This window comes from Photinus pyralis, unplaced genomic scaffold, assembly GCF_008802855.1.
Source record: "Photinus pyralis isolate 1611_PpyrPB1 unplaced genomic scaffold, Ppyr1.3 Ppyr1.4_LG2, whole genome shotgun sequence".
NCBI lineage: Eukaryota > Metazoa > Arthropoda > Insecta > Coleoptera > Lampyridae > Photinus > Photinus pyralis.
In genome coordinates, this window is record NW_022170403.1 from 3,506,215 (window position 1) to 3,560,700 (window position 54,486).

At 36.2% G+C, this 54,486-nt stretch overlaps 2 protein-coding genes across 2 annotated transcripts in view; both read left to right on the forward strand.

Annotated features, from left to right (window-relative positions):
• Nucleotides 1–13,633: 13,633 nt before the first annotated feature.
• On the forward strand, nucleotides 13,634–40,756 carry LOC116163092 (apoptotic protease-activating factor 1). Its single transcript, XM_031476936.1, has 11 exons — nucleotides 13,634–13,642; nucleotides 13,735–13,974; nucleotides 19,338–19,543; nucleotides 19,588–20,088; nucleotides 20,135–20,669; nucleotides 20,716–20,903; nucleotides 27,688–27,808; nucleotides 27,859–28,694; nucleotides 33,676–34,612; nucleotides 39,428–39,591; nucleotides 39,647–40,756. Exons 1-11 carry the CDS (start codon nucleotides 13,634–13,636, stop codon nucleotides 39,885–39,887), a joined length of 3,978 nt encoding a protein of 1,325 aa, XP_031332796.1. The 3' UTR covers nucleotides 39,888–40,756.
• Nucleotides 40,757–48,179: 7,423 nt separating this feature from the next.
• Nucleotides 48,180–54,486, forward strand: part of LOC116163289 (tubulin alpha-1A chain) — a 16,176-nt gene continuing 9,869 nt past the window's right edge. Inside the window, exon 1 of the mRNA XM_031477166.1 lies at nucleotides 48,180–48,336. Within this exon, the coding sequence (XP_031333026.1) occupies nucleotides 48,334–48,336 (3 nt within the window). The 5' untranslated portion in view covers nucleotides 48,180–48,333. The remainder of the gene's footprint in view (nucleotides 48,337–54,486) is intronic.

Sequence of the window (54,486 nt, forward strand, 5' to 3'; positions counted from 1 at the left end):
TTCAAAAAATTTATTGCAAACAAGGTATGGATTATAAATTCGGTTATTCTTAATCTGCAATCAGCAAAGAATAAAGAATAGAGAGACGTCAAACAAATCAGCATTAACAAATAAACACCCACACAAAGTCGCATCTTAGCAGAACATCAACAACAATATACAACCAGCCCTTTGTTCTAACATAGGGATAATTTTGATATTGTTGGTAAGAGGATGTACCTATTCCCCATTTCTATTTAAATTCATAAACGAATAGGTACGAGAGTACTTCTACACATCGAATAGGATAGAGAAAGCAAAATAAATTTCGAAGCAATGTAGTTGAAAAATAAAATATACCAGAGTGAACGATCTTTTTCTTATGCTGTCAGCAAATTCTATTACACTCAACGCTCTGTCAACCTAGAAGGAGGAATCGCAAATGATTAGCATTAGCAACTTACATAGCCTGCGCTAGTTTTTTTGCCTCCTTAAATTTGGTATCTTTTATTATCCCCATACACATAGTACTAGTACTAGCCTATGGTAAAAAGTAAAAAAAGAAAAACAAACCCATCGAAAAGGATAAAGCGGATACCTATTGACATACTTTTCGTATTTTTTTACTGACTCCAATAAAAACTCTTGTGCACCTCTGTGAGAAAAAAGCTACCTGTTGACCGCGGATATTAGTCACAGCTGCGTAGTAATTATTTTCCATTTCTCCAGTTTACATGCCCATTTTTTCAGAACTTCATTCACACCACTTTTTAAAAACGTTTGAGACTTCACAAATGAATTGCCAAAATATAGATAAGTATTCACGCTACCGATCCCATACCACACACGTATTGCTTAAATGCTCCCTTAATTTTTGATAATTAAATCCTAAACAGAACTTTGACGCAGTTCTGGATTTTTATAAAAAATATTTTAGTGGACAAAATAATCAGTTTATATTGTATGGAAACTATGCTCCGTACAGCTATCTTACCTAATGCATATTTTTCCGATCATATTACACCCCTTGCTTATGGAATGGTGAATGGAAGTTCCAGAGGCAATGCACGCCCCATTGACATTACATGTGCATCACTAGTGCCTATACTCTCTAAATCCAAACCTTAAGTTTGAGAAATATAAAAGGAGGCGGCACTTGATAATTTAGATGAGGCTTACTCGTGTACCGACATATGGATAGGTACGCGGATACATCACTTTTGCAATTGCATTGATGGTGTCGGTTATAGTAAATCCCGCCACCCCTTTTGAGCTTCGATAGTAAGGAATGCGCCCCTTCTATCGCAACGGAAATACCCTCATGCCTTCTGTGAGGCCTTTTTCCCATAGCCGCGCAGATCGAGCACTCGCCAATGTGACGTGCGAGTTCCTCGCGTGCGCTGGAAGTTCTACCGCTAAGTTGCCCCCATAGGGGATGCCTACATCAACACCAAACTCGAGGGCAAGGGCGGCATGGAACGTCCTACATAGGCTCGACCTGGAAACCAGGGAATTTTGCCTCTGGCAGGCCCTTCAAGATGGTGGTTCGTTGTCATTCGGAGCCCCGTAATAAGGTATAACACATCAGTGATTGCCTTGGGTTACCCTTAGAGACGTGCCTCTGCACTTGAAAAGCTGCGCCATCTCAGGACCTACAAGAGGAACTGTCCTCTACAACTAGTCCAATGGTCCTTCGCCATTTGGTCACCAGTGTTGGCATCCTACGTATTCCAGCCCGCTACCAGTGCGCAGGGTCTCTCCTCCATCTTGTCAACGACTGCTTTCAATACAGTCATAAATACACCTCGACCGGAGCCTCCACCTTCCGGATGCGACATTCAGAAATAAAAAGGCTTTTAACCCCAATTTTTTTCTTTTTCCCCCCCCCCCCCCCCCCTTTTTGGGGCCTTTTTGGCCCTTTTAATTAAAGTAACCGTGAATTTTCCCCCCCCCAACCCAACCCAAACCCCCCATAGTGCTACAAACCTCTGGGGGCTTCTTCTCAGGCTACCCTTGGAGTGTTTACCCTCCGATCTGAGAATCTGGTTCCCTGAGGTCCGTTGCCCCCCTGATCAACGACCCAGACACAGTGTTTGGCGCAGCGTCCGCCTCACCTAAGGTTTTACCCTCAATGCTGGCGCTCATGGCCATCGCCTTCTGTGTGGCAGTTCTATTACTTTCTTGCGAAAAATGAGCTTGACCCACCCCAGGTACTTGAAATAAGGCCCCTCTTTAAGGAGACCTGCCTCGTTACCGGACTGCTTTAGTGAGCCCTGTTTGTTGGTGGCCCCTGGACGAAGGAGCACAAAAATGGTTTTCGTTTAGATTACCATCCATACCGCCACGAGTACTCGGACAATGCCGGTCCTCACCTGAGCAGATTTGCCTCTTTCAAAATATCGGAATCGTTGCGCCCACACAATTCTACCAAGCAGATTGAGAAAACAGGCACTAAATTCACAGTTGCGAGTCATTGTCAAATGCATGGAATAGATGGCTATTATAGGCAACCAACTCTACACAATTTGTTTTCATTGATACTCAGCGTCTGCTATAAAAAAAGTAACTTCATTGGTTTAGCTGTCCAAATACTATAGTTTACCTAATTAGTCTTTATTTTTTATTCCTACTATCAAATTGTAGACGAAAAGGTGTGAATATGAAGGGTGGGTGTCAGGGCTGGTGGTTAACACTTCAAGAATCGTAAAAACAACTCTCGTTTGTCGCATGTAGTGTGTGCCTTTAGAGTCATTCCGTGCAGACATGTTTTTAAGGCATATACCTACCTATTAAGAATAATTCCATGCTAATATTGTCCCAGAGTCTTTTTTTAGTGAAATTCGTCATTTAACTAAACGCCTAAGGTTTAGTGAAAGCTGTTGGTAGCACGTGTAACTTCTAGGCCTAGCGGCTTAAGCGAATTGGGTTCTCCTTCGAGATCGATAAAATGGTATCCCGTATCGGAGGTATCGATCTAGAAGCGCAATAAGGGGAATAAACTACCCCACACGTCTAGATTGCCAGAGTTTCCACTAATTGACTTACGAGGTTTTCGTGAAATGACTGATTTAACTAAAAAACTGCCGAATATACCACAATGCTCCAACCCAAGTTCAGAGTAGAACAATCTTTTTCGCAAAAAAACAAGGCCCATCTCACTGATACGCCACTGCAAGGGAAAGTGCATAATTGAGGATTACACCTGCGCTCTAATCATTGCGCCTTCACTCCATTGTTGTTGACTGCTTTTGTATGCTGAAGTCTGTGATTGTTTGGAAAAAGTTGGTCAATTCTCAGCTTTGCATGCTGCAATATTTACATTTTTCAAAGACTTTGCAAGAAATGAAATTAAGGTAAACAATTAAATAACAAAAACTAATTAAAAATCATTTGTGTGAGTGCAATGTTTTAGGTTTCCTCTTAAGAAAATGGATGATAGTAAAAGATTTAATCTGAAAGAACAATGGGATAAAATAGTGATAGGAATTTATATGTTAGGAGCATATTTAGACGAACTGTACTCGCAGGGCGGGACGATAAACAAATTCATGAACTCGAAACAAATAAGAAATAAGTATGTATTGTGTCGTCTTGTAGGTATGTCGCACTTTTATTTTTAAACAAAAGAATAAAGTCCCAGTTATTATTTCTAGGCAAATTTACACTTTTACTTTTACATTTTACTTGTATCTGTACTATGTCTTTATCCAAGGGATGATTTAATTTGTAAGCGTACGCATTTAGGGTCTTCGACCAAGGGTATTACTGTTTCTTTGCGTATTACCTAAAGATAGATTTCTATGAGCACTAATCTTTGCCCTCAAATTGAATCATCGCTATTTTATTTATGCGGACGATTTTTAAGTGGATGAGTCATTTACCCAAATATGAATGGGTTACATAAGATTAAAAAAAATGGATATAAAAATTTAACTCGCATACAAAGGTAATTGCCACAAGGTACTAGCAGTAATATGTATCCAGAAATGCAAAAATATTAGTCTTGCAAAGTTGAATTAAAGCTCAGGTATTATCAATATGTCTTCGTTTTTTGCAAGTTTCATAAAATTCAATGATTACTAGTTTCGGGTTAACTTCAAGTAACTTGACATAATCAGAATTGCGGCGGCTTTTATTTATGAGGACTTTCAAGCTGAAGATAACTAGGGTTAGAAACCAATTGGTAAAGATATAGTAGTAGGTTATTAGATATAGATCATAGGTCCTGCTTTGTCAGAATCAAAAAAATACAACCAATCACAAAAAGCTGTGAGCTTTTATTAAGTACCTACAGGAGGAAGGTATTTTGTTTTGTAACAGTCAGAAGCTATTAGAATATGGCTCGAGATTATAGTGTGAATTTTTGCTTGCACATGAAAAAAAGTTTAATTTGGCTTTGACAATCTATTTTCACCATAGGTTTGTTAAGTTTGTAGAATTTTAAGGAAGAGCAAAAGGAAAAACTTTCTTAAACCTTTAGTTAGCAGAAGAAGGGCGGGCGATATTTCTTTTTAAATTAAATGTTTGAAGAAATTTTATACCTTAACTCTTATTACTGTTTAAGAGGCGGTTACAGGTGACGTTTTGTCTTGCCAGTGCAAGATAGAGACATGTTTTGGTTTTTCGACTCTTGTGCCACTTTTTTTATGAAACTTAATACCAGAAACAGAATCAGTCTAGCTACGTTTGTGTAATAGCGGTCTGGAAACGAAAAGTTTCACTATGTTTTCACATTTTGGGATTGTTATATCTTACTTACTGATGTAAGTAGAAACAAGGATAACAAGTTAAAAAGTAATCGTAAACGATTTTACATGAAAGCGCATTTCCACTTGCATTGCATTTCCCATTTGTAAGATGACAACTTCTGTTAAAATCGTAAAAATCTGGCCACAAATATGAAAGATAGCGTTGCACATGGGGCAATCCATTTTTGGAAACGTTGCTTACTTCAATTTCGTTTATGAGAAGAATTTCATTTCAATGCTTTTCTAAAGAAGAAAGTTGGGAACTCGCGCATGCGCAAACCTAAAAATTTTAAAACTAATGTTAGAATTTTCCTTTGTTCCAAGCGCCTAAGTATCAAATTTCACTTAAATAGTTCCATAAGATAAACAAGTTGGCCACTGCGCTATGCGCAAAGCCAAATTTTGAAACTGGCGTTTGATTTTCCTTTATCCCAAGTGGGCCTAGTATCAAATTTCGTTTAAATTTCTTCCATTAAATAAAAAAGTTGGCACTGCGCATGCGCAAAAACAATTTTTGAATTGGGCGTTTGATTATTCTTTTCCCAAGTGGCCTTATGTATCTCAAATTTCATTCAAATATAAGTAAAAAAGTTTGCAATTCGGTTTATAAATGGTCGAGAGATTGCGAAAAAAAGGCACTGCTGAATTTTGAATCGATTTCGATTCAACTTTGGCATTGCGTTATTATATGCTAAATCTATGCCCATATTGAATTTCATGCAATTCAGTTTCATAACTAACGGAGATGTAAGCGTCGAACAGTTTCTAAACCAAAGTTATCGTTCACACGGACAGATAGAATGGACAGGACAGACAAAGGAACAGACGAGAGACCAAACCGGCAGGCGACAGGATAGCAATTGCAAAAATTTATAAACCGATCTCTAGGTCGGTTAATAAAACGGCAAAAGTGTAAAATTATGCGAACATGGTAAAAAAACGGTTTTTTTTCGTTTTTTTTTTACAATAAACTTTTTTTTGTAAGCGGCATACAGGAAAAATTCCTCCTTGGTTAACAAGACTCGACCCACCATGAACCGAAACCAAATAGCGAAAGAAGTAGAACAATAGCTCTGTAAGATAAAGAACTAGTAGCGTCGCAAAACGAGCGGACGGACGGACGGACAAAGTGGCCACAATAGCGCATTTTTTTTTTATTTTTGTGGAAATGCGCTAAAAAATGAGAAAGGTGCCTATTTTAAATATTTTTACGTAGAATCCAGTGGCGTAGTAAAAAAAATCCCATCACCTTTTCTGGGATTTGACCCAAAGTTGGTATTTTTCAAATGCAACACCCTGTATATCTTAAAGAAAATGTTTTTCATTCTTATACCTGATTACATTGATTTACCACAACCATTATATTTTATCAATTTTAGGTACGAACCAAACATTTTGTACGGTTTTTAAATAGTAGGTCATGGATTCTTTGAGATTTTGTTTTGTACAGGGTGTTCCATATACAAAATACCAACATTGGGTCAAATTTCAGAAACGGTGGTCCAAAAATTTGTTTCACTACGCCGTTGGATTCTACGTAAAAATATCTAAAATAGGCAGTTTTTACCTTTTTTTCTATCTTACATGGATAGTAAGATATGATAACGTCCCAAAAAATCAAACTATAGTTTTCACCTCGGTTTTCACCCTATAATTAATTCAGAAACAAACGTACCTAGATTGATTCTGTTTGTGGTATTAAAAGTTTCACAAAAAAGTGGCACAGGGTCACGAAAACCGCAAGTCTCTAGGTATCTTTAAAAACAGGTAAGATACATAGCTGTCGCGACCAAAATAGAACACACAGTAGAACGGTTCTTTCTCTGATATGGAAATATGCTTTAACGCTCGCTTTAACGGTTCAGGTAAAATCACAAAGTGATTTCAAAAGGATCTAGTGAACTGGGAAGAGCTCATAAAATTCCAGCTGTGAATGAGGTTAACAAACTGGAAAAGCACTGAACACCTCTCCGAGGGTGGTAAATGCACTTCAGGAATTTTCGTGCCCAAGAAAACCTGCCTTTGGAGTATTTACTTTGACATCACTAGTAGATAAATCCCGTCCAGACGTTGCACGTGCCCTTTATGAGTATTTTTTTGTGACACTCCGATATGAGGAGTGATCACCGTTCACGATAAGGAGTCGAGGAGGAGGACTGTGGTTGGTTGAAATTAATTCCTTTCATTAGAGTACTATGAAGGATAAAACTACCCTCGCCCATTGATCTCAAAAGGAATCGCGGAGGGAAGTTATAGCTTGTAGAAACCTTTTTCTTTAGATGAGACCTTTCATGAAGGGTTGAACAACGTGTGTTTACCTACCTCCCTCCTCTCATTTTTGAAAATGTTACTTGGCACCTCTAGAGGCATGCGAACGCAAAATGTGAGACAAATTGGTCATCCCATGTACAAGGTATGCGCGTTTTACTTGCAGAAACAGCTATGGGGGTGTCTTCTTTAAGGCAGCAAAATTTTATACCTGTCTGGGACACCTGCTTGGTATAGGCCACCTATTGTAACAAAATTCCAGGACTTTAAGAGTTAAGTTCGGAACCGTACTAGCAAAGGTTCGAACCCACGTAGCAGAGTTTCAGTTATTTTTGTAGTAACTTTCAAATCTAGTGACTTTTTGATTTAGAATCGGCCCTATGCGCGCTACCAGAGCTTCAAACCCAGTTACTGTTTTAGGGACTTTTCACATCTAGTGACTTTTTAAGTTAGAATCGGCCATATACTACTGGGTCCAGGAACTTATAAATTAAGATGGACTGCTGATCAAACAGTTGCATAGAGGCAGAAATGGCCCTAGCATGGGCGCCGCCATGATGTGCACACTTTAGTGATTTTCTAGGGGAATTTTCCTAGTGCTCAAGTTTTGAGACTATTGCAGCCTTGGAAAATGACATGTGTCACAGTAATTTATTTAGAAAACGTGAGGTTAATGTTGGGTTAATGCTTGTTTATTAGTTGATTTGAATTTCGCGCCAAGTGAGTGCACATCATGGCGACTCCCATGTAGGTGTCATTTGTTAATTCCACATTAGCAGTCCATCTTAATTTATAAGTTCGTGACTGGGTCCCTAGCAGAGTTTCAAACCTAGTTCCTTTTCTTGGGACTATCGCATCTAGTGGCCTTGTGAGTTGATCCTGTAATACTACTATTATTTTAAAAGAGGGGTGAATATCAGTGTTTAATAGCAAACTTGAAAATAAAACTACAAAAGTCTTTCGAAGGTGCTCTTTTGAAACGTAAGTCAATATGCGCTTTGTGTCAAATGAAGTAGCGTCAGTAAACAACTGCTTCGTTTTGTCCGCCATATTGCATTTTTTAAATTTATAGCTCAATTTTTTTGGGAAAAGGTTAAAATGTTTTTGGTAATGAAGAACCTCGTGAAGAACTAAACATTGATCCTTCATCCTGTTGAGTAGCATTTTAATAATTGGGAAGGTGGCAGCGGCGGAGAGTTACCATTGCTTCTATCGTTGATGGTACTCTTACGAAAGACCCCAACTACAGAAATTGTTTTTAGCGCATTTTACAAAAACGCTATTAGCCGCACTTGAGATCTTGAAAACAAAGTGTTGTTTTTTTTAAAAATTTATTTCAACTTCCCCTAAAAATCCCCAATGTGCCTCAAATTTTTCCGACTTTCTGCAAAATTCCCAAATATCCCCAACCTTTTCCAAAGTTCCCCAATTGCCTTAAAATTGTCCAACGGTCCCCAACATTTCCTAGCAATTCCACAAACATTTCCAACATTAATCAACTTGCCTCAAAATTCCCCTATTTTCCCCACCTTTTCGCAACATTTCGGAACTTTCTCTAAAATTCCCCACAGTTTCGCAACTTTCTCCAAATTTCCCCAAATATTCCCCCAAAATCTCCCAACGTTCCCCAAATTTTTTCAACCTTACCTAATATTTTCCGGGCCCTCAACAGGTCATGTTGGAAAACTCTCGACGAGCATCGAACTCTGTCTAACTAAAGTTTTTAATGTGTTGTTGGGTTGTTGGAAAACACTTTTTAAACAATCGAGAACGGTTCAACATTTTTTTAAATTAAGCATAGGCCCTCGCGTAGTCCTTACCTAATATGTAAAAGTTTTTCATTTTGCTCCATTTTCTAAAAACCACATGTTGGATAGGGATGTAATTACAAACTGTCCTTATTTTCCAGTACAGAATCTATTGTTGAAGATAAAGAGGATTTCCTCTTGAATTAAATTTTTACATTTCCGAACTGCGAAAATCTTAAACACCCTGTATACGTACATTTTTTAGCGAATTTCAAAATCACACATTTTACATTCATTTTTCGACAAAACATCCATGGGTGGTAATGGTAACTAGATTTTGCTGAATCAAATGATAGGGATGCGTTCAAATGAATTTCTTTATTTTGTCCTCTATCTCATTTCATAAAAATCCAATATGGTGGCCATAAGAAATAAGAAAGTAGCAGCTTCTAGATATAGCATGTTATGGAAATTCTGATAACAGATTCAGATTCTCCAAAAAAGTGTCCATAGAAGGTGCCGTCCATTTTTAGAGAAAATGAAAAGGAAATTCAGTTTTTCGTCGATACGTATCTCAGATATTTTAAAAGATTTTTCAGAAATTTCAAATGCGTTTTTTTCTCGGTTCTTTTAGTCACAAAAAGGGGCCTCCACAACCTACACCTAGACCTACACTGTATGGAGATCACCACGGTGAGCCACGAATTTGAACCACACTATACACAATACGTCCATTCATATGTAAGAAATAAACATTTGGATTATCTATACTTTTCAACTATCCTTGGTTTGTCCAGTCCCGTACAACAAGGATATTCAGGGTTCTACTGTACTCTCATGAAAGGTCTCAATTAAAGGAATTAATTTTACTAACATCTTTGTCAAAACTTTAAGAGCAAGTATCTGGAAAATGAATCGTCTGGACGAGACATATCTATTGGTTAGATCGAAACAAATATCTCGAAAACCAAGTGTTGGAAGAGGGTACACATAAACGGCAAGTGGAACGTCTAGACGACACAGATCTACTGGTGATGGTAAAAATTTCAGTGCAAATTATCTGCAGAACGGAGTGTTGGGAGGATACTCTCAAAAGACGGTTGGAAGGTCTAGATGAGACATATACACGGTGTCCATTTTTCGAGTGCCACTATGGGGATCTCACTTATCTTAAGAGATAGAAAGTTGGTTAAATGAGAGCAAAGGTGCCAATTTTGGTGCCGAATAAGAATCTGAAAACAAATTTGAAATATCTCCAATACTTTTGAAGATATCGCAAAAAAACGAAAATTTCTGATTTTCGTTTTTAATTTTTTTATGATAAACTAATCGTAGTAGACATTTCTAATTAACACATTATTCGGACACTTTTTAATGGAGATTTCAAATATGGCATCCTGTTTTTAATAACTGTCAAGATGACGGAGAAACACGTGACAACTTTAGTTTTTCTTATGGGCGCCATTTTGAATTTTCACATTTTGAGATTACGTCTTTTTTTCTCTTTACAACGATATATCACACATGGTGATTCAGTATCACATTTTTCCTAAAAATACAATTTTTAATTATTTGAGAAGAGTGCTTTGTAAAAAGAAAACGTTCTTTTGTTGTGAACAAAAGGTTGACTTATTTCATGTAGTGCCATTTACTAGGTTTATGCTAGTTGTATGCGAAAATGCCTTTTTCAAGTGCAGATCAAACAGATATGATCCAAATTTACTACACTTCTCATCGAAATGCCCACATGGCTCCTTCAACATACTTCCAGCGTTATCCAGAGCGGCAACAATCTAGTTTGAGGTTGCTGCATAAAAACTTGGGTGAATATGGTTCTTTTAAAAGATGTAGACAGTAATATGGTGATAGACCCAATGAATAGGAGCAGGCAATTTTGCAAGCGGTAAAAATTTTGAAATTTTGACAATGAACTTACTGGTCAATTGAAAATTCTCATCAATTTCAAGAACAACGACCACAAATACATTTTAGCGTTAACGTATGGGTCGGTTTATTGGGCGATACAATAATTGGTCCTTAGGAGACTCTAAATGCATCCGGTACCTCCATTTCCTGAGGACATTTCTAACCGATTTTATTGACAATAACGTTCCTCTTCATCGTTTGAACTTGATATGGTTCCAGCAAGATGGCGCAACGCCCCATAATGCTAGGAGGGTTGGGGAATGTTTATCGGAATTGTTCCCCAATCATGTTATTGCTAATAATGGCGACGTACGCTGGCCGGCGCGGTCACCGGACCTGTCTCCCTTGGACTATTTTTTGTGGGGAACAATGAAAAATGAAATTTACAAAACATTGCCAGCCGACCTTGATGAACTTCGTTATAGAATTGAGAGCACTCTCAGGAACAAGATTAGAAGAAGGGATGTGTCAAGAGCCATAGCAAATCTTAGGAAGAGAGTGGCACTGTGCTCAGAATTAGGAGGTGGGCAATTTGAACACATGTTATGTATTTTGTTCTAATTTTAATTATAATTATTGCAAAACAAAAGTTCAATTCTGTCATAGAGTAATTATTTACTCTATGATTATGTTCAGATGAAAATCGAATTTCTACTTCTCTGACAACGTTGCAACCAGACAGATGGATCAAACTGTCAAACATTTGTTCACAACAAATGAACGTTTTGTTTTTCCAAAGCACTCTTCTCAAAAAATTAAAAATTGTATTTTTAGGAAAAATGTGATACTGAACCACCATGTGTGATATATCGTTGTAAAGAGAAAAAAAGACGTAATCTCAAAATGTGAAAATTCAAAATGGCGCCCATAAGAAAAACTAAAGTTGTCACGTGTTTCTCCGTCATCTTGATAGTTATTAAAAACAGGATACCATATTTGAAGTCTCCATTAAAAAGTGTCCGAATAATGTGTTAATTAGAAATGTCTACTACGATTAGTTTATCATAAAAAAATTAAAAACGAAAATCAGAAATTTTCGTTTTTTTGCGATATCTTCAAAACTATTGGAGATATTTCAAATTTCTTTTCAGATTCTTATTCGGCACCAAAATTGGCACCTTTGCTCTCATTTAACCAACTTTCTATCTCTTAAGATAAGTGAGATCCCCATAGTGGCACTCGAAAAATGGACACCGTGTATACTTGTGATGTCAAAAGTTCAGGGTGAATATCTCGAAAATGGAGCGTTGGAGGAAGGTAAAGGTAAAGTGAAAATTTAATATTGCGGAGAATTTCTCCAAGGGATCAACTTCGCGATTATATTGATCATGGCGATCTCTGAAACCATAGAAGATACGACGATGGCCAAGTTAGAGAAAAGTTGCGCAATCGGCAATTAAAGGGTTAGGTATTATCATGCTTCAAAGAAAACCAGAAAATGCCCATTATTTGCCAGAAAAACTGAAATTTGATGATTTTGGTTTTATTTTTTTCTGATGTTATTTGAATTGATCAAAAAAAAAATTTAAAAAAAAACACTTTCTCATTCCCACCGCACCGCATGGGTTTGGTAGATTCACCATCACCATCACGCGTCAATTTCAACTCAAAAAATAAAGAATTTTCTTGTGCAGAATCGCTCCAAAGTTCATGGTAATATACCAAATGGTTTAATAGTCATGTGTCACTGTCACTGTATATTTTTCTTACAACTTGAACTTTGAATAACTAAAAAATAAGAAGCAATTTCGTAGTATGTACCTATAAAGAAAATTCCAGGTAATTTGAGTATTTCGAATCGTGTTTCAGGGTATATTGCAAATTTTAATAACGTGCATGTCTTATTTTGATATGAACCTGGTTATATGTACCTACCCTTTGTTGGTCATGGCCGTACATTAGCCCACCACCTCAAACTGACCTACAAACAAGCAATCTTACTTTGAGTTACTGTTGTGATGTTCAGATAAAAAAATTATTAATGATAAAATTAATTATCCGCAAAACTGAACTTGACTTTAACCTTAAAAGATTTATATTATTTAAATAAGACATGTGCACAATAAAAAACTACATTTGCTATTAGTGAGAATAATGAAACGCAAGATTTAAAAAATACGATGAAAAGTACGGAAATAGAGATTTTTTATATACTTAAAGATTAAATCAGTAATGACAAATTACCTTGAACAGCAATCGCATTGCCAAGGTTTTTACTGTGATTAATTTCATTAAAATTTTTTATCTACAAGCAATAATAATGTACATTTCCCGAGATATTTCCCAAAGATAATATGCGAAAACCTCTACTGAAAAAGGCAAATCATACTTTTAAATAAGTAATTGAAACTGTGTTTTTATGAAACACTAGTAAACTCTCCGATCTGAATCAATTCTAAATTGGTTTATTTTAGAGATGTTAAATTGACATCTTTAATAGGTTTTGAATGAGTAATAAGTGATTCTGCTGGATTGGGTAAGTTTGGAGATGGACCAGTTTGACTCAGTAAGATCTCAAGGCGTGGTTGCGCTTCCGAGTAGCTCAGTGGAGAATTTGCTCACTCAATTGCCCTCTGATCGAGATGAGCCTGTATGAAATTCCCGGCGAAAATAATATCAACTACCAGGGCGGGTCATTTGTTGTTTCCCACAAAACTACGAGCACTTTACCTTTTGGGGGCATTCTTTTAGCGCTGGAGATATTCATTTCTCAAAACAATTTTCACTCCCTTAACTTCTCACGTGTAAGACCACAGTAAAAATGACCTCATCTACAAATCTAGTGGCGTATAAAACCTGGAAAAGAAGCACTGGGGAATGTTAAACGCCCCTTTGGAAATGTTTCTTTCAATTACCGTTTTCTTGAATTTCCCCTTGCGGTTAAGTGAATTAATAATGAAATCTATTTTCTCTTGATTGTCAGTAAACTTTCGTTTTTAGAATTTTTCTGTATTAAGGTTAAGTATGCATAAGGTAGGGTTTTGCTAAGGTAAGTGTAAGTAAAGTGAAGATTTACTAAAGTGACGACTTCAAATTAGTGATTTCTAATCGATTTCTTCTTTTAGAATACTCGAGCCGATGCTGTGGAGAGCTTGTTGAAGTATGTCGTCAAAAAAGACAATCGCGCTTTCGATAATTTCAAATCTGTACTCAAGAAGGATTACGATTGGCTGTCGGTAGCATTACAAGAGAATCACGATCAAAATGATCTGCATGTGACAACCGAGCAGCTAGCATTTCAAGACTCTTTGGTTTTAGGGAATGTTCCCAGACAACCACCTTATTATGTGCGACGAACTATACCGGTAAGTACGGGTTAATTTGGTGGAGAAATAAAAAATAAACTCTTTGGAAATTGTTTATCTTATAATTTGTGTTTTTCTTTGTGATTTTTGTGCTGCTTTGTATCAGAATTGGATTAAAATGGTTAGTTTCATATTTGATTGTGAATCTTCTAATGTTTGTCATTTCAGCTTTCGTGGTACGCATTGTATTAAAAGCTAGCGCCCCCTAGGGTTCCAAACCCTAACTTTTTGAAGTGTCGTAAGTCTGTAGAGCAAATCACTGTTAACATCATTCTTCGGTTTTATAGGACTAGAGTTTTGCTTTTTTTTAACAAATTAACTCTACAGCATCATACATTATTTACACAAATTTAAATATTAGATATATAGGGTGGTTTTTTGGGAGCTTCCGTTTCTGGGAAAGTGAAATATTTAAGTTTTTGACAATGTGTACTTAAGAGTTACTCTGAAGGCCGAATCGATGTAAAATATTTTCAAAATGGTGGCAAGTATCTAGTAACTTCGTCATTTTAAATGGCAATTCCTATTTTTTCGGCCTTCAGTGCAATTAAGTACAAATTTTCAAGAAGCCGCCTATTTCACTTCCCAGAAACGTTTAACTAAAGTCCCAAAAAAACACCCTGTATAGGATGCCTACTAAATTTTGCATGTCCAGTCAATTCGTCTAAAATTGTGAAGGAGATATTGAAAACCATCCTAAACGACATTGGAATTTAAGTTTTAACATTTTTTATAGATGAAACACCCTGTATCTCTTAATGATAATCATTACTGCTCCATTTCATTTGTTTTTTTAATTAAATACAAGGCCATTCGTCGCATTAGCTGATTCCAATGTCTTTATTTTTTTACAGTAATCATAGCACAAATGACCGGTCAAACCAGATTTGCAATGGTTATTCAATAATATAATTTAAATTTTTATTGGAAAGTTTCATATTTTATTTGTTTATTTTTATTTATTTGTTGCAAAAAAAATGACATGAAAACTCTATCAGGGTCAGATTTAGGGTTCGATTAAACACGCAGTTCATTAATTGACAAATACAAAAAATTGTTCTCGAATCATAAATAAATGAAGCAATAACTCTGGAAGAAAAAGTGGCATTCAGAACCCGTTTTTACACGTACCACGCATGCAAGCGTTCGATGGACAATTAAATAAGAAATCTTAATTACTTACAGTTTTTTATAATCGAATAATCTGGTCGTAACAATTTTGCGATATTCAGGCGCACTTAGAACTTGATAATTTGGCATATGCGTGGCGTCGCCGCCTCTTCCAGGATGTAGTCAACTGTCGTGGGGATGCGTACCTGATAGGCATTAACAAGGGTGCTTCTCCACTACTTTTGTTGCCATGCCAAACAATGTGGTGGATTTTCTGAATTGAGGAGGTTGTGGGCTAACTGTTTTTTTCCGACCCGAATGGGTGGGGTCACAGCTTCGCCACTGGAATATCTGCCTTAGAGGGAACTGCTTTCTGGTGATAGCTTCTTCTTAGGGCTTTCATTAGTTTCCGATGTCCCTATCCTTTGGTCTCGATCCCTTCTCTTTTCCCCCTTGTTCCTCCTCTTTTTATTGTTGTCTTCTCCCTGCGCTGCTTCCTGTCCCCTCTTCCTCCTCTCGGTTACTTGTGCTTATGTCTGATTCTTCTTCCTCTACCTCCAGTATTCGTCTGCTTTCTTTCTTCATTTGATGTTTGTCTCTGCTTCACTCTTCCCCCTACACCAAAATCGCTAACAGCTTCAAGACACATAAACATGCTGACTGGCCGAAAAAGTTAGAGGAAATGTACCGGGTGACCCAATAAGACTGTTCCTCGGCCATATCTCGGGAACCGTTCGTCGTATGACATGGGTAACACAAATTATTGGGTAAATCGGTCATGAAGAATCGCTGGAAAATATTTTGAAGTTCTAAAAATGACCACCAGAGGGCGTAACTGCCATATTAAATTTTAAAATTGCATTTTCTTTAAATTTCGCATAATAAACTAAACATTTTTAAAGAGAACCAGTTTATCTATCATTTTCGTAAAAAAATCTCAGTTATTTCAAAAACAAAAAGTGGCGTGGGAGGGGGGGCGTTCAATTGTTTTTGCAATAACCTGCTTTAACTTCTTAACGGTTGGACCGATTAAGAATCAACCAAAATATAGTTAATTTAGTTGAATCCTTCTCCGCCAGGAGGCTAGTTTTGACACCATGACCAAAAATCCTAAAAAAAATCAAAAAAATCATATGGAATGATATGACTTTTTCATGAAAAAGTAGCCAAATAACATCCAAAGAGGCCAGTGAAAACCGTTTTTAAAAATCTCGTTCCTAACCTCAAATATTGGGTACGTGAGATTAATAATAATTATAATACTACACTAATCGTTACTTGATTTTAATCTGTGCGATTAGTGTTAACCATGCTAGACCTGAGTTCTCACAAGAAACACCGACCATAATAATGCTTTATTTGCCCAACAGGAACACCCATTTACAGGACAAAGGCGAAAATACATAAAGAAAAGTTATTAATCTTAGATTAGTAATAAACGCTAAAAGTGAGAACAACAAATAAACATTTAAAAAAATACTCAGCAGAAACAAAGAATATAAAAAAAAACAAATGATTTGAAAATAAAGTACCTACGCAACGATATTAGGAATTATTTAGACGCTATTTCTAGAATATAGTTCTTACTACAGGTAAATATATCACATTCATTACTAATTTTATTAAATGTGTCACACATGAAATGTATTGGGGATCTTAATAAAGTGTATGATTTCACTCTAGGACAGAAGAACGTAATATTGTTTCTGGATTGCTGTCGAGGCACATGAAACTTTAACTGCTGAATCAATTCTGGACAATCCACTAAGTTGTTACACAAATTATATAGGAATGCCATTGCTGTACACCTCCTTCGCGCAGATAGGCTTTCGATTCCAGCATATTCCAGAAGTACACCATATTTAACATTCCTTTCAGGGTAAATGCCTTCCGCTTTTAAATACCAGTACTTAAATAAAAATGCTTCAATTGTATCTTAAATTTACTTTTGACGTATTTTTGGTATGTGTCGATTGCGCGAAAGTTTGAAAAAGCGCCCTACACGTTTAGGTAGGCATTGGAAAATTAAACAAATGAAACACGATGCATTATAAAATAATAACAGCCATGATTTGTAAATTATTGCTGTGTTTACATTCCAAAATAACGGAGGCCATTTTGAATACTTGGGTCGCCATTAGATCACTTTCTTTTACCTTTCATGGGTTTTATTAAAAAACGGTTCTTCTTAGAGCCACAGCCCATTATTATAAAAAGAATTCAGTAAACTAACTGTAATATACCCTCGATTATAGGTATCTATAATATTAAAGTTCAGGATGCGTTTAAGTTTAATCCTTTTGGAGCAACATGAAAGTTCTGATGATATATATTTTTTAATGATTTAGACTCATAATTGCCTCTTTAACATCTTATTCATTTTGTAGCTAATTTTTAGTAGTTTTAGGAAATTTACCGCGAGATCCTTGGCCTTCAAAGATCCATTAATCTCATTTTCCCAATATTTGAGGTTAGGAACGAGATTTTGAAAAACGTGTTTCATTGGCCTCTTTGGGTGTTATTTGGCTACTTTTTCAAAATGAAAAAGTCATCATTCCATTTGATTTTTTTAGGATTTTGGGTCATGGTGTCAAAACTAGCCCCCTGGCGGGGAAGAATTCAACTATATTTTAGTTGATTCTTATTGCCCAATTTCAACACTAAATTTGTTAAAATAGGTCAAACCGTTAAGAAGTTAGAGCAGGTTATTGCAAAAACAATTGAACGCCCCACACCATCTTTTTTTTACGAAATTGATAGATAAACTGGTTCTCTTTAAAAATGTAAAAAAAATTTGTAGTTTATTATGCGAAATTTAAAGAAAATGCAATTTTAAAATTTAAGATGGCAGTTACGCCCTCTGGTGGTCATTTTTAGAACTTATATTTATATTTTCAAGTGATTCTTCAATACCGATTTACCTAATAATTTGTTTTACCCATAAGGCATACGACGAACGGTTCCCGAGATATGGCCGAGGAACAGTCTTATTGGGTCACTCAGTACACGCTCCCAATCGTCGCGAAAGAAAAAAGCCCCATTTTCTCTTTGTCTGTTCAATTTAGATAGGTTAGAAGTAAAGTTACATCTGGTAGTTTGCCGTAAGAAGGCAAAATTAACACCCTTGTTTTATCACTGTGAAAAGATGCAGGTGTTACAAAGAATTACGCGTTTCATGAGGAGAAATGGGGACGTTTGGCGCGTTCCGTCGTCGCTTAAGGTTATTGAATCTAATTGTGATCTGCAATTTTTTTGAAAATTCATGAGGAAGGAGTTATTTTCTGGTGGAAGTGGCGTTTCCTTAAATACGGAAGACAACGCAACTACACGAATTATCCTTTTCAATTTTTCCTAGAATTACAACTTCACAAATTTTCGAAAAGGAAAAACAACACTGAGATCAAAATTGAAGTAAAATAAACCAACTTTGTGTTTATTTGTAAACAACCAAGATGTGCACTTCAAAATACAAACAGGGTGTTCCATTATTACTACTGGTGTTATGGCCAAAATAACGTCTGCATTTACACAACACTATTCAATGTCAGTTCCACAAATTGTCATTTAAGTGTAAGGTAAAATGAATGCAGTGAATGTTTAATGTGGTGTACACAATGAATCCTGCAACCTTGAATTTGTGGTCATTGTCTGAGAAGACTGATATTTGCAATAAATTGCCTTGCTGATTTGTTAAATGGAAATAAAATTGCAAACTAGCATGGGATGGTACCAGCCTCACAGATTATTTTAGCTCAGGGTTGAGTTATGGAGTGGATGAAACCTCAGCGGTAGTTTCACTCCATAGATCTAAATGGTCCCATCTTCTACTAAAAATACAACCATTTTTAACATTTTTGATATATTTTTTTCAATGATCTTTTGGTAGTAACAGCTAAATGGCTATACTCTCGCCTACCACTCAGCATCCTGCATCGAAGAAACTCTTAAAATATGATACTGTGAATTAATTCTACATGGTCTTTTTTGGCAACTGAGCTAAAGCTATAATAGAATAAAAATTACAACTACCCGACCTAGTACTCTATTTATTTCCTAAATCAAAAATGAAAAATGTGATTGTTACAGTGATCATCATTTCCTTCTATCGTGTACTGGTGCATAAAGGCTACTTCATGTAATTTACTTATACTATACATACAGTATTCATATTAATGTTCCATGCATGTGTAAGAGAATGACAATATGTTTTGTTTCTTTGTCCCCACACCTTTCAGCAATTGCTTGTATTTCAGTTACAGAATCTTCAATTACATTTAGAGGAATTGGAACCATGCCAGAGAATTATCCTGTATGGAATGACAGGAAGTGGAAAATCCTGTTTGGCCGCCGCCGCCGTAAAAGATCCTGATTTGTTACACCATTATTTTAGGAATAGAGTATTTTGGATTAATTTAGGGGAAGTTAAAGAAGTTGATCAGTTACCTGTACATATGACACTGTAAGTACTTCAACTGGTTGTATCAAAACTGACGATCGTTTTAGGCTATTAGAAAGACTGCAAAATGACTCGAGGCAAAAAACAGAAAAGTTAAGGCCGGTTTCGATTCCCCCGAGTCACGATGACTCCTCCTTTGAGATCGAGGTGTTAAAACATTCACTTAAGAACATGTTTACCAACTTTCGTGAAGCTTTACTAATACTCGATAACGTTTTGCTGCGCGAAGCAACCGAGGCGTTTGATGTGGGCTGTAAAACGCTCATTACGACGCAAGTCAAAGACATAATCGTTGGCAATAACAGTGTATATGTTAAGGTCGAAGGCGGTTTTACTCAAAAGGAAACGCTCGAGTTGTTCGCCAAGTCCCTGAACACTGAAGTGAAAAAACTGCCGGTTTTAGCAGAAAAGCTTCACAATTTATGTAAAGGGGAACCCATTCTTATTTCGTTAATTGGAACCTTATTTGAACCCTGCAAAGAGGACCTACTTAACAGTCTGAAATCTTGGCACTACTACATTAAAAAGCTAACAAACAAAGACTATAAGTAAGTAATTGCGAATTTCACATGCGTTACAGCCGAATTTTTTCAGTTTAAAAAGGCAACTATTTGACACGATCAGCATCTGTATTGAACGCTTGAGTCCGGAAATGCAAAAATTGTACTTTAAGTTCTCGGTGTTTGTCGAAGACGTAAATATAACGCCGCAAGTAATGCAAATAATATGGAATTTGGACGACTTGCACGACGTTCACGAAAAAATGCAAGAATTACAAAACAAATCGCTCATTGTGTCTTATTACAATCAAGAGTTAAAGACTTACGTATATGGGGTACACGACTTATTTCTGGCATATCTTAAAGAGAAACTTAGCGCCGACGCTCTCGTTGCTCAACATAAACAATTGATCTCATCATATAAACGGGTTTCTAATGACAATTTTGCTAATTTACCCAATGACAATTACATATATCAGTATTTAGGTTATCACTTAAAGCATGCTCAATGTTACAACGAATTTTCCGTATATTTCGATTTAAAATTTATTGGTGCTAAAATCAAGGCGATCGGCACCGCAGATTTATTAAGGGACTATCAGCTTTATAAGAATTACATTACACGAAACGTGAGTATCGATTCGTTTTCATTTAAATACTCTTTACTTTCTACAGGACGAAGTACTTCTTAAAAAACTGGGCGAGTATATTAACTTTGTGAAAGCGAGGGGGCACGATCTTTATAAATATTCTGACATGGACATAATTCAGTGTGGATTGGGACAGCCGAAGGATAGTTCCATCTATAATGCCGCTTTGGTGCTAGCTAAGGAACAGCCTCAGTCACTGTATCTCCAATTACAGTAGGTATTATTTAAAGGAAAAATAAATTTTCTATCTCTTACAGTATTTGTCCATTTTTAACAATCCTCTTAATTAACGTTTATGTTCGTATTATCCGACACTTCGCGCGGATTTGTTACATGCGTCCAAATAAGCTCAATTTTGGCGGATGCGCCGCCTCACCTCGCACAAGTACGCCATTGTGTGTGTTTGTCTTAAGGTTGCTCGCTCTTCTCTCTCAATTGAACTCGCTTCTTTAAAATGTATGCCAAAATGTATTTTTTTTCTGTTATTCATAGCACAGACAAACCCAACAAATCAAAGATCATGAAAATTGGCCCAGCCATTTATCGAGTTCCAAGTAGTGGAAATAACCTGACTTTTGTTTTAATCGATAACCTGTTATTAGATAGCTACTTATGGAGCGATCTCTTGGTTTTGACCTAACGTTAAATAAATAAAAAATATATGAATGTACAGGCTTCTGCAAAAGTCCCGGGACAGAGTTATAAGCCCCCCTCGAGTTTGACCTTATTTTAAAAGTAATTAAAAACCTTATGGGGATGTGTTTCCTTTTTAAAATTAAGTGAAACTTGACAGGGGTTGTAATTTAAAAATATTAGGGTTATCGTCCCCTAAAAATTAGAAAACTCCCCTGTGTATGAAAGTTTTAAACCATCTAAAATATAGTTTTTATAGGCCTTTATTGATCCCATAATTTTCAGATTTTTCTTCACGTTTGAAACTTATAACCATGTCCCAAGACTTTTGGGGAACCCTGTACAGTAGGCCCTTGGTAATCCGGCACGCAGGTTTTTTCATCTATGTCGGATTAGTGAGTTTGTATGGGGCATTGAGCATTTTTTTTATTTCTTATATGTACAGGGTGGCCAAATAAGAATGCGAGATACGGTATCTGGGAACCTGTCCATCGTAGAGGCTTGCAGTATAAAAATTTATTACTAAAACGGCCACGAGCAAAACCTGGAAAATATTTTTAAGTTTCTGAAATGACCGCTAGGGGGCGTAACTGCAATCTGGAATCTAAAGTCACTAAATATATAAAGTACCGCAATCCATTGGGCTCGTGTGTTAGAGAGAGAACGCATGATTTTTGCCCAAAAATGGCGGAAGTTACCAGATTCTAGTAACTTTAATGTTAGGGATTGTTCCATCTGTTTGGAGATATCTGTATATATTTTTATAAAACATGACAGTACTATGAAGTTAGGTTATAAAAAATGACAGCTGTTCAGATTTTATTTGTCAATTTTTTTAAGTTGGCAGCAAATTTGCCCAAAAATGGCGGATGATTGCGGTACTTTCTATATCTAGTGACTTTACTGGAATCTAAAAAAGTGATGTTTCTGTGAATTCCGCTATATTAACCTAACCGGTTTTTGAAGTCGACGATAATCTGAACAATTTTTGTTTGACGATTTTTCCTTTATCTCTAAAAATGAAGTGGTGGGGGGTATTCAAAGGTTTCCGTAAAGTACACCCTGTATCTTCGAAACGGCTGATCCGATTTTAACAAACTCGGATTAATTGAAAAGAGTTATTCTTCGGCTACAAATATTATAATATTTACAAATATTATAATATTTGAAGTTTTGTTAGTTTCACATATCGCCGCTTGAGGGCTTTTTTCGACATTCCGACAGAAATGGTTAATTTTCTCAAAAAAATTAAATGCGTTGGTTTCATTTTGTTTTTATGAAAAAGTAGCTAAATGATGCCTAAACAAGCTCACGAAAACCGCATCTCAATATCTTGTTCCTAACCTAAAATTCATGCCAAAGAAAATTTTATACCCTCAAAATTTTATTTTTTTAAGCTAATTTTTTCGGAATTATTTTTATTATATAATTTGTGGCACTAAGGTGGATCGATTTAAAAAAGGAAGCTTTTAATGCCACAGTAAATTCTCGAAATGCTGGCCATAAAAATATATATCTCAAGATATCGAGATGCTGTTTTCGCGAGCTTGTTTAGGCATCGTTTAGCTACTTTTTCATGAAAAAAAAATCGAACCAATGCATTTAATTTGTTTGAGAAAATTAACTATTTCTGTCGGAATGTTGAAAAAAGCCCTCAAGCGGTGATATGTGAAACTAACAAAACTTCAAATAGTATAATATTTGTAGCTCAAGAGTAGCTCTTTTGAACTACCCCGAGTTTGTTTAAATCGGTTCAGCCGTTTCGAAGATACAGGGTGTTCTTTACGGAAAGCTTTGAATACCCCCCACCACTTCACTTTTAGAGATATAGGAAAAATTGTCAAACAAAAATTGTTCAGATTATCGTCGACTTCAAAGACCGGAAATTTTTTGGTTAGGTTAATATAGCGGAATTCACAGAAACATCACTTTTTGAGATTCCAGATTGGAGTTACGCCCCCAAGCGGTCATTTCAAAAACTTAAAAATATTTTCCAGGTTTTTCTCGTGGCCGTTTTAGTGATAAATTTTTTTACCGCAAGCCTCTACGATGGATAGATTCTCAGATACAGTACCTCGCATTCTTAGTTGGCCACCCTGTACAATGTCGGAAATCTATCATCAGTAACAGAGTACTAATGTACGTAGAAAACTTCGCCATCTTGCCTAAGCAATGACTCGTACGGGCAACTACTAAGCACTTTACGCAGACAGGCGCCAATGAAAACAAAATGATGCGCGGATTCTCTGTCAAGGACAGAACGGGAACGCAAATTTTAGATTATAGAATGGATAAGCTGAGTCGCTCAATGCCTGACTTTCGAGCGCCTACTGTATATTGAGATATGACTGATGTCCCTAATGCATTATATTGTGTTCAAAATAAGGATGTTTATCGTGGGGATCTCAGAAACCATGATCAAATTAGGGCAAAGTTGTGCAATTAAAAGGTTATTATCATGCAGTAAAGAAAACCTGAAAATTCCGATAATTTCCGAAGATATGTTAGAAAAACCTAAATTTGCTGTTACTATTTTTTCTGATCTTATTTGAACAGATGCACAAAAATTAAAAACATTTTCTCATTGCAACTATTCCAGCTTTACCAGACAGTGATGAGAGATTTTCAATACAACTTTTCATTTTGGAGAAACTATCAACTTATATGGCTCACAAAAAAGTAAGTACTGTATTGAGTAGCATTTTTGATGTACGGTTAAAAAAAACAAAAGTTGAAAACTGTTGGTTTCAACAGCATGGTGCACTCACGCACAACGCCATACCTATCAGACAAATTTTTCCATTTTCCAGGATATTTGTCTGATAGGTATTCTCACACCATTAGACAGTTGTGCGCAGATGCACCATCCTGTTGAAAACAACAGAGTTTGTTTTTTTTTGTACTGTACGTTGTATTTGTAATAAAAAATGATACTCAATACAGTATGTATGTGCTCCTAAAAAATAAAGTTTGTGATTTCTCCCTCTTTTTCACTCTCGCCATTCTTATTGAACCTTCTCCTTCTCTTGCGCATCTCTACTACATCTTTATACTTGTTTCACATCTCGCTCACATCTTCACGTTTTCTCTTCCTCACTCCATCATGTGTTCTTGATTCATACTCTTCTCCTACTCTTCTTTTTTGCACATTCTGGATTATGATAGGAGTGAGTTACTGACGTTGAAGCAAGCATTAACCATAGCAGGCGTGGGCAACCTTTTTTGCCAAGGGGCCAAAATAAAATTTTTATTTGCGCCACGGGCCACGCTTGAAAATCCAAATAAAAAGTATGTTTCAAGAAATCAATATTTATCTATTTCCTTTTGGTCTTGATTTATTTTTTCTTTCGTAAAAATTATTTTAAAAAAATCAATAAGTACTCCTGAAAATTGACACGATTTTGCAAACAAAATTTACAAGACATGGATAATAAATCCCCATATTCAGCTTGTATCCAAATTTATGCTCTTAAGATTTGTTGCAATATATGGCTTAAAAATGTTGCTTAATCCCAAAACACGTGTCGTTTTATTGCCCCACCCGGTATATATCGCGAGGAAAATTCTGGAAAATACCTGGCGATATCTCTGAAACAAGAAATGCATCTTTAACTAGGCTTTCAAACATCTTGGAAGCTTCGGATCGCGTCCACTAGATGCTGCACGTGTGACATAATCATTAAAGTCCAATTAATTAATTAATTAGAATTTTAAATGTAACTTGTGGGCCCTATGGAGTATTAACTATGAATTATATTAGCGGGCCGAACAAAACTTATCGGCGGGCCGTGGTTTACCCACGCCTGAACCATAGGCCTGCTCGGTGATGCTTCTGTAGTTTCTTGCAGTTGCCCCTGTAGCAGCTGCTGGTGTTGTGGTCGTGGGTGTACTGACGTACTCCCCACATCAGGTTTTACAAGGGTTACTAACCCTCACCTTTAGAGAAGAAAACCCATAACTGAGCCTTCCCCCTCTCCTGGCGATTAGGTTAACCTGGTCCTTTTACTCAATGCTGAAAAGTATCAGCCTCCCTTGGGGTTGACCCCTCATGGGTGTGCGGAAGAGACACCAGCTGCCTACCTTTGTCCAAGAATTGCGCACTTCCAAGCGTCGCTTGACCGCCACCAGCTCATCAGTCTTCCTGCACTACTTTTAGGTGTCCAGTCTTGTGTGAGGTTGCCAACCACTCAAGGAAATGGTTGTTCTCGCACGATATTGTTAGGATCTCGCTCGAGTACCTCCAACCCTTGAACGTTGGTGTTAAAGTAGCGCCTTTTAGGGGGAACAGATGGTGGTCAAGAACCTTGGTCGAGTGATTTTGAACCACATCTGCCTGGTTAGTCGTGTGTCTACCCAGAGGGTTATTGGTATCTATGATCGCTACCTTGAGTTTGCTTGTAGCTACTGCTCCACTCTTACGACATGCCCCTGTGGTTGGGGCTGTGGTTTGCCCTTCTTTATCGACAGTTGTTGAGTCATCCAACCTCTGCCTCTTTTTCTCTCCGCCGTCTTCCCGCCTGACCTCTCGCGCTCTTGCGCACATTTCTTTCAAGGTTTCCACACTCCCCCTCCCTCTCTCCCAACATGTTTCAACATTTTTTCCACAAATTATTCACTTTTTCTTAATTTCTTTTCGCCTTCTTTTTCTTTTAATCATTTCTCGCTCTTTCCCTGCATTTCCTTCACATCAAGATCAATCATTCTTGACTTCAACTTCCATTACGCCTTCTTTACAGACACCTTGTGCACGCCCTTTCTGTACAACTTTTTTACTTTTTCTTAAAATCGTCCTTTTCTTACTATCTCTCACCCTCACCCACTCAACTACTACCCATCTCTAATTCGCACATTCTTCCAGCATTCCTTTTTTGCTTTTTTTTTTGTGGTTTCTTCAGGTCTCCCACATATGTTTGCAAGCTTCCTTCAAACCTTTACACTCCCTTTGAATCTCCATCCCTCCTATCCCCCATTTGTTGCACATCTGCAGCATATTCATGCTTCTTTCACCTCTCCGTCAATTTTTGTATGCGGCCCTTGTTCCCTTGTCTTTACATCTCACACACGCCATGTGTCTCCGGTTTTCTTTGTTCTGCTTTTCCATCTCCGTCATACCTACTGCATACATTCATCGTACTATCTGCACAGTTCCATCATGCCTTCTTTACACCTCCTTACGGCATCTTATTCGTGCATTCGTCAGGTAAACTTGGTGGAGAGGAGAGGGAACACATGTTCTACCCTTCATGGTATTCTAATTAAAGGTCTTATCGAAATAAATTGGTTTATACAAACTATAACTTTCCCGTGCGTCTCTTTTTCGAGATCAGTGAGCGACGGGGCCAGAGGGAGGGGGGGGGGGGGGGAACTAGTTTCATCCTTCATGGTACTCTAATGAAAGGTCTCGCCGAAAGGAATTAATTTCTACCAGCCATAGCCCTCCTCCTCGACCTCTTATCGTGTGATATTCCCTTATACCTCAAGAACGGATTGTCGAAAGAGGGTACTCAGAAAGGGCGATTGAGACGTCTGCCAAAAATATATCTATTGCTGATGTCAAAACAAGCTATTTCGGTTTTAAAAAATGCGCTTTATCTGCAGAGTTGGGCACAATTGTATATACTTGTTATATACAGTTGGAGCGGTGCTGGAGGCAAGAGAAGACACGAGCGACGATGTTTTGTCGTAAAGCGGCAAGTTTGAACATTCACAGCGAGCGGATCTACGAAACAATTTGTCCTCCCCCCCACATTCGCGATGGTGGTCGCCGTTTTAGGGGTGATTTTTCATTAGGGACAGTTAGGAAAGGGCGTTTCAGAATGGAGAAATGTCAAATTCCACCGCCTCGAGGTACACTATCTCGGGAATGGGTGGGTTGTTGATTTGCATTAAGTTCGCCGTCATGGCGCTTGGGGAACGCTGGGTGAAAGTTCGGTCGGCGGTTGTCAAACATTTTTAACCAGCCGAGATGAACGGTAGACCTGTAGGTGTGGATTTAGAGGTATTTTGACAGGTGGACCTCACAGGTAACCTTTGAGAGGTGACCCTATCGGTGTGTAGACACAAAAATTTGACAAAATTGTTGAGAATGAACCTAATTAAATGCTTTATTATAGAAACTCACGTCTGCCTGGGCTCAAATTTTATGAGTAAGTCTGGTTATCTCAGGCTGTTTGATCGGTAGAGAGCCTTTCTCGAATTTATTTAATTTCCATCATGGCACCTTTTGTGTTATTAAAGGTAAATGATTTCTCACGCGACTTAATATGTAACGTGGGAGTGGATGGTCTGCTGAGTTTTCATAAGAGAATGTCTACTTTGATCCATACTGTACAGAGGGACCACAATATTAACAATATTTTTTCAGATCATCACAAGAAAACGTATACTTCACCCACACTCTCGATCTGCAACAAGACGTGTCAGCAGCATGCTTCACTTGTGACGTAGACCAAATATTAGTCGGCATGAAAAATGGAGACATAAATGTATACCGTTATTCACAACTCCCAACGAAATTATTAACTATATGTTCTAGTTGTGGGAGCAATCGCGCAATCACAAACTCTACGTATTTCCGGGCCATACGGATACCATTTTACACCTTCGTTTTTGTCCCGACGGAAACGGGTTTCTTTCTGTATCTGAAGATGGCTGCGTGAAAATTTGGAATCTCGACGGGGTGGTTTTGCGTAATAGTAACGGCGAAATTTACGATGAAAACGGATTTAATGATCACATACCGTCGCCGCGTACAAAACAGAGTTACTGGCAAAATTTTTACGAGAATAATCGACAGGATCGAATTGATCGTAGTAAAACCTGCAGGATATCGAAAGATGGGCAGCTGGATAAAGTTATATGTGCCGCTTACGCTAATCATTCGAAAAATGATATAGTGACGGGTTGCTTTAGCGGGAATGTGTTTGTGTGGAATGTAGCCGAGGAGCCTGTCGTTGTTTGCACTATTCACGGACGTGGGACGCCGGTTAGTTGTGTTACGTTTTCGGGTGATGATAGTCTAATTATATTTTGCTGTGATTCTATCATATTTATATATAATGCCAAAAATGGAGAGTACCTATCTCAGCTACTTAATAGAGTTACTATCAATTCGCTACTTATCGTACCCGACTATGACAGTGCACTAATCGCCATAAATAAAAATACAATAACAATGTGGACATGGAATCAATCCGGACTTAACATAACCGATCCATCAATGAAGGAATTGGATAACCGACAAACAAACTATTTATGTGGTGCTGTAACCGATGACGGAATGTACTTGGTTGCTGGATCGACAGATCATTACATTCGTATATGGAACATCAGTACCGCAAAAACTATTCAAGAAATTTTAAACAATAAAGGGTAAGTTCTTTCATTAATAAGCGAGAAACATATTAAAGATAAAGGCTACTTTTAATATTTCTAAGAAATAAGTATAAAGCAGATCGAATTCTCTCAGTCTGTCCAGTGTCATTTGGAGCACTAGTGAGACCAAAGCAAAAAAAAAGCATTACTTTGTGCTAGTAAGGACCAGCTCATATTAATTAATTAATTTAATTTAAAGTAACAGTTCAATCAGAAAATACAAGCAAAGAAAACCAAAACAGGCACAAGTTATGCGTAAAGGATTCATGGAATCATAGTTCAGGTATTTTTGGCGCATTTTCCAACTCATGTTAGAAAGCGCTATTGTGGCCACTTTATCCGTCCGTCCGTCCAAGGCCTTAATTACTCCTACAGTTTTCAAGATATTTAGTTTGTTTTTTTTGCAGAAAAATCTTGCCGATTTGGTGCACATGCGTAAACTGCATAAGGTGAACTTTTATATTTATAAATATTTTTTGAAATTTTAAGTAAATATTCTTCGAAGAAAGACAAGCATATCGCATATTGTAAAAATCAGATGCGCGCACAAAGTCATCTTTCTTATTTATGGAGATTTTTTTGAAATTTTAACCACGAATGCTTTTAATAAAGACAAGCATATCGCATATTGTAATAATTAAATGTGCGCATGCGCAAACTTTCTTACTTATTTTTTGAAATTTTAATCAAAGATTGTTCTAGTAAAGGTAAACATATCACATATGTTACATATCAGGTGTGCGTGCACAGACTGCGCAATGCTAAGTTTTTTTTAGAGTATTTATGCCATAACTTATTTTCCTTTGTACACATAGTCAGTTACATGACCTTTCGGAAATGCGCTTAAGTGCAGTTTCATACCCCAAATGAAGATGAAATTATTCAGGATTATTTTTAGCGCATTTTGTAAGAATTAAAAAAAATGTGCTATTAATAATAATAATAATAATAATAATAATAATTTATTGTCTGGTGAACAAAAACATTGACATAGACATTGTCCAGTTGTATCTAAATGATTGTTTGCGTTTTGTCCATCCGGACTCACTTCTGCCGTTTCGAATTACTTTTAGGGGAATGGTCCTCGAATCCTGGAATTTTTTGCAGTAGGTAGCGTATACCTCGAAGGTTTGCCAGACGGCCATCAACTTTCGCTGTCTAAAAGGCATCCCCCCCTACGAATTATTTCCTGATATGCTTTTTTTGAAAATAAACGTGCATAACTTTTACATACGGGGGGGGGGGGGGTAACACATGTTCTACGCTTCATGGTATTCTAATGAAAGGTCTCATCGAAATGACGAAATGAATTGGTGTGTATAAACTATAACTTTCCCGTGTGACTCTTTTTCGAGATCAATGAGCGACGGGGTGGAGGGGGGGGGGGTTAAACATTAATTTTATCTCTCATTGCATTCTAATTAAAGGTCTCAACGAAAGAAACAGTTTTCTACCAACTACTGCCCTTACTTCTGCCCTCTTATCAAAGTACGGGGCGGGGGGAGTGGAACTAATTTTATCCTTCATGGTAGGTACTCTAATGAAAGGTCTCAACGAAAGGGATTAATTTCTACCAACCATAGCCCTCCTCCTCGACCTCTTATCGTGATCGGGTATAATAATAATATTTATTGATGGCCAAGCCATACATTATTAACAATAGTATTTTAATAAGTATAACAAGATATAGATATTAATAAATAATACAATAATAAATTACATTTAGTACATATTCCCTTATACCTTCAGAATGGATTGTCGGAAGAAGGTACTGACAAAGGACGATTGAGACGTCTGCAAGAAATATATCCATTGCTGGTGATCTCAAAACAAAAGCTATTTCTGTTAAAAAAATGCGCTTTAACTGCACAAGATTTGTGCACAAATCACAATTTATACTTGTTTACATCAATTTGTAGTTACAATCAGGGTTTTTTTTCTTAACAGATAAGTGTAATAAAGAAGCCATACACAAAGCTTTCTTTACTTGTGCGCGTATTGCATTAAACATTTTATATACAGGGTGTCTCGCGCAGGAGTTTGCATTAATTTTTTTAAATGGAATACAATTCGCATGTGAACAGTAATTCTGAATAGTTTTCGTATACAGGGTGTTTTTTTGGGAGCTTTAGTTGAACGTTTCTGGGAAAGTAAAATAGGTAGGTTTTTGAAAATTTGTACTTAGGAGTTACTCTAAAGACCGAATCGATGTAAAATATTTTCAAAATGGCCACCCTTCCGGAAACACCGGAAGTAGATAGTAACTTCGTTATATTAAATGGCAACCCCTATTTTTTATTGCATTTTTGGATTCTACGTAAAATTTCTGTTCTTTTGATACTCACATGTCCATATCTGCCATTTATGGTTTTTAAGTTATTTTGAGTATGAAAAAAAAATGGCGGATACAGATGGTACCTTGATAATTGATTACTTGAAAACGGTTATAGTCATGGCAACCCATTTTTATCAGTGCATAGAGAATGAATACAGCTTTCTTTTAGTGTACCTACTTAAAAAAAAGTTAAATTGCGTAAGACCGCCCCTATGGAGATCCAAATTTATGGAAGTCCAAAGTCCAAAAACTCAGTTTTTTTTAATTTAAAACTTAAAAACCATAAATGGCAGATATCGACATATGGGCATCAAAAGAACTGAAATTTCACGTAGAATCCAAAAATCCAATAATAAATTGGGATTGCTATTTAAAATAACGAAAATATTTTACACCGATTCGGCCTTCAGCGTAACTCCTAAGTACAAATTTTCAAAAACCTACCTATTTTATTTTCCCAGAAACGTTTAACTAAAGCTCCCAAAAAAAAACCTGTATAGTGCCATATGACACAATTTATTGACTAAAAAATTTCCCTTGTAGTAAATCAACAACAGATTAAGCAAGAACTGTAATAAATAAGAAGTTTTCAGAATATGACATAACAGAGTAATGAAACAAACGTATCTCAGTTTATTATCGTTTTACTTTAAGGCATTTTTGAAGTCAATAAATTGTTTCAAGTTCGTTTCAAGCTCTCAAATTCTCTTCATGTTCCCCTCAAACTTCTCGTAATTTCCTTTGAAGTATTTCAAAAAAGTTTTTTAAAGCTCCCTTATTTTCCCCTCTTCATCTTGAGCTTTCCTCACATCGCATCAAATTCTTCTCTATGTTCCATCAAGTTTCCTAAAATTCATTGCTCCTTTCAAGTTAAATTTTCTTTGAGGTTCTCCTTGTATATCATTCAATTTCTCTGTAAGTGCTCCTTTAATTTTCTTCAACTTCCTATCAAATCCTTCTAAAATTCTCCTTAAATTTTCCTCATGTCCTCAAGCTTCTTTTAAATTCCTCAAGTTGTCTTCAGCTTACCTATAAGCTTCTATAAAGCGTGCCTGGCATCATCAGGTTTCTGTTAAGTTATTTCAAGATCTTTTACATTTCCTCAGGTTCCCCTCAAATTCCCAAAATTTCTTCTCAAATTCATCTTAAAATGCATTGCTCCCCTCAGGTACGTTTGAAGACTTTATGTTGTTTCAAATTGGTTAGGGAACTGTGAATTTTTTCGGGATAGATTAGTTGGGTCAGTGATTTCTTCTTTCAGGCAACCAATCCCAGGAGGATTGGTTGGAGATACTTTCTGGTGAGTTCGTTTAAAAACTGTATAAAAGTTACAGTGTGTGATTCACTTTTCTTCTGTAAAATCCAACAAGCTCCTCCCAAGTTCTTTTCAAACTACTTGCACGTTTATTTCTCAGTTTCCTCTTCAATCTTTTTTAACCCATGCTCATATCAAGCTCTTCAAATTTTCCTTCACCCTTGCATAACATTCTTCCCATCTTCCTCTCAAGTTTTCCTAAAGTGTTTCTCAAGTTACTCTCGTTCATCGTCCTTTCACTCAAGTTCTCCAATCCCACCACGTTTTTCTAAAATTCATTGCTTTTCTCAAGATTAATATCCGCCATTTTCCAAGATTATAAGAGTGTTCTAATGATTCATTAAAATCTTCGCCGTTTTTATTCAAATTACTAACAGATGACAGGTTTGCCAAACGGCTTGGTTTTAGTAATATTTTGAAAATCCATATAGGTTTAGTCTGCAAAATGTGTTGACTCACTTGACATACAGGTAGGATGTACGTAAGTATTTCTCCTGTAGAATCTATCTTGCAAAAAGCGTCATCTTTACTCGTAGCATAAGGTGCCAGTTTATTATTGAAGGATAGTCAAAATCAGCAACAGCTGCGTCCCCCTTTCAAATTGCGTCTAGAATCTACAAAATCTTGATATCCAAATCAATTCATTTCAGTCTCACTATTCTATTCTGCACACTAGGTGCTATTTAATTTTTTTATGTGGATATCCGGAAGGAACATACAACGTAAACAAGTAAAAAGGTTTTCGCCCTAAGGCGAGTAACGTGAGGCGCATTTTCCATGCATTGATCAATACTTCCCAAAGAACATAGCTATGTGCTCTATGTTTTTCTTTATTAGAAGCATCTACGGTGAACATTTCAAAGAAAAACGTGCACGCTTTCCAACCGTCGCGAAACAGCCTAATTTAATCGTTGATTCTAGTATTTAACGAAACACCCCACTATTAACACAATCTCTTTCTTCGTTCCCACCCACGCCGAAATACTTGGAAACACCTGCGACCTTGTTGTTAGCGCCAGATGAACATTTTCTTTGAAATTGCGATAAGAACTTTTGGTATCAGACAAAAGTTAATTAGCTTAAAAAAATGCACATGTGGTGGTAATGACAAGGCCGGAGTTGTTTAGAAGTAGTACAATATAATCCTTTTACAAAATACGCAAATTTGACCACAAGTGTCTTACATTAAATCTAAATTGAACGAAATACGCAAATTCTAAAAGGAACAACAAATACGGAAAAGCAAATTCAAATAAAATCAACCGACTCTGTGCTTATTCTTAAACAGTCTCCCCGATTTACACTTAATAAATGCTTTATTTTTGCAGGTTAGTCGTGTGTCTTGATACATTTTATGACGATTCCAAAAAAGCCGTCCATATTTTATTGTCGGGCTCGGATGATCAGACCGTGAAACAGTGGCATATACAACCGACAACGCCAACAAAAGACACGCCGAAATTGTTACCGATATTCGACTGCTACTGGAACGCTACGTCCGGAATTCCCAGAATAGCGGTCGTTAATACAGCGAACAAGGTCCAAATAATGAACGGTTTTAATTTGATTATCGAATCGGAAACGCTACCGGCCAAAATTAATGTGGTTCGTTTTTCGCTGTGCGGGAATAAAATTGCAATTGGCTTGATAAGCGGGGATGTAATCGAGTTTGATTACAAAAATCGACATTCAGAGACTTTGATGAAGTTGCACGATTCAGTTGTGTTTCTGAAGTATTTTAGTACCGTCCATCCGTCACTGCAAGAGAAGCACGCGAAAAATTTGCCGTCCACGTGTTACGTATTGGTGGGTGCGGCGAAGAATGGTTGGATAACTATGTTCGTGGCCGATCGTGCCGTTTGTTTAATGCAACCGCCATATTTAACAGAATTTAGTAACAATAAGTTACCCGTTATTCCAATAGTGCAATGCTTCTACATAAAAAAATTCAACAAGCTTCTTAGTGTGGCCAAAAATCGTGTCATTAAATTATGGGATGAAGATGCGTCGTATACGATTCTATTCGGAGAGAAAACGCAAAAGAGTGGGAGTAATGGCGTTGTAACTATGGCTACAATATCATCGGATCAATCGAATTTAGCCATAACGTTTGACAATGGTTGTTTTGAAATTTACTCGGTAGCTGAAAGTGAAAACAGTTTCACTTTAAATGAAGAAAGACTGTGGGAGAGGCCCTTGCGGTGCTGTCGTTTTTCTCATAATGGAAAGATTTTGGCATTGGGGGATGACAATGGCAATATTGTGGTAAGTTAAGATTTTATTCAGACTGAACTTTATTTATGATTGTAAAATGTAGGGGTAGATACCTTCCTCTCACTTCTTTCCTTATACCTTATTTAAACATCTCTTTTCATTATATCTTCATCTTTGTTTTTTGTTCATACCTCTTTGTTATACTTTTGCTTTTCATAGGTCTGCTGGAGGGAGGACTTGCGACGACTAGCAATTAGGATGAAATTAACAGGGAATATTAACGTTAATTGCTATTAAATTAATCATTCTGTAGATAAAGCACATAAAAACAATTGCAGATTGTGACAAAAACCAAACTTTATGTGAAGTTCCTTAAATTTTTGAGCAAAGCGAGCAAATGAAGTCTAATTTAAAAACCTGCATAGTGCAATTAATTACGGGGGTCTTCCCAGCTAATAATGGAGTAAGATCGCCACAAAATTATGATCATGACCGACACCAGTATATCGATAGTCTCCTCCAAAAATGGGTGTATTTTACGTTTGTATCTTCATTTTTGGGGAGGAAACTATCTTAGGTGCTTACGACTTTTGGCATTTTCATCTTGTTTACTTTTATTGGAGAACCTACCTAAAAATCGCAATCAAATTGCTCCACAGATAAGGTATTAACTACTGCGCATGCGTAGTACGACTTTTTGTTAGGTTAGATCAGGCCCGCGGTTAGGTTAGGTCGAGAGCTTTCCAAAGGCACCCATGAACTCCCATCGTTGTCGCATCATTCTCAAGATAGGTGTCCCATTTGAAATCTCTGTTGTTTACCGCCCGATCTTGTCAGCGCCGTAGCCAGATTGATTACCAAGAGCAGGCCAATAAATCTACAGAGCGGGCAGGCGAAATAATAATTTGCCGCATTCTGCATAAATACCACCCGCTGTACAACTTCATTTTTATTAGTATACGAGGTCAGGTAAAAAAGTTATCGCATCTAATCACATTTTTTAAATTAAATTCAAAAAGAATAAAACGAGGTCTTTATAAAAAAATTTGCGAAATTATTTGTATTTTTTGGAAACGTGGACCTTTTTTAATCTTAAAAAATATTTTTTTAATCTTTTTGAATTTTTGTTGCATGTTTGTGAATCGCTTGAATCTTTTTTTAATGTCCATGGAAAGCTGTAGTTTTAAAAAGAATATTTAATATGCTGTTTGTTTGCATTAAAGCATACAGGACGTTCCTTAAAGAAAATGTGGTTAGGTCCGAGAACTTTTATACTTGACCCCGTATACCTACTTATTGTGAAAACGGTAGATTATTCAACAAGCGTTTTTTAAAATAATAATAATAATTTTATTGTCTGCGATCAAGTATTTTGACATAGACATCGTTATACATTCATGGAGGATAACATTTTTAAAAATACACAAGAACAGTGTAAAACAAATGCCAAAATATGTTAAAAATGTTAAAAATCATTTATTGAATAAATACAACGTTCGACTAGGTATTTTTAGCGCATTTTTTAAGAAAAACGTGCTATTGTTCGCGTTTTGTCTGTCTGTCCAGACCCACTTCTACCATTTTGAACTACTTCTAGGGGAATGGTCCTAGAGTCCTGGAAATGCAGTAGGTAGCCTATACCTTGAAGGTGTGCCAGACAGCCATCAAATTTCGCGGTCTAAAAGGACCCCCCTCCCCCCCACCCACGAATTATTTCCTAAGATGCTGTTTTTGAAAGTAAAACGTGCATAACTTTTACATACGACAACCAGTTGGTCTCAGATTTTGCATACGCATGCCTTTAGTGGTGCCAAGTTAAACTTTAGAAAAAGGGGGGGGGGGGTAAACACATGTTCTACCCTTCATGGTATTCTAATGAAAGGTCTCATATCGAAATAAGGTGGTTTGTACAAACTGTAACTTTCCCGTGCAACTCTTTCGAGATCAGTGAGCGACGGGACCTGAGGGGGGGGGGGGTAAATATTAATTTTGTCTCATTGTAATCTACTTAAAGGTCTCAACGAAAGGAACAGTTTTCTACAAACTACTGCCCTTCTTTCTGTCCTCTTATCAAAGTACGGACAGAAGGGGGGGGGGGAGTAAAACTAGTTCATGGTACTCTAATGAAAGGTCTCAACGAAAGGAATTAATTTATACTAACGATAGTCTTCCACCTCGATCACTTGTCGTGATCAGGTATAATTCCTTACATCTTAAGAGTGAATTGTCAAAGGAAAGTACCTACAAAGGGCGATTGGAACCTTTGGAAGAAATATAACCATTGGGCATTTAAATAAAATTTGATACATGGCCACTTGGAATAAAAGTAAATGTAGCGCCATTTTCTTCATATTAGATCATCATTATGAGCATGCTAAATTGCATCATATTAAGCAATTTTCAAGAGCGGACTAAGCCCGCTTTTGCCCCCCTCTAACTACAGCCCTGGGATCTTGTCAAAATTTGGTATTCAGAGGTTTAAGGACTTGGGGTTTCTAACTCCATTCTGAAATTCTGAGTCGCTCATCAATTAGGTTAGATTGAGAGGTTTGCGCCCATGAACGAGATATCGCGGTTTAAGTGTTTGCGCTGCGCTGGGTATTTGGGCCGGTTACGTTAAGTCAAGATGCGTTGCTAGGTTACATTGCGGTTAGGGATAAGCGCGGATACTGCAGGTGAGAGAGAAGGGAAAACTAGCTGTCTCTTACGATTACGCATCTGATTGGTTCTTTCAATTTAATTTGAATGCGATCTCTTCTGTTGAAAGAACCTATCAGATGTGTAACCGTAAGAGACAGCTTGCCCTCTTAGTTTTCCCTTCTCTCTCACCTGCAGTATCCGTGCAAAGCATTGGCACATGCATTGTTATTTATTATATGTCGATGTCAACACCGTGGTTAGGTTAGGTTGTCAAAATGCGGTTAGGTTACGTTAGAGCGATAAGGCGGTTAGATCGAAATGAAAGAGGAGAAAGGCTTATAGAGTTCTCCAGGGAAAAGAAAATGTTTGTCAAATTATAATAGTTGACGACAAATACACAAATGGTGTAACGTAAGCGCACGGGCTTCCAGGAGCGGAGATCAACACCGACCATATACTGCTAACGGCGGTGCTGAAGAGTTTAAAGTTAGCCGCTACCATCAAGAAATAGGAGGAAGATTAAACAATAGATTGGATGGTATAGAAATGAGGGTAGAAATCGAAAAGGATATGATGACGTTGAAACAATCACAACAAGGAGACAGCGAGGTAAACTGGGCTGGTGGTTTACAAGCAGAACTTAGGGTACAGAAAAAGAGGAGGAGCCCTCAAGAGATTATTGATAACATGGAAGATATGATAGGAGGGTGGACACTGGACAGGGTCCACTTGTACCTAGGCCCCCTTTGTATTACCTTCCTAACTAAAATTATCCAACCCCACTCGAACCATCCCACACGTGAAATGGACCTAAGGATGCTGGAAGGGGAGGTGACTCTAATCAGTCTTTGGTGTCTTAAGAAGAAAAGACATCAAAGTGATTGGGCGATATGCTTTAGGTGCCAGGTTTGGGGAGAAAGACATTTATCTCCCTTCACATGAAAGCGATACACTCCATATATATTCTCACTAGGTGGACCAGGTCATCCTTGCCACATCCACCATTTGACTGGTAACTGCCCAGTCATTCTCCGTCGGAATGAAGGGGGTTACCTCTGACCAGTTGGGGTATGGTGCAGTGGTGGCCCTGGGAAAGTGGGCTTCTCTAGTACCTTGGCTATCTTTGAGAGGTTGTCCATGTAGGAACCTCCTCTCATCTGAGGCTGGATGGGTATTATATGTAACTTTTATTAGAATTTTATTTAGGCAAGATGGAGAGGAGGTGGATTCTATAGAGCTGCAAGAACTCTTCCATGACTCCCTCTGACGCCTCCTACCATCTTTATATAGCGTTTTTTGTTCTGCTTTTTGTGCGCCCAGCACCATGAGTGTTGGTTATAGGGCGTCGTTGCAGTCCTCAGAGCATACCTTTTCAAATTACTCCACAATAGAGTTGGTACACTACCTTTGGTGTGCAGTCTCTCCTAGAGTCTCCCACGATAGTGGAATAGTGCCTCTTTTACTCTCCGCCTACCTGTTTTCCCGCCTGGCCAGAGTTAGCTCTAGGACCCTGCTCTGGGTCAGTGTTGGAGCACGGGAGGTGGATGGTTTGGAAATGTCCGTTGGCGCATTTTGGACCATCCTGACCTTCTTTCTCTTTTTTTGCTCCACGCCGGTGATGCGCTTCCGTGGTTTAGATTGTTGTTGAGTCTTGGGGACCTGCAACATTGAGGTATCCTGGGGCGCTCCCTCTGGTTTGTTATTTTGATCGATCTCCATGTTAGAAGAAAGTAGTTTCATCCATGGGAGCTCTGGGAACTATCCTCTCATCTGAGACTAGCCGGGTAATATGAACTTTTCATTAGAATTTTATACGGGATGCAGAGGAGGGGGATTCCATAGAGCTCCAAAGCCTCTCTGACGAGTCCTAATATCCTTCTTATATTGCCTTTGGTTTACCTTATAGGTCTAATTGATTGAAAGTCCGCAGACATCAGAGTGCTCTCTAAGTTTTTCTCCAAGGAGATGTTTGTAAAGGGAAATATTACGTTGGGGTCTCAATAACCCTTTTGAACCGCTCTCTTGCAGTTAATACTGTACCCTACTAAATTTCGTCTCACCAACGCTTGGGACTACTTGGTCAGGAAAATATGTTGATTGTAGGTGTACCTGCCAACATTTTAAACTGTATATCGATTGTCCCTTTAAGTGAAACTAGAACTTCTTGGCAAATGTTCAAATTGGATATCAGTTTTGTTACAGAAATGATTGTTGTTTCTATTACAGATTTGGAGCGTAGAATCAAAAACCATATTGGGCACGCTGCAATTACACAAATCTTCTGTGCGTTATTTGTTGTTTTCTCCATCACCTGCCTTAATTCTAATTAGTGTCGGCGACCAAATAGCCTGGTGGGATTTAACAAAACTATCCGACAATAATTTAAATAGGTTTGGTATTCAGTGGCTTTTGTAACATTTCTTACAACGGTCTTCCACATTGTAGATATAGAAGACGTTCCAGTTCAGTCAAAAGAAGAAATTTAGCGATTGATTTAAGCGCACCAATGACCAATTTAAATTTAAGTGTATGGAGTAACAAAGAAGGGAAGACTGAGAAGCCGCATCTTCTTTCGGTTATAAAAGTTCGGGGAGTCTTTTCTACATATATCTCGGCATCGTATGATTTTACTTCATTTTTTAGTATTGATCAGAATGGTTATCCATATATTATGGAAGTATTATAATCTTAAAAAAATTGTGATTGTATTAATTAGTATTTTGTGTAATATGAAATTGCATAATGTTTCTGATAGGCGCATATTGTTATATAGTAACTTTAGGTTTACGTTTATAAAGAAATATACTATTTTTTGTTTGAGGTTTATTTAAGTTTGTAAACTTAAATGTAGAAAAAATGTAGTCATTCAACTCGAGAGTGTTTCTCAAAACATGATCTCCAATCAGTTCTTATTTTTGAATAGCTAAATCAGTTTACACACGCACATTGACCAAACAAAGTCTGACTACGCATAAATAAGTAATCATCACTGCCGAGGCAATCCTCAAACTGTTATGAAAGTTGTTATATTTTAAATGAACATAAGTTGTCTTTAACAAGTTTTAACGTTTTATAAATAATTGCATACTTTTAATAACATTTTATATTTTTTACTTTTCAATTTGTTATCAAAATAATTTTTTTTGTATAGTACATAAAGAATACTATTTATTGTTACTTTTAAGGTTTGCAATATTTAATATACACTTCCATCTAACCATTAATTTTATTTTCAGCCACTACATAAATAATTAAATTATTTAAATAAAACTAGTCTTAATTCAATAATGAAATGGACAAATGTTAACTATGAAGATAAAATTACATCACATTTAAAATGTGAATTGTTTCATTCTCTTGTTGCATTTTATGTGCATAAAAATATAATGTAATTTAGTAATAAGATGAACGATAATGTGATGTGAATTTGTTAGTCGTAGCTGTGCATTAGATATATAAATTCTATTTTATTATATATAGAGAATTGAAAGTAATTGTGAAATAATCCAGAGTAATTCATATCATATTTCTACTGCATTAAATTTTTTTATACCATTGTGTTTTGATCAAATTACTATTTGTTTTAGTGAACACATTGCCTAAGAATTTTCAACATTGATCACGACTATTAAAGGAAAATGTGCAGTGGTCCAATCTTGAAGATCCTGGTCGTTTTTAATTCTACAAACCAACATCTACAAAAAAAGTTCTTTTCCAGTCATAAATCGGTTTTTTGACCTATTGATGTAGGTAGTGGACCAATCGAGAAAATGCAACATGTTTTGGATTCTAGAAGCCAAAATTAATAAGAATTAAAATGCTGTCCCCTATTCGAAGTAAGTTTTTTTTTATACGGGGGCGCAACCAGGTAACATTTAGGCACATTAAAGGTTGATTGTGCCTACCCCCTTTCGCAACTAGGTTCAGAGCCTGTTCCTCTCAATAAACGATAGGACCCTGTCTGGCCTAAGTTGCTACAGCCTCACTAGTTCCAGGTAACTGTCGCCAAGTATCTTGAGGGGTTCCATCCTGCAGAGTTGAGTAAAATACATTTCAAAATCTATTTAAAACAAAATAAGAAATGCTGATATATTTTAAATACAAAATGCTAAATAGGTTTGATATTTATATTTAAAAATACCAAATAGAAAATAGGTACCTATGTCAACAAGGTAAGTATTTCAAATAAGTACCTATCTACCTGTTACACTGAGGGTTATTTCAAGATCATCTTCTCTTTGGTCGCATAATCAATCATTCCCTATAGGGAAACAAGCGTTCTACTCGAGCTGATAAAGGAATTGTTTTTATACTTAAAAAAACAGTTCTCTTATTATTGGATATTCATCCAACATACGCAAGTCCATATAGCATTGATTATACACATGTATAATCAATGTCCATAGACATCACTAAAAAAATTTTTGTCCAAAACTTCGTTGAGAAGTCTAATCGAAAAAGTACGAATTGTTTTGGATTCTACGCGCCAAAATTAATAAGAAAAAGTGTTTTCCAGAGAAATTTTGGTGCAGTGGATTTTTGTCAAAAAAGGAAGGTTATTATTATACACTGCCTTTTTCTGAGGCTCGAACAAAAAATTGTCTCAGATCGACCCGGAAAAAAATTTTCTTATAGAATGTCGCCTGTAGAATCCATAATTTCAATCAGTTCCACGATTGAGCTACTAGTTCAAAAGTTACAGCCGTTTGAATTTTCTTTCGAAATTGGTTTCTAGTCTATAACTTTTGATTGAGAAGTCTAATCGAAAAAGTACGAATTGTTTTGGATTCTACGCACCAAAATTAATATGAAAAAGTGTTTTCCCGAGAAATTTTGGTGTAGTCGATTTCTGTCAAAAAAGGAAGGTTATACACTGCCTTTTTTTGAGGCTCGAACAAAAAATTGTCTCAGATCGACCCGGAAAAGAAATTTTCTTATAGAATGTGGCCTGTAGAATCCATAATTTCAATCAGTTCCAAGATTGGGCTACTAGTTCAAAAGTTACAGCCCTTTGAATTTTCTTTCGAAAGTGTTTTCCTGAGAAATTTGGGTGTAGTCGATTTTTGGTAAAAAAACAGGTTAAAAAAGATACAGCCCTTTGAATTTTTGTTCGAAATTGGTTCTTTGCTTATAACTTTTGATTCAGGTCCAATCGACAAAATACGAGACGTTTTGGAATCTACGATGCTAAATTAACAGGAAAAAGTGTTTGCCCGAACATTTTTGGGGTAGTTCGGGAAAACACTTTTTCCATTAATTTATGTTCATAGATTCCAAAACGTCTCCTGATTTGTCGATTGATCCTCTGAATCAAAAGTTATGGCAAAAAACGTCACCGATATCGGCAATTCCTTTAATTTTTGGTCTGTAATCGCCCAGGAAATTGATAATTGATGATCGATGTGCCGGAGCGATCTTCACCGACTCAATTAGAAGCCTAAGATTTTCTCCTGTAAAATCCAAAACAACTAGAGCATTAGGTACTGCAAAAGTTACAGGCAAAAAATCGATTTCCAGAAAACAAGAAAAAGCTTTTGATAAAAATGTATGAACTTAATTGATGATGCTGGACGTTTTAAATTCTTCAATCCAACATTCTCGGTCGATCATGTAAAACTTTTATTAACAGAATTCGAATGCCCTTCGCTGTTTTATTTAAAATCCACTTATCTGAGATCCTTATACATTTTGACCTGAATTTCGAATACCTGGATTACGTTACCTTTATTGCTCATTCTGCTATCTACACAAACATAGTCCCCCTATACCTTCCCTAATCGATCGATATAGATACGAACTCAAAGAATGGCTCAAAAGGTTTGTTGTATACAGGTATACCCACTTAAATAAAGTTACCTACTTGTCTATTTCATCAATAAAGAAAAAATTACGCCGTCTTTGTGTTCTAATTATGAATTAGGGTATTTCAATGGAACGATACACATTACTAGTCATGCAAAGCAAATCAGAAACTGATCCATACGGAGTTTAATGATCAAAATAAATTTTAAGACATGTCATAGACAATTGTCCTTTTCGGTCTTGCTTGACGACATATAAATGCTAGAAAACTATTAGGTAAGTTAATTTCAGATTTCCTTTGTGATATAAAACGTATAATTTGTACTCTATAACTTTCTATTAAACTGAAATTGCGTTTAGAAAAATATGTCAAATGGTTAATTGTTCCATTTATAGCGATCTGAGAGTCCATAATATTGATAACAGTGCTCTGCGAGATTTGATTTGTTGAAAAATTATTTATATTTTGACATATCTTTTTATATAAAATCGGTAAAAAAATAAAAACTATTTTGCAAAATTTTGTTTTTTTCTGGATATATCTCCGAAAGTATTCGGAATTTTTTCAGTTTCAATACGGCATTGTGTTACAGTCTTACAGTTTCAGAGATCCCCATGGTGGTCCTCGAATTTGAATCAGCCTAAGTGTATACAATATACCTACCTAATATATATAATAATAATCACTCGATTATTACAGCTAAATCATAAATGTAATAAATGTAAGAAAGTTTAATGGAGGTTTTGTGAATGGACATAATAATTATAGAATGAATTTGAAACACTTTATTAAAGGCGTTTAATTAGTACCTATTTAACTGATGTGTGATTTCATTTTATAATATTTAGGTAGGTAGGTACTTACCCAAGTAATTGAAGTATAACATGAAAATGTGTGTGCTAATGCTATGCACGCGATTAATTTCTAAATATCACGTGTTATAATTGGTGTTAATTTTTACATAACACAAAATTATAGCATATTGTGGATGTGCAAATGCATTCAATTTTTTCAGTACCCAAGCTATTATGGTGAAACTATAACTTGCTATTATCAAATTTGATTTGTTTCATATGATACTAGTATAGGAGAGCTGCTAGTAGACATTTTTGGGTAGGTATTTGCAGACCTGGCTGAGGAGTAGCGGGGCTAAATCAACCCTTATATTGTTAAAAATACGAATTTTTTGTTCTTGAGGCACAAAAATTAATAAGAAAAAGTCTTTTCCCGCAAAATTTTGGAGTAGTCGATTTTTGGTAAAAAACGAAGGTTATACACTTGGTTTTTTTGGGCCCGGGAAAAAAAATTGTCTGAGATCGACCGGGAAAAAACATTTTCTTATAGAATGTGGCCTGTAGAATTCATAATTTCAAACAGTTTGAAGATTGGGCTACCTTTGAATTTTTTTCGAAATTGACCATATTAATTAAGAAATTGTTTCAGGTTGAAAGAGGCATTTAATAGTGTATTTTCTATCATTAAAGAGTTAGGTTTATTGTGTTTCCGTAGTTGCGTTTCCCAGGTTGTGGGCCCATAAATAATACCTATACATAATATATTATTATCATTTTAAGTATCTTTTACCACCTGCAATACGTAGTAACATGTATAAGAGAGGTCTTCAAATGACTTGGTCATCGAACAATCGGGTTTGGTCTATTTCCTAAGAAAATTGGTGCATAAATAAGGATTTATAATAATATATCGCTTTTAGGCCATAAAGTGATATATACCAAAATTAATTTGTTATAGTATCCACATCTGGAACTCATAAGCTTTCATACAGCGAAAATCTGAAGCCGATACGATGTCTACTTCCCAAGGATATCCGTACATAAATAACGATTTTGGTATTTTTTGCCCAAAAAATGTCAACATAAATACGCATGGACCACTTCTTGACTATTGAGCAGTCGAGTTTCCCAAGAAAATTGATGCATAAATAACGATTTTGACATCCTTTGGGTAAAAATATTTAGGTCGCCAAAAAAACACGTGTATCATTTCTTGGTCATCGAGCAGTTGAGTTTGATCTGTTTCCCAACATAATTGGGGCATAAATAACGATTTTGACCGCAAGAAAATGATGAATGCTTAAGTTAATTTTTGATAGTTGCGCACCTGGAGCTCGCAAGCTTTCATATGGCGAAAACTCAAAGTCGATACGAAGTCTAGGAACTGAGGTATAGCACGGAACGACAGACGTACGGACGGAAATGTAAAGACAGAAAGAACGAATTTATTTAGCGGGTGGTATCTGCGCGGAAATTATTAATATTTCGCCTGCTCGCTCTGTAGATTTATTTGCCCGCTCTTCGTAACTAATCTGGCTACGGCCCTGGGCAACCCTTACTACTTACTATGCTATTACTTCGCTCAATACTAGCCTTGTTTATTCCTTCAGCTATTCCTACTTGTTATTTGTTATTAGCCGCGAATGTGTTCAAATATAATAAATCTTTTTGTATTATGAGAAATAGGTTTTGATCACGGTATACTTAATAAAAATTTTGCTGAATTATTCCGAAATTACAATTATAACTTTAGGGCAATATTCGAAAATCTTCTGGTAAATATATTTTTGCCAACTTTTAGTTTGTCATTTTGGACACCTCATACTACAAAATATAACCATAAAACGTTTTCTTGCAATTCTTTTAACGATCCCTGTATCTTTTAGCACATTTTTTAAGAATTAAAAAAAATGTCCGGACCCAATTCTACCGTTTCGAACTACTCCTAGGGGAATGGTCCTACAGTCCTGGAATTTTTTGAAGTAGGTAGCCTATACCTTGAAGGTGTGGCAGACGGCCATCAAGTCTCGCTGTCTAAAAGGCCCCCGCCCCCCATGAATTATTTCCTTAGATGCTGTTTTTGAAAGTAAAACGTGCATAACTTTTACATAAGAAAACAATTGGTCTCAGATTTTGCATACGCATACCTTTAGTGGTGCCAAGTTAAACTTTGGAAAAGGGGAGGGGGAGGGGGTAAACACATGTTCTACCCTTCATGGTATTCTAATGAAAGGTCTCATCGAAATAAATTGGTTTGTACAAACTATAACTTTCCCGTGCGACTCTTTTTCGAGATCAGTTTGCGACGGGGTCCGAGGGGGGGGAGTTAAACATTAATTTTATCTCTCATTGTATTCTACTTAAAGGTTTCAACGAAAGGAACCGTTTTCTACCAACTACTGCCCTTCTTTCTGTTCTCTTATCAAAGTACGGGGTGGAGGGGGAGGGGGAGAGTGGAACTAGTTTTATCCTTCATGGTACTCTAATGAAAGGTCTCAACGAAAGGAATTAATTTCTACCAACCATACCCCTCCTCCTCGACCTCTTATCGTGATCGGGTATATTCCCTTATACCTCAAGAACGGATTGTCGGAAGAGGGTACTCACAAAGGGTGATTGAGACGTCTGCAAGAAATATATCCATTGGTGATGTCAAAATAAAAGCTATTTCGGTTTAAAAAAATGCGCTTTATCTGCACAAGAGTTGTGCACAATTTATACTTGTTCTACTTTGACTAGACTAAAGGTTTACCTACTGGTAGTTATCCCGAATTTTTGGATAACTTTCTATTATTTGTCTGGCTCTAGATTTCGGGATGCTTGCTTGTGTCGTGTCAAAAATTGAAATTTATCTTCAGTATCAATTGTTTCATCATCGTGAATTCTTTTGAATATGCTCCAGAAGGTTAATAATTCCTTGAGATCACCTACGAATTTATTAAATTCAATTTTAGGGTATTTCAAATTAGATTTTGAATTGTTCATTAACAGTAAAATTATCAATCTTACATCACCAACTACATCTCTTTCAGAATCAAAATCTCATCAGCAAAACAGTCAGTCAATCATACTACATTACTACGAGTATATCTAGCATAATTTTGTTAAACTTTATCATTTCTTCATTTTCAGAAGCAAATACAGTAAAATTACCTTTAGGTCAGGACATCAGGACTTGAATTCTCCAAGCGATTTCAAAATCAAATTGTAGAATTTGTCAAACGATGTTCGATGGACTTTAAGTTGAAGATGAGTATACTTCTACTATATTAATATCTTGTGGTAATTGTACTTTCTCCAATTTTCACCCCCAATTATTATTATTATTAAGTTGGACCCCCAACGGAAAATTGTGATTATCTCGTAAAAGGAAAGCGGGCAAAATTTGGGGATTGACACAGAAATTAGCACAAATTGAAAACAATATTTTAATAAGTTGATCTTCTTCGAAGTTTCTTCTAGATTTCAACATGTTAGTAACGAAGACTCCAAGAGGAATTCATAACCATACCCCACAAATTTCATTTTGTGGTGAACTACTCTTGTGAAGAGAATTGATGTCTCGCTCGACTCGAGTATGGATGGTGAATGCTAAAATTAAATCTAAATTATGATGTAACAAATAAATGATCTAGTACACAAGGGTAGCGAAAACGAACACCTTCGCCGAAGTCTATTACTGTGAAGAAAATTTTCACTTTTCACCAAAGAAGAGAATAAAAGAATTTATTGATTGCTTGTCGATATTTTCATGTGAAAAATGACACAATGCAAGCAATAGATAACACGAAAGGGTTGAACACGATATGCGGAACAAAAACAGAGCATGCCTATATTATTAGTTATTTACATAAAAGTCAGATACATTACTGGCGAGGAAATATTGAAGTGCGAGGCCCCTTTGGGACCGAGTGCTTTAATGTCCGGGTCAGGTAGTGTGATTTTACTGAGTTTTGTATAAAATTTTACCCAAAATCGTCTTTTAATACAAAATTTCAATTTTTATATAGAACTTTTGACTAATGTCAATCGGTCAGTGATGACAGGAGTCATTATAGACATTTGGAAAATTCAAAAATGCGGTCGGTAAAGTGAAAAGCGACTGGAGACGTAGTCTGCTCTACCTCTGTCATGGAAACTAAAATTTCCTGACAGAAAGTAGGCATGAAAATGTAGGATTCAGGACGATTTTGGGTAAAAGCATTTTATTTAAAAAATAAAATGTCGGTAAAGTAGAAGTCACTTTTCGTTAAAAATCTTAATGGGAAAATAGTTTCTTCGTACGTAATTACCCGTGTAGTAAAAGGAAGCGCACCAGTTTTTCAGGAAATTGAGAGTTGACATAGTAACGGAAGCGCGTTCTTGTAATACTGCGCAATGTCTTTGGGATCGCCGGCTTATTTAAAAAGCTCGTACACGCTCTTTTCTCGTATAAAACGTTTGTTTCGCATTTGTAACATCGCCGACATTGCGTGATATCGTTTTCCGTCCTATTATCGCTCTTCGCTTTATTGTTAATACCTACATACCCAAAAATGGTAAGTACCTACTGTTACAGTTAGTTAAATTAAGTTCATCGTGTGCCAAAATTTTTTTGCGCTTTGGGGTTGAAAGCTACAAACAGAAAAACTTTGTTTTTTCCAAAAATAATAAATAAACATAAATAATAATGTACATTTCATCGATTACACATTAAGTCTATGTAAATGTGTCCCGAAAAATAGTTGTATAGCCCACAACCGCACAAAGGAATATTCTTTGCTTTTTTTCTGACAACGTACCGAACAATTAAAGATCTTCAATTAACTAAGTTTATTAATAAGTTCAATCACCAACCCCGTCTGTATTTAAGGTCGTAGAAATTAGATCTTAAAATAGTTGCCCCCTTATTGACTGTACATAATAATAAATTAGAATAAAACCTATAATTTAAGCAAATCAACTTGATGGGCCAACGAACTAAGTGTAGGTAATGGTCAATCGATAATATGGTGAAAGGACAGGATTTAATTTTAGTCCAAATATCACTTGCACGAATCGAGTTTCTTGGAAAATTGTGTTCAATTTTTTTATAATTGTTCCTGCCCACTCAATTCTGTAACGCGCCCATCCTTAAGTGAGATGAAATCATTGTGGGTCTATCAAAATTTAATAAACTATTATTAGTCTTTAAGAACATTACCAATTAAACTCGCCCCAGACGTCGAATTATAGTTATCCGATTATTCGTAATCATTTAATTTAGTTTATACTTAATTAATAACAATTATTGTCTGCTGTCATAGTCCGGATAATTTGGCCAAACTTAGGTATACAGAACTCGAATTAGAACTTCTTTTTCCCAACATACCTACATGAACAAATTTTCATATTGTAGCCATGGTTCTGCCAGTTCGAATTGAATACCTAAATAGGCAAAGCTTTTTTTGGGGAAAGAATAGTTGCCATTTGAAAGCTTCAAAAGTGCGGTGTTTTTCAGCCATCTATGTATCTTCCATGGGTTATCTTTATTGTATATGATGAATTCAAGAGTTTTCTTTTTTTTGTCACGCCAAAAAACTTTTTGTGGTCGTTTGCAATGCGCTTGGTCTAATATGAAACTTACTAAATGATTCTACTAACTTGCAACCGATTGAAATATAGAAATCCCTTTGTAGAAAGGATTTCCTTATTAAAAAAAGAACACCACAAAGAACCTTAAAAGAAGGTTTTTACTATGGGGTATCTAATTATGGCCTCCGTTCAATAGGTACATGCGATAATTGATAGTTGTATGCAACTCAACAGACCAACCGTAATATTAACTAACTAACGCTAACCTCAATACAACTTCAATAATATACACTTGCTGATATACTTGCTAGAAACATTTCCTTCAAATTTAATTTCAGGTTGGAATGTTGTATGTAGAACAAAGTGTTTTAAATAGTTTGTGAATGAGTAATTTGCCGACTGTGTAAAAACTCATTGTTCCGAATCATCGTCAAGTACAACGAAATGTAATTTACCTAAACATTACCTTTAGATTTATTGTTAAGTTGTTTTTTAGTACTTAGGTAATTCTATTATTTCAGTCAGCGATAAATCGATTGCTGATCGCTGCAACACATAACTTTCAGGTTGTTGCAATTTCAATTGCTTCTGCAATAATGTATAGATTTTGGGGGTTACATAAATATCCATCTACTAGTAGGCACAAATGTGGACCTACGAAACCTATACGAAGCGAGTTTTCCTTTAGTTTCTTATCACAACCATGAGATATCAACGATGTTCTTGAAATGTTGTTAAATAGTTTCATATTTTACCAGGAAGGTGGGGTAAAAATCCCTATTCTGTACAGGATACATTTTATAATAACTACTTGTTATTTTTCAGCATCTTCAAAACGCTCATATTGATTGAGTGATCTGAAAACTGCGGTATGGGACCCAATTTTTGGGAAGGCCAAAGATTAACTTAAAGGATAAGCAATTATTGCTTACATTGAAAGGGATAAAAGCTTGGGGTTAATGGAGCTAATAAAAAAGTGTTTATTACCATATTTTATGCACTATCTTCAGTATCTTCGCTATAACACTTTCGCAGCTGCCCATATAATGCAATTAAGTTTGCCAAATTCATTCTAGTGAGTTTGGTTCTGCTTGACCGTGAGGTAACTGACAGCAAATTAAATTCTTTCTTTCCCATAGCAACAAATAAGTGATATTTTCGAAAGCGAATAGACTGATTTTAAAAAATCAAACGTCAAAATAAAGGACTTTGAAAGACCTTTCAAACAAGCTGTTACCCGATACCACTAAAATTTTTAAGGGAATGGCCCTGGGGGGCAGAGGGTGAAAGGAGGTGAAGTAATTTTTGGTTGAAAAGTTTTCCCCCTTCACAAATCTTTTGACGTGTATCGACGTTTTTTTCTTTAATCAGTGGTTTTCGATAAATCCGTCGTGGGAAGTTTACAAATGAACACCCTGTATATATATATGCAAGATTTTACACTTATTTTTTTTTCATTTAAGTGCACCTTGATTCACACTATTCTTAAGGAAACGGGAGATTTGCAATAGTGGCACAGGACAATTTGAAGGCGAGTTATAAGTGTTTTAGTGCTTGTAAAGTAACCCTAAAGTTCCATTTTTATTCTCAATACCTTTTTTTGCATTGAGCATTACATTTTAGAAAATTTGTCTGACTATTGATGAATATTAAGGTCTCGAACAGATTCTGAACTCAAAAACTGCACATTTTTGTCGCTGAAGGTGATAATCTCCAGAGGGTTATGTTAGTTTCGTGCAGAAACGCAATAGACAAACGAAAAAACAATATCAAAGGTCGTGTTATTTCCTCTGAACAAAGAGTTCTCTTCTGAATCATCACTGTGAGGCAACGAGACGGAATTTATAGTGTAATTGACCTCAACGACACATGTTTTGACTGTTCAAACTGCTGACAATTAATTGTTATTTGACTCACGGCTAGCTCATTAATAAAAAAGACTCTTCTACCCTCTTATATCTTGTAGAAGTTTTTTTTTGATCCTCTGAAAACCTGAAATCCAAACTCTAATGCTCTGGTTTGATTGGACACCAATAAATACGCGAACTTACATGATTAACTATATTAAGTAAATCAAAGGCGATCAAATTCCGTGTTTCTTTCTAAATTAATTGATTTAAAATATCATCCGTTTGGGTTATATAAAGAAACGCAAAAAAAATGATGGCAATGCTAAATTTGGTCCTTATCTAAAATTCCACCCACCTCTGAATGCTAAACAAAACTTTTATCCAATCAAACGACTGGTATCATTGAAATTAAATGTATCGATCAAATAAAATGAAACAAAATAACTAAAAATCTTGTTTGGATTCGACTCTTTTCAATAAATACAATACAAAATCTGTTTCATGCAAATAATTTTCACGGGTCGATTCCTTTAGGAATATTAAAACTACTTCAAACAAATTTATTTTCGAAAATTCTTAAACATAACCGACCCCTACTTTATACAGATCAACAAATTTAAAATAACTTACAGTAATTGACGTGGGTAATATTCTCTTCTGGTAACAAATTGATATTATTTCTCCTTGGAAAATGTCGCTTCCTTTAGAAATATGGAACCAAATCGCTTCGATGGTACAGTTGATTTTTCTACCACCCTAGTAACATTATTTTCGTGATTCATTCAAAGTCTGGTGGACGAAAATTTGTATGAATCGCGAATCTAAGCCAACCGGCTTGAATTTCGCGAAAGTAATACTTGATTAATTTTTTTGAAATTCCCTGCCCCATACAAAATTTTATTCCGATCCGAAAGCGTTTCTTCGCGTAAATTTTATCACTCGTAAATAATCGGCTTTGCTACGAACCAGGTTGCCAGTCCGTTTTATCTTTTTCTTTTTTGAGTAAAGTTAAACTCGTCGACATTCGACTTCGTTTAAATGTTTCCGTATGATGTAATCGAAGTTTTTTCAAAACGTTTTTGGGCCATTTTATTGAGACTACTATAAGGAATAATTAAGTTACCCACGTTATTTTTCGAAAAAAAAATGGTCTGTTAGTTAGACCAAACTGCATTCTCTATAGACAATATCTGTGTGAAAAGAATGTTCTATTTTAAAAATCAACTTTGGTATCAAAATTAACTTTTTTACGCACCCTATATATTTTGTCTTTAATGCAAAAATGATATTTTTTAATGAATTTGTTCCATATTTTAGCCGCTCACTGTATAATTTGTTATTAAGATTAAGCCTCGGATTAAGCACGTCTAATTTCTGTAGTTTTAGACCCAGTCGAATTATTCAGAGTTGGTTATTATTAAAGTTGACAAAAGAACGTGATGTATATATACGAGATAATTTAGCAACCACAAACCTCAGAAAATCATGTTCGTTCTAATTACTGCAAGCATAATAAATATAAAAATGAATCACGAGTTATATTTATACTCGTCTACGATTTCCGAAGAATGGTACCTTGCATTTTAGGCTTTTCATTCATCTCCATTCAACCCTTTCAATTGGAAGTCAACGACCCTCTCTTTTAACTATTTTCACATTGATTGATTGTAAACGGCGAAAAAAGGAGCCTGGTACAGCAGTAAAAAGCGCATATACCTATAAGAAAAACGAAAGGAACGAATCGGTACGAGAGATTCGTCGTAATTAATTAATTTTATATTCTCGGGGCCCATTTTATTGCATTGGATCGTGCGGTAAATGCATTCAAGTCTATGAAAGAAGTATCACAGCTTTTATTGCACTGAAGAGGACAATTTACTTTTGAATATACCTACACTGAAAGCAAAAGAACAACTTGCAGTTATATGGTCAATGGCCTGGCCTGGTAAAATACATGCAAAAATTTAGAACACTCGACTTGTAATTGCACAGATGTCTTAATTTTTACCAAAATTTAAAGATACAATGTACACGTGTAAGTAGGTACATAACTCATGTGAAGTTACCATTCCATTTCTAAGATTTTGATTAGAGACAACTGCCTAAAACTTTTACAGTTCTTGTTGGATTGTAGAAAGATCAATTTTGAAATTTTGAAAAACTTAGCCATCTTTTTTTCTGAAAATCGCACATCACATTCTTGATTGATAAGTCATTAAATGAGTTTTTCGAAAAATCAGGGCATAAGACGTCAATCCTCAAATATTCTCAAATAACGCAAGTTGTTCTCAATTTAACATAACAAGACTGTGTCAAAAGCAGACCGATTTAGCTGAAATTTTGTATCATCCCTAATGGTCCCGAAAGCTGAGAAATTGGAATTGTGCTTTTGGCTATAAAAATTATATTTATTAAATAAGGAAGGAACAAAATTTTAATTGAGAGTAGGCCGTATAAATTTTAGGTCACGTTTAATATTAATTAATTTGACAGCTCGCGTTAAGAAGTGAGTTGATGTGTGATTAAATATAGTTGTAGACAAAATAATAACCGTGTAATACATTGATGGGTGCGACCGTTGAGGTTCCAACCGCCACACTTGCTGCCATTTTTTTTGGATTCGATTCTAATGAATAAATATATTACAAAAGATGTGTTTAATTTTTCACAGGTCGATTCTTTTAGGAATATAAAAATTACTTGAAACAAATTTAATATGCCAAAATCCAAAACTAATCAACCGCTACTGTATACAAATAAAAAAAATTAAACCTACAGTAATTAACGTACTCTTCTGGCAACAGATTGATATCTATCCTTGGAAAATGCTTCTTCTTTTAGAAATATGGAAAAAGATCGCTTACTTTTTTGTACCACTCTACTAACGTTATCTTCGTGATGAATGCACTATTGCGGTGGAAGGTTCAGAAACTTTATTTTAACCGGCTGTTACATTTGGCGATCTGCAACAAGCTTCTTTGTTTATTACAATGAGTTTATGTATTCTGTTTCAATGTGAAGACCGCTTTTGCCCGTTCGCGTAAATTTTACGATTCGTAAATTTGTTACGAGTTATGCTAAAACTCCCGTCCCAACGCAAAACCAAGCTTGGAGGTACTGGTTTCAATTAACGCTTTTAAACGACGAGATTGAAAAAGTAGCAGTAACGTTCTTGTTTAGAATTTTTCACTCAAAATGACTGTTAACTTTGCCGCTACTTGATAAATTTTTTCAATCGACAATTTTAACGCACCTACCTTTTTGCAATATTAGCTGCAAAATAAT

What these genes read in the sequence shown, in the direction of transcription:
- LOC116163092 (XM_031476936.1), top strand. An exon ending in TCACTGTATCTCCAATTACA is followed by an intron (nt 20,904 to 27,687) that starts GTAGGTATTATT and finishes ATATTTTTTCAG; the next exon opens with ATCATCACAAGAAAACGTAT. An exon ending in TGAAAAATGGAGACATAAAT is followed by an intron (nt 27,809 to 27,858) that starts GTATACCGTTAT and finishes TATATGTTCTAG; the next exon opens with TTGTGGGAGCAATCGCGCAA.